The following is a 72089-nucleotide window of genomic DNA, read 5'->3' on the forward strand; positions in this document are numbered from 1 at the left end:
AATAATACATCTCATTTTCATAAAATTTGTCTACTTCGGTTTCAAATTGACTCGAATATGTTTCCCAATTTTGGGAAGGAGGTGATTAGGGAGAATCTGGAAAGATCCTCCCAAAGTTTAAGGGGAAAAGGGGAGGAAGAATGAAGCCAATTTGGCGCGTGGAGGAGAGAGAGAGAGGAAGGGAGAGAGAGAGAGACTTGTGATGCGTCAGCAGGAGCGCGGAGAGCAAGAAAAAATCCAGATGAAACCAGCGAGTGAGCTCGCGCGTGGAGTAGAATGCGAGACAGGGTATTGTGGCAAGATTTTGCTTGTAGTAGTGTGAAGAGCAAGAGCAAGTTCGATGTCTCCATGCAAGGTTGGAACTCGTCCATCACGTTAAAGGGTGAGGGAGATGGCGTTATCGAGCGCGGGATAGTGTCTGTTGGGATGCCACATGATGGGTGAGGGAGATGATCTTATCGCCGGCGGTACACTGTGTGTTGGCAATGGTGATGGATGCGTCCGAGCAGTAGCCATATGTGGAGTGGGAGGACCACAAGCCCGCGCGAGAACCGGGGAGAGATTCCGGGGCTTGCTTTTTCGTTTGAATATGCGTGCAACATCTGGGAGGATTCCGGTTAATGCGCTTATGGACCCACTATGGATCAATATCTCTTATAAGTGATTGGAACTCTATAAACTCTAATAATTTGTTTCCTTTTTTGTAGATGACAACTCAAGTTTCTCACATTTTGTACAAACTCAAATTTTCTTTTAGAGACATAAAATATGTACGAGAATTGAAGATTTGATAAAATCTACTCTATCTACTCCAATTCCATTATGTGAATCTTCACAAGACGCTGAAAACATCCACCCACTCTCCATTTCAAAGGTCACAAAAAAACCACGTTTTAATATCACTTTTCCTTACTCACATTTGAATCCATAACGTTGAATATAGAAAGGTCAAGCTAAACCACTAGGCTACAAACCTATGATAGTGTGTAAAGTGGCTTTATCCATCAAAAACAAAAAAAAGATAATCTCTCCCTCTTTTTTCACGTATCATGCCAACCTTTTTTGGTCTACTCTTATTCGATTAGATGAATCTCATAAGATCCGCCCCCTCCTCTCATTAGCCAAAGATGCAAAGCATAAGTTCACAGATCTCAAGCTCACTAGTCATCGTAGCTAACCAACATGCCGCAATAGCATGACTGTCTCTCAAACGATGCATTAAAAAAGAATAAAATCAATTTCATGTGGCTACTCTGCAACACGTCTCTGATTTGCCCTTCCTTCAATCCCCCGTCTCCCCCCCCCCCCCCCCCCCCCCAAAAAAAAAAAAAACATATTCCCATTTCATTAATAGGAATCTATTCATATTCCCTCCTCGTGCCTTTCTGAAGTCCCAACGTGTTCACTTGGATAGTGTTCACGCCATCTCAATGCATCTTGAGCCCGCGTTCATATGCACGGTGCTCCCCCTCGTCATGCTCATAGAGAGAAGAGAACGGGTTCAAGGTTGTGTCTCCCTTACTTTGCGCACCTATCCTCCCTACAATGCCCAATTTCCTTTTCAGACGGAGACATGCCCTCCCTCCCTTTGCCTATGTGGCCTCCACAAGTTTGCATGTCGCACCTTCTCGCCCTACCCCCACGATTCAACCATTGCAGCCTTGCACCTTCGCTGCCCTGGCTCCATAGACTACAGGGGAAAATAGGCATCTCAACTCCACTGGAAGCTGTCAACCCCATATACCTGTGACAAAGAGGCATGCGGGCCTCGCATCCTCGATGCTCTGGCTTGTCAAGCTGCATAGGAGATATCCATCCACCTGCAATCGCACCTGCGACAAAACCACACACACACACACACACAGAGAGAGAGAGAGAGAGAGAGAGAGAGAGAGAGAGAGAGACTATGCACATACCAAGGCATTGCTTTTCTTTTTCCTTCTTTTTTTCTCTTTAACCCAAACTTGATTCTCTTTTCCCTTTAAATGCAAGTCTAAGCAAAACTCAACTTCCCTTTTCCCTTTAGAAGTCCCAAGGGATCTCCCAAGATACTACATAATACTAATGAAAAAAAGGTTTTGGCCACATACTAAGGCTTCCCATACTTCTTGTAGTCTCTCATATTTATTTGGTTATGTGTTGGCAAAGACGATGCGGTGACCTTGAATTGGAGCCTTTCCAAGATAGGTATTTACTCCGACCAACTAATAGAAAAGGCAAACATTTTTTCTTTTTATTTTTGCAAAAATCATAATTGTGAGTGATTGTATTAGAATGACACCAAGAAATATACAAAACAACCGCAAGCTCATGCCGAGCTTTGAGAGACAAGTAGTTACATCAAACCCTAGAAATCTCTAAACCAAAAGCCCAATCCTTTACACAACAAGGCTCGACCGGATGGCGAGTTTCCCTAAGCCAATCCTCCAAGTTTTTCCTTTTACCTACCACAAATATTAACTCCTTACTTTCTTGTACAATCTCTGAGAATCTAGCCACAGAGAGGTGACTATCAAAGACACAGTAGTTCTTGGCCTTGCAGATCTTATTTGAAGAAACAAATAAGAGTACATATTAGCAATGAGGGACGTTGAAACTGTTTCCCACCAAGGCACATATCCTTCTTGAAAAACCCTATCGTCCATGTTCTTTGTATCCATTTGCACACCTTCACTGCCAAGCCTATGATTGCCAGCAATTTATTTCTTTTCTAAACATCAAGTCATTTTGTGTATCAAATTATAAATCTTTCTGTTTTGATAAGCATGGTCATACATCTCTCCCTCTCTCTCTCTCTCTCTCTCTCTCTCTCTCTCTCTCTCTCACACACACACACACACACACATGTATGCATTGTGATAGCTCATCTTTTTCAATGTGCCATGTTTTTTTGGGAGAGTATATTGTGTGCAAATTGAGGACTTTGTGGCGTTCCTAAAGAAAAGTCAATACTTTCTAGTCGAGACCTCTTAGATCATATTCCGCCCAATTGTGGCAAAAAGATGCAATCAAGGTGTGCTCCACAACAAGTGGAGATATTACCCAAATCGAAAAAATTCAAGTCACCTAAAGTAGCCGAAAGATAAGATAGCGATAGTCAAAGTTGCATGGCACCTCACATACACATATTGACAACTCATAAGGGAACGAAAAAGAGGTTTAGTAAATAAAAAGAAGCTTATTAAATTAGGCTACCACTTAAATAATGCTGGCTTGGTTTTCATGTTCCCTTGCTTAGGTCACTCCAATTCCTCTCCTTTTTATTGGACCACCAATGTACACTTCCTGTCTCTTGTTCAATTTCTACTATAGGCACCACACCACCATGGACCACCATTCTACACTTTCTCTTGGTCAATTTCTACTATAGGGACCACACCTCCATGAATGAAAGGACATTCAACTTACTTGATTTCCTTATAATCTTAGCATTCTAAGATCAACTTTTTAAAAAAAATTGAGCTTCCTCATGAGTGCTAGGGTTAGGCATTCTATCTTATAAACAAGATTATAAAGATTCACGATAATATTGGCTAAAATTAGTTAAAAACCCACTATTGTTGATTGAAATTGATCAAAATTCCACTTGAAAACTTTTTTTTCCAAACTCACAATAGTGAGTGTATATATATTACAAAAACAAAAAAGTTACAATGAAAGCCATGCTCTAGTGAGCCATTCGACCACCCATCACATACAAACTTCTCTTGCATCGACTGACGAAGGGAGCCTTGGGGTTGCCAGCGAGGAAAGAGCCATGTCCTAGCGATCCCTCGACCACCACTCCTTGCTGATAGCAAGAACTTGCAAAGTCGTCTTCTCTTCTTTCTATTATTCAGGAAGCTAACAATGCTAGTGTTGGTCTTCTTACTCTTCACCTTAATAACATGGTTGATCAGGTCCATTTTTCATCACGAGCATCACTTGCACAGTTAACCCCCGACTCAGGTCTATCCACCAGAAAACTTAAGATTTCTTTACATTCTTGGTTTATTGAAATAGGCCTTAGAGGAGAGGTGGATAGCGAACAAATACTATGCTTTTGCGTTTTTCCAACTTACCAAAGGGTTCCTTTAATATTTAATGGTTTCATGTGGAATGTGAGCTCTTGTTTTAGAAGGCATTCCCTTCCCCAAATTTATAAAAACATATCAAAAGAGATTAATGTATTACTATCAAAATAGAGAGGTACATTTAATTACATAATGGCATTGAAGAGATACATGAAGAGCACGAAAATCCTTTTTTTTTTTTTTTGCAAAACTCACAATATGTGGGTGAATATGTCAAGCCTATGATAAGACCGTGGAGGCCAAGGGCCAAAATGGACATGTGATAATAAAGGGTTTCCTATAAATAGCAGGGCCAAGGGCCTATATAGGGCATGGTTGAGTGATTATTTGTGCATGTGCTAATCCCCTCTGTCTTATATTGGTATTAGAGCTCAAGGAGCGTAACAACAATGGAGGAGGGAAAAGAAGCATGGAGATCATCGGCATGGCAACTCTATCTCTCTCTCTCTCTCTCTCTCTCTCTCTCTCACACACACACACACACACACACACACACACACACACACACACACACATAAGCTGCCATGGCATTGGCAGGACCCGTTACAAGGGGATGAAGCGAGTTATGGATTCTCTTTCTCTCTCAAGCTCTTGTGCAAAGAAGCCAAAGATGCACAGAATCAAGTGTACATGGCCCCTTGGCTCAAGAAAGAAGGGTTGGCAGAGAAGGACCGCGAGAAAGCTCCCTTTCTCTTAAAAGGGCAGGTAGGACAAGTCCTCAGAACGGAGCCGTTTTGGGCTTGTTGGAGTCGCAATGCCACTGGGAGCACATGGAGCACACTATCACCTCCTCAACCCATCACTTCATCGGCAGATATCTACAGTGGCATGGCTAAAACAGGTTTCAAACATATTTTAAATTCAAGAACTTTGGGCGTCCTATTTTGCCTCCTCCCCCATTTTAGCAGGCAATCGGTCAAATTCTTTTCGCCTACATACAAGGTATTTGTTAGGGATTTCTCAATGTATATTGAGGCATATTGGTGCAACCAACGAGATTCCAAGTACTCATTTTCTAGTTTCAATTTCAATTTTGAGTTGGTTATGCAATTATGATCGTCCAAGGGGTATACTAAGCTTCTAAGGCATGGTTTGCTTCATGTTACAACAAGGTTGTGACTAAATTTAACAATTTCCAGTTATCTGTATGTATCTGCGAGTAGAAATGATCATTACTTTTATAATTGCACATGCATATGAATTATGCATCTACAATATGCTTGAGGTTTCCAACATTGGTTTTCTACATGTCATGATGCATAGTTATGCCCCAATTCAAACCCTTTAAGAGAAGCATGGCTTGCATTGACTTACAACAAGGCTGTAAGTCAATTGGGCCATAGATTTTGTTGGTCAATATCTCTTCTAATATATCCTCTTTGTGTTATCACAAGTAGAGGAGAAAAAGCAAGGCTTCCAAGAGCATGGCTCCATATCTATGTACATGCATTGGATGCATGGTCACTCCAAAGCATTTACAACTCATAAGAGTCCAAGAAAAATAAGTACAGAAAGCACACTTGCAGCACGATATTGATGCCAAGGGTGGTGATTCCAAAAAAATCATTAGTACATTCAATTTAAGTTTCAACTTTTGAAATTATTTATTCTTGTAGAATTCTCAACAATGTCAATTGGACAAGAAATGTTTGCTTTGGTCAAGTAGAGTTTGGCAATAGATGACATTTGATAGCTAAGATTTAGGAGCTCTCTTTCAATATTGGGCAATCTCATGATTCTCAATAAGATGTACACTCTAGCAAGGCCAATTTTCCATGAAAGCTTGACAAGGTCGATGCACTTTTGCTTTGACATTTGTGTGTCAAACAGAGCACCTGTTAGCTATGAGCACTCATGCTACGTTCTATCTCATCTTTCCGATAGACTTATGCGAAGCAAAGCTTCACTTCTAAGTATCTTGCAAAGAAGTTTTCTAAGTTTGGAATGCTATTAGCATACAAACTTGGGGAAACTTGGCACCATGTTTACCTAATTTTCTTGGAGATCAGTATGAATCAAGCCACAAGGTTTGCACGGTACATCCGGCAACTCTAGATTTTTTGGCATACATGGCTATGAGCCAGATTCAAGTGAAGGCAACTGCTCTCAAAGAGGCAACAAGGTTAGCCAAATTCAAATTCTACTTGTTTTTTTGTCTTTAACTTTTCATTTGAAAAAGATTTCTCTGCTATGCAAATCAAAGTGCTTTCATAGACTTACTACAAAGCAAGGCTTCTATTCCGTGCCAAAATACTATCCATTAACTCAGGATCATGGATAATGGCACATAGGTTTGGAAATAAGAGGATATAAGCTCACAGTTTACATTCGACAATGATGAATTTTGATGTAACCATGCCAATGCAATCGTGCAAGGCACGTATTGCATTGGCTCAAACTGTTGAGACCACCATTAAAGCCAATGGCTTATCACACTATTTTTCTAATATGCTTGCATGGCATGCCAGTATAGTGGGATTCATTCCACTAAATCCTTGTTTACGCTTTTGCTATAACATTAGCTACTCTGTTCAAGATGAATTGAGGATGGTAGATTGGCTTGTGATTGTTGTATAGGTATACAATGGCGGACACTTTACATCATTGGCTCTATGCAAAAGGTGCAGCCAATATCGATGACACTTTTTGTGGATAACAAGTAGGCATGGCCTAGCTATCAAGAACCTAATTCATATAATAAGAGAGCCTCAAAGCAAGGGATCTCTTGTTTTAACACCCAAGAAAATTTAGTATCACTACCTTCTTTGGGGTGTGAGATATCTTTTTCTTATGTTCATGGAAAGATAAGATTCTTTCACAATTCAATTGTGAATAAGATTCCAATTTGAGAAGATATGTTGTTTAGTTGTAGCATTGCCTTGTTTTTGTATGAGTGGTATTTTCAAGGGTATGACCCAGCTAATACACAATCACTCCATTGGTGTTGAGGATCATGGTTTGAGCTCATTGTAGTTGTACTTTCAAGGAAAGAATTTCATAATTTGCCAAGGGATAGTGGAAAACTTCAACTTCCCAAGTTGATTTCAATCACTATTATACATGATTTTAACCAAGGGGTTTGGAGTGAAAAGGCAGCACATAGGGTTACCAATGCAATACTACTTGATTTTCACTAATCTTTCAATTAGTGCTACTAGGCCTTTTCACGTAGGAGATTTGGTCATGTGCATTTGACTTTGGATAAGTGAATACTATGTTCAATCTCCAAGTACGTATATGATTTGGTTTTATTTTATTTTTGCATATGCTTTGCTTGAGTATTCCAAGTAGGATATATAAGCTTGAATGCTTTGAATCCTTTTTGCACTTTAGACACATGACAAGGTCATGTAGGAGCAAAGAATTTTGGGTTGTAGTGTTCTAGATACATTTCTGCACTATGCAATTATGGACCTAAATGTTAGGGTTTCATTTGGCACATGTTGTCACGAGAGAAGCAACATGGTCTAGGAACTCATGGAGTTTGGTTTAGCCAAGTGTGGAGCAAGATTTATGAGGGTCCCTCTCACTCATGTTCCAGAGTGTCTACAATTACCTCCACACACAAGTAAACCTCGTACTTGATGGATGTCATTTTTTTGGACATCCTTACATGAGACATATTCCACATGTGGAGAATATGAGTCTTTGGATTGACAGTAGCGTCCATTATTTCAATTTTGTGTCGCAACAGAGTCCCCAGGAGCTAGTCGGATCTGTTTGTTAGACCATTTTGAGCACATTGTATCATGAACAATTTCAGTGGCAAAAAATTATCGGATATATAGTAAGACTTGTTAAGGTTGCATTAGTAGCTTCTATCAATCGCTAATAGAGGTCATGGATTGGTTTGGGTGGTGATAGATAAGTTGACTACTTTGTACAGTTCTTTCAATCTACTTTTTCAAACTCTAAAGTTAACCGAGTTGGTTGCTCATAACATTGTTGATTTCTCAACAATGTTGCAAGGAATGTGATCCCAGCTTACCAATCATTTTGGAGGACTCACCTTAATAGTGTCAGTCATCCAGAGAGGATAGGCAGATTACAAATGTTACTTTTGTGCTAAAGGATATGCTAAGCGTGTATGTTAGCACAAAGCAATCTAATTAGAAACGTTATCTCTCTAGTTGGAGTTTTCTTATAACGAGGATAAGCATGTTGCGACTCAGTTTTAGTCCCTTCATGTTTAGGTCAGGTTCTCAATCTTGAACACCAGTTATGGTGGGGTTGTCTATTGATGAGAAAATGATAACAAGTCAAGGACTTAATCTTGGCTGATGAGTTATGTTAGCATGCTACTTTCATGAAAAGTGAGAAGGAGTATTCTTTTAGACACCCCTTAGTTATGGTAACTCGTCTAACATACTCTAGTAAGTTATAAATGGAGTTTACACATTATGTTGGATATAGGATGGTTAGACAAAATGGTTGCAAAGGGACAACAATGTGGAAAATCAAGATGTTATTCTTGATCTCATTGAACCTCTTAGTGAATTGTGTTCTGGTCATACATACAATTGGATCCATGGAGGATGCCGCTGTGGAATACATTAGTGTTCTTATGAAGATATCACCACTTGTTTTCGACGACGAAAATGCTTCTCCAAGGGGGGAGTAATGTCAAGCATAGGGTAAGACCGGGCAAACCAAGGGCCATGACAGACACACGGTAAAGGGGTTCCTATAAATAGCAAGGCCAAGGGCCTATATAGGGCATGGTTGGGTGGTATTTGCATGTCCTAGTCCCCTCTATCTTATAGAATACATTATATAAACCAAAAAATTACATGAGAATCTGTGCTCATCCCGAGCCACGAATGCCAAGTACAACCACCAGCCATAAATATCAACTAGTACAGAGCATTAAAGACATCTAGAGTTGCCACACCCATGCTAGGACTGCCACCCTAAGCACATATCATCCCCAAGATGCATCAACTCATAGCAAACTCGACAGAAGTCATATACATTGGTTGATGAGGGTGCCACCCTCAACAAAGACATAACATCATACCCTCAAGGAAGGGGTGGGGGCCATAGTCCCCATCACCCGCTTGAAACTTCCAAGTGCCACCACAAAGGAACTGTTGTCATCAACCACCGTTGTGCCTGCCTCACGAGACCAATAAAAAAAAAATTATAGGTGATCCATATAGCATGCAACCACAGATCACCAAGGAAAAGCCAACAACTTCCAAAAGAGTGAGAGTACACCAACCCCATTGAAACATGTAGATGAACGATGGAACCAGGCTTTTAAGGGTGAGCCATGCACCCTCAGTCACCAAATCAAAACAACCCTTGACGATCACCAGGAGAAGAGAAGCTGCCATCGACCCCCTCCCCTTCAAGGGCATCTCCAATCTGCAGGCAAATAGCATACCATTCCATATGATGTAGCCCAAGAGGGCCAAGGAGGGGTGGCCTCCAATTGGTCCAAAAAAATAGGGAAAGGGCATGGGTGGGGCTACAAACACCTAGCCGAAGCCATTGGATCCTATGTCCCAAGGAAAACCCAGCTTCATCTTGGGGAAAACCCACAATGCGTTGTAGCCACACCAACTTCATATACCACTTCTACGCCTTTGTAGGCACCCGAGGCCTCCCCGCCCATGTGCTCCTCACAGGCTACAAAAAAGTGGCAGTGGAGCTCCCTCGCTGGACCCTCAAGAGTACAAAAAATGTAACAGATTTGTCTGACATTATGTGGTTTTGTTATGGCATTGAGATGGATTCATTAATTTGAGTAACCACCAACAATTCTATTTGTGCCCAACAAATGAGGTTAAGTAGTAGGCTAAACACTCGTGAAGCATGGTAAGATGGGTGCAACTCTCTCTCTCTCTCTCTCTCTCTCTCTCTCTCTCTCTCTCTCTCTCGTGGAGCTCTGAGAACAATGCTTCAAGGAGAGATTATTCTCAAGATTTGCTTTGGTGGGCTAACTCAAGCACATAAAATGATTAAGAGGGTTCAAAAAGGGCGACAAAAGAGAAATCCTTTTTCTCCTTACCATTCACATCAAGCGGAGGAAAAACATGAAGTCAAGATTGATTTTGTGGCCATCACATGTCTATTTGAATTATTTTTAATTGGATGTTGAATGTTAAAATCCTACGTGTATCAACTTTTTGGATAGAAGTTCCTTTCTTTGTCGGGGGGGGGGGGTGGTCCAAAAGTTAGGAACCAAGCTCCAATGCTTGCTTGACATGTCATCCATACATCCCTTTGCATTTTTCTTCCCATTGACGTGAACCCAGCCTAAGAATGACTTCTCAGATTGCATGAACTTCCTCAAGACACCAAGTTTTGGGCCGTAGAGGAGCTCACCTCGCTACAACTCAAACACAAAGGCAAAGAGCTCAAAAAAGGTACACAAAATGTGAGCCAAAGGCAAGTGGGCAGTCTATTGTGAGGGGAAGGCAACCATACAAGAGTTTTTCACTTCTACAACACCACTAAACACCACTCGTTAATTTTTCAGTTTCTTTTCCTCTTTCTCACCCAGTTTCATAATTCTCGGGTTGTTTCCATCTAGCCACTAGGAACTTCCTAGTCATATTGACCTTTGGGTTTTTGCCCCAATGTACAACCATCTGCCTCTCCATGTCAAGAGGAGATACTCTTTTGTACGCATGTTTTGGTCCCATGGGTCATATGTGACCTCCTTAGAATGATAAATAAATCAAATCAATCTATTTCTCTATGTGCGTATGCCCGCACATGCCATTGAGATTGCTCAACTTGCATAGCATGTAGTATTTTTTAATGGTGACTATCATGGGGGAAATTTGAGGACTTGTGTGTCAAGCGTGGGGGAAAATTGCTATTTTGTTCCAAAGACTACTTACTCTACCCTCATAGACGACACTTTTAGTGCCCTTTGAAAACTCATTGACAACGAGTCTATTTGTGCACTATGACACCCACTAGGAGTTCATACCAAGCCTATTGGCCTCCCACTAAAGGTTAGATAGGCCCTTCTACTTTTTGGAGGGTGGTTGAAGTACCCTTTGAGAGGGCTCCTCTCATGCTCCATATCTCACTTCTCACAAGTGGGCCTCCTCATCAACATATGGATTAGGTGATTCTATAGATTTATGACCCTCTAGTAGCTTTTGACTGGCTACGTGATTGGTTGGCAATGAGGATGACTTGCACACTGAGGTTGGTGGGGTTGTGAAGTATCGCTTCCAACCGCACAAAGGCCCTCCAACTTGTGGGACCTATGTGGGGAGCCCATGAAAAGCTCCCTCCTTAAGTTTTCGTGTTGGCTTAGGCCCATGTCACGAGCGAGAAGAATTGAACTTGACGCAGCAGCCTGAGATCAAGGTGTGCCTTCCACTTGGGCTACAGCCACTGGATGCATCAATACTCGAAAATTGAAGTTTTACACTTTGTCCGCCCTATGTGACAAGCAGGGCGCCTAATTTCGGCTTTTACGGCCTTGTTCGTAGCCCGCGTGTGATAGGGTCCTTAGGTGCCTTTTTGTAGGTGCCCTATAATCGTTTTTTGCTTAGATGAACTTCTAAAATTGGAAAGCCCTCCCATTTATATGACTAGCCCCATACTTTGCAACGCAAAAGCTTGCAATTCACACCACTAAACTTCATGGGTAGCAGCTTCTCATGTCATCATTCAATGGTCAATTTTGGGGGCGAGAGGCATTTGTGTGGTTCAACAACCACCCTCCACCTTTTTCTCTAAGCAACGAATCCAGTTGACTTGTGGGATGGGAGCTTTTGCTTGGCAATGTATTTGGAGGCACTTTAGGAGGGGATATGGGAAGGCCCTCTTGTTAGGGGATTCCCCCATCACCCTTGTGGGGTAGGGCTATGTGTAGGGGGGGTCTACATGTACCCCCAAATTTAAGGAGGAGTGTGCTACTAGAGTCCAAGTGTGGCAAGAAAATACAACCACACTTGTGTTCCACGGTAGGCCTACTTGGACAGATTAGGAAAATGGGGAGGACTCTCAAGACTCAAGTCACGTCAAGCACCTTAAAAAGAAATTGAGATTCGTAGTTGCATGGCACTCACATTGACATAGTGACACCTCCAAAGGGGGGCGAAAATGATCTTCAACTAAATAAAGGGAAGTTGACAAAATGGAACTAGAGCCTAGGACTTTTAAAAAATATGCTCGCGGAAGTGGGGGTGCCACGTAAGATCCAGGTGACCGTGGGGGCAGAAAAAAATTAGATATTTTCGTGAAGAAAGGCTTGAAAAAAAGGGGCTTCATTTTCTCTTTGAAAAAAATTGGGAAATAGGAAATCGAGAAAGCATTTTTAATGAGGCTTTGAAAGGTGGAGTTGCGTTTGCCAACATGCAAGTGTAGACGCCAGACTGTCTGTGCGGGCTCGGAGCGCTCTCTCGAAAACGAACACTCATCATTCTCTCTCTCCACAAGACTCCACACTGCACTGTACTTCTTCCTCCGGCCGTCGCAGGTGCCTGCCAGCCCAGCCGATGATGAGCCAATCACGGACAGCAACAACCTTCACGAGTCCAGACTCCAGAGGTATCCAAGTGGACGGTACCCGTCATCTGCGCCATCAGAGGAATCCCCACTTTTTTTAGTTCAGACAGGTGACAGGTCACAGCAGAGAGCGAGCTCTCCTCACGCGCAGCCTCTTGTGCCGGGCCCCTGTCAGAGCGCGCACTCAGGTTTTCAACCAGCATTGCTCAAACTTTTATAAAGATCGTACATACGGACTGCCCCAGGGACAGAAGCAGACTCTCCACAGAGAGAGAGAGAGAGAGAGAGAGAGAGAGAGAGAGAGAGAAGGCTTTCCCCTGCATGCCCTCCACAGGACACATGCTTGAAGGCTCCTTCCTGCCCCTACCACCTACAGCCCACGCTGAGCCACCCTGCCACCACGCCACTCCCAACCCTCCCCCTTCCAACAACAGCAGCAGGCCCATGTATTTCAGCCATGGCACATCATGAGACCCCCCTCCCCAGCACGAAAGCTTCTTCACCAAGCGCCTCACCCCATGAGAGCCCCTCCCATGAGGAGCCCTTGCCTCCCCTCCTTCAGTTCATCACCGACGACGACTATGCTTGTATTGGTGGAAGTCCGTCCTCTCCTCTCGCCAATTTCCATTCCACTATCGACATCTCCGAGCTCGACCAACATGCATCTGCCCCTCGCAACAGACCACATCACAACATAGAGCTAAGCAAAGTTGCATCTTCACCTGAATCCTCATCAACAGACATTTCCCAGCCATCTGCTCACAGCCTGCCCTCGCGTACAGTTAGTGCAATCGACATACCTGAGCTGGCAAATGATGCCCTGCATCGTTCACCCATGTCGAGCACTCCAAAGTCTGAAAAGGTGAATGGAGGAGCGGCGGTTCCTTTTGCCCCTCGAGGTTTTTATGGTGATCTGGTCAAGAAAGTGTCATTCACATCAAAGACGCAGGGAAAAGGCAACCAAAGACTCCCAGCCAATGGAGACTCAACACATGGTGGTTCATCTCATGTACACAAGAGTCCTCCTATGCAAGATCCCCCTCAGAAAGTCTCAAAGAGGAAATTTTTCTCTCAGCCCATGCCCACTAGAGAGAAGATGGGAGGTGGAATGCGGACCAGAAAAGGTTCTGTTTATTCAGGACCCGTTCGAAGATGTAGCACACATGTAGGATCAAACCAGGACGATGCTACGGATAATGCAAAGAAAGCTAATTATGTCATGTTTAAGACCAGGTCTAACAAGTTTGATAAGCCATTGCCTCGTACGCAGTCTCAAGATTCACGGCGAGGTGGAGATGACCCATCAAATGGTAGTTCATCTTCCAAGAGCTCTTCTGAAGAGGCGAAGGCCGTTCCTGCAGGTCGATACTTTGATGCACTAAGGGGTCCTGAGCTGGAATTTGTAAAGGTGAGTGTTCCATACATTTTTTGCAATAGATACATACTATCAATAGCTTCGTTGCTAATCTGCAGTCATGTTTTTTCATGGTTTTTGCGTCTTTCTTATGGAGGAGTCTGTTGTGACATGTTCTCTTTCTCAGCTTTACATGAAAGGATACTTGGTGATAAATTCTAATAATGTTTGCTTGGCTGTTTACTTTTCAGGACTCTGAGGAGCTGCTACTTCCATTAAATCAGAAGTGGCCTTTTCTTCTTCGATTTCCAATTGGATGCTTCGGTATTTGCCTGGGTTTGGGTAGTCAAGCAGTGTTATACAAAGTTCTGGCTACTTTACCTTCGACGAGTTTTCTCAAGATACCCTTGGTGGTTAACTTTGTATTATGGTGTCTAGCCCTGATAGCGCTTGTTGTCATATCCATCATATATGGGCTCAAATGTCTGCTATACTTTGAGGCAGTCCGACGAGAATACTATCACCCTGTGAGAGTGAACTTTTTCTTTGCCCCATGGATAGCTTGCATGTTTTTGACCCTTGGTATTCCTCCACGGATAGGAAAGTCCATACATCCAGCTATTTGGTGCATATTTACAACTCCTCTCTTGTTGCTGAAGTTGAAAATATATGGTCAGTGGCTCTCAGGGGGTCAAAGGAGGCTTTCGAAAGTGGCAAATCCTTCAACCCATCTATCTTTGGTCGGGAATTTTGTGAGTGCCATGCTAGCTGCAGTAGTTGGCTGGGATGAGCCAGCCATCTTTTTTTGGGCAGTAGGTTGTGCTCATTATTTGGTCGTCTTTGTGACTCTCTACCAACGTTTGCCAACAGCAGAGGTCCTTCCAAAAGAACTCCATCCTGTCTTCTTCCTTTTTGTAGCCGCTCCAAGTGTGGCTAGTGTTGCTTGGAAAAATATTGTCGGTAGCTTTGACCGCGTCTCAAGGGTTGCTTACTTTCTGGCTTTATTCCTCTATTCATCTCTGGTAACTGGTCCATTTGTACATCTTTGCTTTCAACTTTCTGTTCCAAATTGGACCTCTGTGTGATGTGAAAGTTACCCCGAAATTAAAGTTTTGAGGTGCTTTTGCTTTGCAGTTTTAGACAATGACACAAAATGTTTTAATGACGTGCAGGTTGTTCGGATCAACTTCTTTCGTGGATTTCAGTAAGTTTTCACATATTATGGTCTTGTACTTTTGTGATATGCTATTGAAATTCTTATTATAGGCCTTTTGCGTACTCGTTTTGATCCTTTCGTGTTTGTCAAGGTGAATGGAAAATGTAATGCTCTTTTTCCTTAGTTTTCCTCCAGTTTTGCATGACTAAACCAGTCCACTTTGGTATGTGCACACTGCAATCAGGAACATATATCTCATGACAAACATCAGATGATTGTGTTTGAAGGTAGCATTCTTTCTATGGTATTCTTTGCTACTGTGAAGAATTCTGTTTCAAAATATTCTTCACAACCTATTCCTAGAGTCAAAGCGAAATTATTAGTTTGGAAAATTCAAGGGATGATGGGCGTAAAGCTCTGGGAATTGTGCTGCGAATTCTGCTATAGTTCATAGGTTGCCGCGGTCAGACTTAAGCGTCCGAAATCTGCTCCTGCTCAGCTCTAGTCAGCTCTTACTTATTCTGTCCGGCACCACCAGGTCACCATTTTGTGACAGGTCCCTCTGTGTCAATGAGGTAATGTCCAAGTGATAGGGATATCGGTCATGATGCGTCTAGTCGGAAGCAATTGGCTGCATTGTGGATCAACGATGCCCTTGTTGGTTATTGGCAAACAAGTACTCTGTTGCCGCAACTTGGATGTTGTGAGCCAACAACACAAACTAGATGGATGTTTGTGGAGTCTACAAGCAGATGGATGCCTAAGCCAATGCCGATTCCCATGAAGATTACCGTGAAATTGGAAGGGCACCACGTGCCAAGGAGATATACCAACTAGAACTAACTTTAGCACACTTCAACCACTTAAACAGAAAGAGAATTTCACACTTGAGATGAGACGTGGAATGGCAGAGTTCCATTCCAAGATGCACTGGTCCCTCAACTAGGTGTCCCTTGCGGTATTTTTATTATTATTGATCTTGTGAGATTCAATTGTCGGTGCGAGTTTGATTGCCACTAGATGTGCTAGAATTCGCACTAGGCCTCACTTTTATAGGCACTTGGCCTGTTGCTTTTACATGTGGTGCTCAAAAGCACAAAACGTCGACTTGTATCAAAAGCTGGCCCTATAATTAAGTTAACGCTTTAATCAGCTAATGCCCAAAAGCTCAGACCTACGACGCTATGAGTCATATGGCCCTCAAAAAATGCCGTGTGCAGGCTGCAAATCACAAGCGGTTGCTGCCAGCCTATAACAAACTTGGACACCCCAAGTCAAGATTCTACCGCGACATAGCAGAGATTCACTTCAAAACAGTTCACAATTCACAATTAGGTCGACACGGCCTGGCGTAGTTCCTTGCCAAAAGGTATTGGCCCCAAAGACTGTGGCCCCTTTCGGAATTTCTTTTTGTATTAATCTGTGTTCAAAGTACAAGAGAGTGGGTAGGTGCTCACTCTCAGACTTTGCGTCTAGATGCTCTGAGAAGCGAGGGCCTAACACTTATTTATTGGTTACAAGGGATGCCCAAAAGCAGTAATCTAGAAGCTTCTTAAAATAAAGCACAAGCCCCAAAAGCTGTCCAAAAATTCAGCCAGCACAAAATCAGGAATTCCGTACACCTTTGTCAACGTAAAAAGCGGAAATCCGTACGGCAGGCCACGTGAGCACTGTGAGCGCTTTTCATGCCGCAAAATTCGAAACCTGCTACGTTAGCCTGTCGGCGCTTGTCCGGGTCTGATGCCACTTAGTGAGTGTCCAGGAGCATGCCACATCACTGGTTTGTGACATACCCCCCTCTTGAAAGCATTGTAATCGCCCTCGATTACGCTTGCAAAACAGACAGAGGCCATAAATAGTCTTAGCAGACACTGACTTTTAGTTCGACGCACTAAGCACAACACATCTAGCACATGTACCAATCGATAGTTACATCACTAGACATCACAGGACATCACATGACAAATTACATTAAAAAATCATTCCAAATCTCAGACCATGATTAATCGGCAACGTATTTAGCAATCGCATCTAGATCCAGTCAAAACCTCAAAGATGTCCAATTAACTAAACCATATTGCAATCATGTCTATAGAGATTTATGAGTCTGAAATGCTGCAGTCATTTCGTCTATCAGTTCCTGCACTTAAACAAGTCAAGTACAAATGAATCAGTATCATTTTCATTATTGGGAATTCTTGTTTATAAAGTCATACTGCAGAATACTGTCAGCTCAGCAGTATCCCTGAAACCCAAAGGGACATTAGTGACTCTGTATCAAAGTATCGGGGCATTTTGTCGACAAAGGAGCGGAGTAACTCCCCTCTTGTGCAAACCCGCTGCACTAGATTCGCCCATGCTGAAATCGGGGTTCTATCGGAGTAGACTATGCTAAACCGAATGCTTCAAGGTAAAGGTTCACAATCTGAGGAGTATCTGCTAGGTTCTCCTCCTCCATCCACTTCGCATCCAATGCGGGATAGTTCTTGAATTTAATCTTTAATCTTTCTATCTTTATGTGCCAGTATCTGTTCTACAACGAGTATCTCCTCGCTTTCCTCCACTTCGGGTTGCTCATCTGCCTCCCCATCATCGGGCACATCGCCTTTAAAAGGCTTCAAGAGACTCACATGAAAAGCATTGTGAATTCTCCAAGTATTGGGCAGCTTCAGTCTAAAGGAGACATCATTTATCTTTTCTTTTTTCTGGAAAGGTCCATAGTATCTCATGCTAAGCTTTGGAAAAAGCCGCTCCTTTCCCTTTTTCTTTCTCAGGCGTGCCTTCTCAAAACGTAAGAGCACCCAATCGTCTTCCTTTAATTTCAAAACGTGACGGTGTGGATCTGTTGCCTTCTTGTGTCTTTCCTGAGACTTTTCTAAAGCCTCCTAGACCTTGGCAAAAGCAGTGTCCAAGTCTCTTGTGTACTGGTCGGCTTCAAAAATCTTATCTTTCGTGCTTAGGAAGGGTGGAACCTTTGGAGCACTTCAGTAATCTTAAATGGCGCCTTTCTTGTCGAAGAGTGAATCGTGTTATTGTAGGCAAATTCCACCAAAGGCAAAAACTTTTCCCATTGAGTCTTCTGATTGGAAATGTAACACTTCAATAAATCCAGTACGATTGAATTTGCAATCTCAGATTGCCCATCTGTCTGCGGGTGGAAAGATGACGAGAACTGCAACCGTGCGCCAATGTTCTCCCAAATAGCCTTCCAAAACAAACTTGTGAATCGGGGATCTCTGTCAAAGACAATTGTCTCAGGCATGCCATGTAATCTGAATATCTGGGCAATGAACAGTCTCGCTAAATGATCCGGCTTGACTGTTTTCTTCATTGGAATGAAATGAGCTTGCTTGCTAAAACTGTTAGTAACAGTCCAAATACTATCGTGCTCACTCTGTGTCTTCGGGAGATAAAAAATAAAATCTATTGCAATACTTTCCTAGGAGCGGATGGGAATGGGTAAAGGCTGTAACAATCCCTGTGCTTTATGTCTGTCAAACTTGACCTTCTGGCATACCAAGCAACTACGTACAAAATTGTCCACGTCCTTCTTGAGTCTCGGCTAAAAGAAGTAACGCTCCACATCTTTCAAGGTGGTATTAATGCCGCGGTGACCCGTAAATGGTGTACAGTGGCATTCGGTTAGAACCTTTTCCCTCAACGGCTATGTAACGCACAACATCGTTTTCTTCATCAAGTAGTCATCCCAAATGGAATATCCGGCTACTACCTCCCCATTTTGCATTCGACTGAATACGTGTGAAAAATCTGGATTTGTGGCGTACTGATCGACCATGTTCTCGAAGTTTCTATGATAAATCGCAGTAATAGCCAAGACTAACGGCTTCCGAGACAAAGCATCTGCCACCAAGTTCTTTTGTCCTTGTACATGGACAATCTGGAAGTGAAACTGTGACAAGATGTTAGCCCACCGCATCTGCTTTTCCGATAGTTGCTTCTGTGACAAGTGTCAAGAAGTAGCGTAAACCTTGATGATCAGTGAAGACCGTAAAATCGGCTCCGAGTAGGTAATGTTGCCACTGAGTAAGAGCATGGATAACCGCCAAAAGCTCTTTCTCATAAATATGTGCTGTCAATTCCGGCCTTGAAAACAATCGGCTCTCATAGGCAATGACACGGCCTTCTTGCATTAAGACCGCACCCAGGCTATGACCACACGCATCAAAATATACTTCGAATGACTTTTGCAAATCCAGCAAAGTCAAAACTGGTCCTGTAGTCAATTTCTCTTTCAAAGTCTAAAAGGGAAGCTTCTAACTTCATGGACATTCTTCAAATCGGGCCAATCACGTATAGTCTCATTGGCTGGGTCCATCTGCACTCCTGTTGCTGAGACGATGCGTCTCAAAAAGTGTACTCTGGTAAGAAAAATTCACTCTTCTTGGCATTGATCACCAACTTGCGATTTCGTAATGTCTGATAGACCTGTAGCAGATGTCGTCTATGTTTTGCCTCTTCCCTGGAGAAGACTATAATGTCATCAAAGAAGTGTCAACAAGAGATCTATACTCTCTGAAAATCTTGTCCATCATTTGGTTAAAAGTCGTTGGAGCATTGGTAAGGCCAAAAGGCATCACCAAAAATTCATATAAACCGAAGCTCGTCCGAAAAGCTATCTTGTAGACATCCCCCTGCGCGATTCGGATCTAATGATATCCGCTCTTCAAATCGATCCTGTTGAAACAAGAGGATCCGTGTAGTCGATCAAGAATATCATCGATCCTCGAAATCGGAAATCTGTTCTTGATGGTGATTTTGTTGAGAGCTCTATAATCGATGCACATTCTCCAAGATCCGTCTTTCTTTAAAACCAACAACACCGGAGAGCAGTAAGGTGAAGTACTCGACTGGATAAGACCCTTTTCCAAGAGGTCTTTCACTTGGTTTATAATCTCTTCATTCTAAGCTCGGCTCACACGGTAAGGTGGCTGGTTCAGTGGTGTGCTTCCAGGTATCAGATCAATAGTATGATCCTTAGGACGAGCTGGTTGCAACTCGCCTGGCAAGCTCTCAGAAAAGTAATCGGCATGAGTGTGGAGAAAATCTTGGCGTTCTTTATCGAATTCAGACATATTTGTCATATGTTCATCATTTAACTCTTTCAAAAAGATAAGTAAACAAACAGACTGGATTTCATTAATTTCAAAATGGCAGAAGCCGATACATTAGGGACAAACTCGCCCTTCAATTTCACATCAAGTACAATTTTTCGGCCCTTTTCATTTGTGTCACTTTCTTCGTCCGATAATTGACCACGGCGTTGTTCTTATGATATGAAGGGACTCCAAGGAGGACATCACAACCTTCCAAGGGCATTATGTAAAAGTCTTCGTGCCCCAAATATCCTTGACAATGCAACCGAAGTTTGCCAATGACAGGTGTAATGGCTACATCCCGTCCGGTGCCGCTAGAACTGTCTCTACTTGTGGTCCCATTCAATCGGGTGTAATCTCGAGCCGTGCCACCAATTGAGGTGAAATGAAGTTGGCCTTGGCTCCTCCATCAAAGAAAATCAGGGCCTCTTGATCTTTCACTTTGCCCCAAGCTCGGTAAAGTTCTGTACTTTCATCAATCGTGCTTGGGTTAGTACCCATGCAATCTGGAACCAGTCCTGCTTTCATCTTGCCTTTTTTGCCACGTTCCTCTGCTGCTCTCGAACTCTTTGGCTTGTCTTCATTTTGTTCTTGCTGTGCCTTTTTAAAGCACTTCGCGGAGACATGTCAATGTTCCCCGCATCCAAAACACTTCCCCTCTTTGATGTAGTTGGCCCTCTCTCGAAGAGTGAGCCGGGGCGTGAATCCTTGTCTTTCTTTTCTTGGGAACTCTTTCTCTTTCTACTTTCATTATTAGAAGTCTGTTGGGTTCTCAGAGTCAAGATCTCATCAGTGGGGTAAGTCAGATTGCCCGAGTGTATGGCAAAATCCCGTTTCGCATGACCCATCAATTCTTGAATAGAAGTTGACTTTTGTTCCAAGCAGCAGTCTCGGATCTGTGTAGGAAGTCAGCAGCAAAACCGCTCAATCTGTTCTTGAAACGAGACCTTCTTAAATGAAGAGGTTGGTAGAAAAGAGCTCCAAAATCTCTCGCAATAAGCGTCTTGAGAATCTCCCCTAGTCATTCGAAGATGATTCCAAACAGTTCGTACATATCGTTCGTGCTCTTAAGTCAGCCAAGAAGAAATAAAAAGCCTTTTGAATTTCAACCATTTAACTGGAGCTTCTTTTCTCAATAGAAGGGTGGACCACCATGTTCGACCATTTCCCTTGAGGAAAGATGTAGCCCTCCGAATCTTGGAGTGCTCTGAGTAATGCCCTCTAGAGAAAGCTATGTCAAACTGCTGTATGAAGGCCAAAGCCCTCGGAGCATCTCGAAATCCAGAAAAAGAGTCTAACTTAATTGAATGTCCACCTTTGAATTCTCTTACTTTCTTGCTTTTATCTTCAAGGATTTCATATTGGTTGGCTTTATAAAAACGCTTCTTTGTTGCATAAAACATGTGATCGTCAGAGTCCGAACTTCCTGAGGATGAGTCCTCTGTAGAACTGTCAGAAATTGGGCAAAATTTAGGCTTCTTTTCCTTTTTCTTGCCCTTTCCAAAGCTTTGCTTTTTGCCTTTTCTGTCTTCTTCGCTCAAATCAGAAGAGCTAGCAGAGCTGTCAGAAGAAGAACAAGAAGAAGAACTGGGTAGTCCTTCAAACCGTCTCCTCAAAGTACCAATCAGACTTCTCAGAACCGTAAGAATGGTAACTCTTCTAGTCAATCTTCCTCTAATCCTTCGGAAAAGAACTCTCAAAATGAATCTAAGGGTAAAGCTAAAGCACCTGCAAAACCTAAGCTAACCCCGAATGAAAAGGTTGCACAAGGAATTATGGGAGGCTACATAACGGCTGAAGAACAAGTGATTTATGCTAAGGAAGGTGGATGTTATCAATGTCACGTCAAGGGTCACATTAAGAAGACTTGTCCTAAGACAGCCCCACCTAAAGAACCCAAAGAACCCACAGCTACCACAAGCACTTTAATGAATCTATCTGCGTCAACACATGTTTCTGACACACACATTGATGAGTCTCTCATGAAGTGTTATGGTCATGTGAAGGGTCGGCGTTTTGTCATATTGTTTAATTCAGGTAGTATGCGTGATGTGATTAGTGCCTCTCTTGTAGAGAGAGTTCGCCTAGAGGTTAGTCAGACATCTCTCGAGGTGTCTGGCTTCGCTCTCGGTATGGACTCTCTCATCACACAAGAGTGCCGTGATGTGTTGTTTACAGTTCAATAAGCTTCCTTCCGTTGGAAATTTGTCATGTCTCCTCTTTCAAGATGTGATATGCTTTTGGGTATTAGATGGTTTCGTGAGCATAACCCTCTCATTGATTGGGAAGACAATACTCTTATATTAAATGCCAAAAGTGACTCTCCCATGATCATTCGTGCTGAGGAGGGTCTGCATTCTTTGCCTCTCATTTCTCATGTGCAGGCAAAGTGTGAATTATGACGAGGAGCACAAGTGGCATTCATCTATGCCGCTCCAGTTACCCAGAGCATTCAGGCTCCAGACAGGTATTCAACTTTGTTTACCAAGTTTAAGCATCTCTTTTTGCAGGATGATCTTCCACCCCGTCTCCCACCCGAGAGGCCGGAGGACCATCGCATCGAGCTCATAGAGGGGGAACAGCCTGTCAGTAAGGCTCCCTACCATTTGAACAAGACTTAGGAAGAGTTAAGAGCGGCAACTCACGGAGTTGGTGGCCAGGGGATTCATACGTCCAAGTGTAAGTCCTTTTGTTGCTCCTATTTTGTTTGTCCGCAAGAAAGATGGTTCGTCTCGTTTGTGTGTTGATTACAGGGCATTGAATAAGATGACCGTCGAGAATAATTTTCTGATGCCTCGCATTGAGTATATCCTTGATAGGCTCAATGGGGCAAAGGTTTTCAGTAAGATCGATCTCAAGAGTGGATACCATCAGGTAAGGGTATTCAAAGGCGACATCTTCAAGTCCGCTTTTCGCACAGAGCTAGGGCAATGGGAGTATGTAGTCATGCCTTTTGGATTGATAGGTGCCGTGGGTACATTTAACCGTCTCATGGTAGACAGTTTTGGCGATATGGTTTGTGTATGTGTTCATCTTTCTTGATGATATTCTCATTTTTTCTACATCGTGGGAACAACATGAAAATGATGTAGAAAGGGTATTAACCCGTTTGGATGAGTGTCAGCTGTACATTGCAGCTAAGAAATCTGAGTTCTTTCTCATTGAAGTTACTTATCTGGGTTTTCTTTGTCTTCCCAGTGCGAGGTGTCATCTTTGTCAGATTCTCCACAAGAACCCATGTGAAATCTGGGATTCTCTATGGCTTTATGCCCTGTAAGACAGAGCGATGAAGACGGGAGTGCGCTCGATGTGCGATGTATGAAGGGTGGGAGTGGCTAATAAGTCCGAGGTCGGGACATGAAGTTGTGTGCGTTGCAATGATTGGATCCTCCGTAGAAGAAGAATCTTTCTGTGCTCTGGTATCACTGTAACAAACTTGGACACCCCAAGTCAAGATTCTACCGCGACAAGCAGAGATTTACTTCAAAACAGTACACAGTTCACAATTAAGTCGACACGGCCCGACGGAGTTCCATGCCTAGAGATATTGGCCCCAAAGACTGGCGCCCCTTTCGGTATTCTTTTTGTATTAATCTGTGTTCAAAGTACAAGAGAGTGGGAGGGTGCTACTCTCAGACTCTGCGTCAAGATGCATTGAGAAGTGAGGCCCTGCCCACTTATTTATTGGTTACAAGGGATGCCCAAAAGCAAAGCCCCAAAGCATTCTTGTTTTAAAAGCTTCCAAAATAAAGCAACTTGCTCAAAAGCTGTCCCAAAATTCAGCCATCGGAAAATCAGGGATTCTGTACGCTATGCCATGTCATCAGCATCCACGCAAAAGCAAGAATTCTGTATAGATGCCACGTCAGCCTGTCAGCGCATTTTGTGGCGCAAATTTTGGAACTGCCGTACTGTGGCCTGCCACGTGTCCCTAGGGTCTGGTGCCATGTCACCATTTGTGACAGTCCCCATGTGACAGAAACCCCTTTCTGTGTCAAAGCATGCAGAGGAGAAGCAATTTTTGCAACTTTTGAATGAAGTAAGAGCACAAACCCAAAAAGCTAACCTCATGAACATTCTTGAAGTCTGGCCAATCTAGGATGGTCTGAACCTTGGCCGGATCCATTTTGATACCCTCTAGAGAGACGACGTGTCCCAAAAGTTGGATCTCTGGTAAGAAAAGCTTACTTTTTGTTAGGTGCAACGGAATGATTGTTTGCGCTTTGCTCAAGATGAGTGCTCCGAACTGTGCTCAAGGTTCCTTTTAGTTCTTATGGAAGGGAGAGCCTTCCGTTCTTAATGGAAAGTGCTATGATCACAACAAAGTGAATGGACACTGTGCGTGCAAGTGTATGAGACTGAGAGATAGAGAGAGAAGAGAGATACAACACCAGAGACGTTGTAAAACCCTCCTCCGAAGGCCCCACTCTCGTCGGCGAGAATGGTCTACTTATTGATTGCACAAAGTGGTACAATGCGTATGCAATGGACTGATGCAACTTGGGACTATGCCGATGACGATGACGGTGATGACGAAGTCGACCTAAGGGCTGAAATCTGCAATCTTTCTACTGCTGTCCAAAAACGCTATGGGCTGAAATCTGCTAATCTTCTATCTGCTGAATTCTGACTCTATGTCGATGACGACCGCGATGACGACGATGCAACGACGACGCGCTGAAAACACAGATGCTGAAATCTGCGCTTTCCGGGCTGAAACTGTAAACCTTGCGGAAACTGACCGTGCGACGAGGAATTGCTGCGGTTCGGGACTTGATTTGCGAGGTTCGGGACTTGATCTGCGAAGTCTAACTGCTGAAAACTGAAAACGCTGATCCTAGGGCTGATTCTGTCGCGATAGATCTACAAAACGCTGAGGTTGTTGGTGGCAGATGCAAAAATGCTAGGGCTGAAAATGGAGTTTCTGTCGCCGGGATTCTGCAGATGCAAAAACGCTAGGCTGATCTGCAGGGGTCTTGTCGCCAGGGATCTGCAAGGGCAAAACGCTAGCTGATCTGTTGTGTCGTATCCAAAAACGCTAGAAGTCCTTGGAGTCCTGCTGAGAAGGTGCCTGTTGAGTGGTGCTCCTGCTGCCTCTTCTGCCAAATAGTGCTAGCTCTAGTTTGCTTATATAGAAACTTAGCAAAATTGCCCTATCTACTTTTGTTGGAAAGTCACTTAAAAATAATAAGTGAAAAATGTCAAAAATAGGAAAAATAGGCTAAATGCACCGGCAAATTCCCCTGACTGATTCTGATGGATTTTGATAGGAATGCTTATGATCATGCTGTGTGCAACCAGAGGATATGCATCTACACTGAGTGACTGGGCATGCACGGTCTACAAATAGACTCACAAAAGTGCCAGATCACTTCTAAATCTAGACTGACTGGATTGACTGAACCCTAATCATGTTGTAGCTTGTCCACGGACACATAAGGCTGGATGTGTCACGTGACATCCCCTCCTTTTCAAAGTGAGGTACTGATACCGAACTGTATGGCGTCGAGGGAGATCGCCAAAAGCATCTGGAATCTTGGAAGGGACTCTTCGCCGGCCCACTCTGATGTGTGGGTCGTGCGGTACTTGAACTTCATAAAGGTTTGCAACGCTTGCTTCTTTGGGCCGCGCCGAAAGCGACACAAAGTCATCTTCAATGCTTCAACTTTGTCTAGAGTCCTGCTTCTGTCTTCTTCAAGAATCTCCACGGCTGAAAATTCTTGAAACCATTTCCAACACAAAAACATGAACATACCCATTCCGTGTAAAGTGAATGGAAAAAATCTTGGCTTTCTCAAAGACTGTGCATGCAATGTGGATGAACAAAGAAACGGAGTGCTAAACCGTTCACCACATACATACAAACAATGAGATCGAATCTTTCTCTTATGATCTAGAGTAATCAACTGTGGCAATTCACAACGGAAATGCCCACGCTTGGTGCTCATACTGTCATGTGCTCGTTCTATAACTGTGTCGTGCCGAGGAAGAGACAGGGAATGTGACTTCCTTGAATGCATACTTTTCAGCTTTTCATGAAAAATCCGCATACATTCGTGCTCATCCATGAGAGAAACGTGCTCAACATACAATATGCCATGCCTAGGAAAAGGGATCACATAAAGACGCTGACTAAAATACAGGAAACGATCATGAATGAAACACTCGAACAATGTGTGCGTATCAATCATGCGAACACATAATACTTCCTGTGAGGGTTCTTTGGACCTAGGCTCGAGAGCCAAGATCGATTGTTGTTCCTGAATGATTGAATCGTCCTGTGGGGGTTCTTTGGACCTCGACTCGAAAGCCAAGATTGGTTCTTCGTGATTGATCAAATCTACAACGAGGTTAGCTTCGCTAGAAAAAGTATCCACTAACACATCATCCTCGTGAACAATCACATCTTCTTCATGCAACTCATCATGCTTGTGAGAAATCACATCTTGATCACGCAAATCATCATGCTCGTGAGAAATCACATCTTGATCACGCAAATCATCATGCTTGTCATTGGCATCCAAATCATCAGGCTTAGCAATATCATTCAAATCATCATGCTTATCTTTGTCATCCAAATCATGATCATGCTTCACACAATCATGCAAATCCTGTGTGTCATGCTTTGGAGAAGAAGAGACTGAGAGAGTCTCCTTTTCCCGATCTTGTTGAATATGTACCTGCATTTGAGAAAAGAGTCGCAACATCGCTTGCATTCTTGCTTTGGTCTCGCGGTCATATTCTGCTTGTCTTGCTTTGTTCTCGCAATGTATGGTTGCCACTCTTTCTGTGTATTGACGCTCTATGGCTGCCATCTTTTCTTCGTGTTCACGATCTATTTCTGCTTTTCGGTCTAACTTCTTGTCCATAAACAACTGCGGCAACTTCTTCATATGAGTTAGTGCAATCCTTGTCGTAGATGGGGAAGGGGGAGGGTCGGAAAAACCTCCTGGTGGGGAAAATTCTTCTTCGCTTCTCTCATGCTCATCACCTCCAAGCGAAGTATCCATTCCGCTTCGAGTGATGATCATTCTGAAGTCGTGGGTTCTTGTGGTCTTGGGTTCTTAAGTTCATGAGGAACTTGGGTTCTTGAGGTTCTTGAGGTTCTTGAGATTTTCTTTCGCTTGCAAACTGTGTTTGAGAAGGATCTTCTCTTCACCCAAGTTCTACTCCTTTCTGTGGGCGCACCCCTTGGCGGCCTTGCGCTCACACCAACGTTGCTTTTTTCCACCTCACGTCGATTGGCCGGCCGCTAACTGCACGGTCCGCTCTCAATGAGTGAAAAGAGACACAAGGGGAGGCTGGACAAGCTCTTCTTTCCTGGGATTCCTGTTACTCTTCAAAAACACGATTAGGAATCGACACGCCCAAGCGAACTTGGGTTCGTGCGACCGCAACAAGCAAAAAAAAAATCTTGTGATTCTTGTGGTTCTTTCCTTGAGTGATACAAAACACTGCAAAATCTCTGATACGAATGTTAGGTGCAGCGGAATGATTGTTTGCGCTTTGCTCAAGATGAGTGCTCCAAACTGTGCTCAAGGTTCCTTTTAGTTCTTATGGAAGAGAGAGCCTTCCGTTCTTAATGGAAAGTGCTATGATCACAACAAAGTGAATGGACATTGTGCGTGCAAGTGTATGAGACTGAGAGATAGAGAGAGAAGAGAGATACGACACCAGAGACGTAAAACCCTCCTCCGAAGACCCCACTCTCGTCGGCGAGAGTGGTCTACTTATTGATTGCACAAAGTGGTACAATGCATATGCAATGGACTGATGCAACTTGGGACTATGCCGATGACGACGACGGTGATGACGAAGTCGACCTAAGGGCTGAAATCTGCAATCTTTCTACTGCTGTCCAAAAACGCTATGGGCTGAAATCTCTAATCTTCTATGTGCTGAATTCTAACTCTATGTCGATGACGACGATCTAACGACAACGCGCTGAAAACGCAGATGCTGAAATCTGCGTTTTCCGGGCTGAAACTGTAAACCTTGCGGAAACTGACCGTGCAGCGAGGAACTGCTGCGGGAAGGTGAGATCTGCGAGGTTCGGGACTTGATCTGCGAAGTCTAACTGCTGAAAACTGAAAACGCTGATCCTAGGGCTGATTCTGTCGCGATAGATCTGCAAAACGTTGAGGTTGCTAGCAGATGCAAAAACGCTAGGGCTGAAAATGGAGTTTCTGTCGCCGGGATTCTGCAGATGCAAAAACGCTAGGCTGATCTGCTGGGGTCTTGTCGCCAGGGATCTTCAAGGGCAAAACACTGGCTGATCTGCTGTGTCTTGTCCAAAAACGCTAGCCAAGCTGCTGTGGAGCAAAAACGCTAGAAGTCCTTGAGGTCCTGCTGAGAAGGTGCCTGTTGAGTGGTGCTCCTGCTGCCTCTTCTGCCAAATAGTGCTAGCTCTAGTTTGCTTATATACAAACTTAGCAAAATTGCACTACCTACTTTTGTTGGGAAGTCACTTAAAAATAATAAGTGAAAAATACCAAAAATAGGGAAAATAGGCTAAATGCACTGGAAAATTCCCCTAACTGATTCTAATGGATTCTGATGGGAATTCTGATGGGAAGTCTGATGATCATGCTATGTGCAACCAGAGGATATGCATCTATGCTAAGTGACTGGGCATGCACGGTCTACGAATAGACTCACAAAAGTGCCAGATCACCTCTAACTAATCTAGACTGACTGGATTGACTGAACCCTGATCATGCTGTAGCTTGTCCACGGACACATAGGGTTGGATGTGTCACGTAACACTTTTCTTCCCATTCACCACCAACCAATGTTGCCTCAGTGCCTGGAAAACTTGTAATAGGTGGTGTTGTTGCTCTGCCTCATTCTTGGAGAATACGATGATATCGTTGAAAAAGGTGCCCACATTGCTACACTCGACCTGTATTCCCATTCACCACCAACCGATGTTGCCTCAGTGCCTGGAAAACCTGTAACAGGTGGTGTTGTTGCTCTGCCTCATTCTTGGAGAATATGATGATATCGTTGAAAAAGGTGCCCACATTGCACAAATGACCTATACTCGACCTGTATTCTCGAAAAATCTTGTCCATCATCCCGTTGAATATTGTAGGAGCATTTGTGAGACCAATAGGCATCACCAAATACTCACACAATCCAAAGGACGTCCTGAACGTGGTCTTGTATACATCTCCAAGAGCGATCCTGATTTGATGATAGCCACTTTTCAGGTCGATTCTACTAAAACAAGTAGAATCTTGCAACCTGTCCAGTATATCATCGATCTTGGGTATTGAAAACCTGTTCTTGATGGTGATTTTATTGAGAGCCCTGTAGTCAATGCACATACTCCAAGATCTATCTTTCTTAAAAGATCGGCAACACTGGTAAACAATATGGTGATGTACTGGGTTGAATCAAACCTTTTTCTAGAAGTTCTTTCATAATTTCTTCGTTTTGGGATCTGCTTACTCTGTAAGGTGGCTAATTCCGTGGCGTATTGCTCGAAATCAAATCAATAGTGTGATCTTCAGGATGCCGAGGAGGTAACTCTCTTGGTAAGCCTTTAGAGAAACAGCCTAAGCTTGCAAAAATTCTTGTCATTCCTTCTCAAGGTCGGACAAATTCGACATTTTCTTGTCATCTATCTCATGTAAGAAGATCAAGTAAACAAATTGACTGGATTTCATTAATGTGGAAATGCCGGAAGTCGATACATGTGGGATTGACTCGCCCTTCAATTTTACATCAAATACTATCTCTCTATCCTTTTCATTCTTTAAAGCTGCTTTTCTCGCCCTATAGTCAACCACAACATTGTTCTTGTGGAACCAATGATTCCCAAAAGAACATCACATCCTTCCAAAGGCATGATGTAAAAGTCCTCGTGTCCTAGATACTCCTGGCAATGCAATCGAAGTATTACCTATGACAAGTGTAATGGAAACATCCCGTCTAGGTGTAGAACTGCCTCAGTTGATGGTCCCATTTCATACGGTGTAGTTCCAAGTCGAGCCGCCAATTCAATTGAAATCAAGTTGGCCTTGGCTCCTCCATCGAAGAAGATAAGGGCTTCTTGATCTCGTACTTTGCCCCACGCTCTGCAGAGCTCCGTACTTTCATCCATTTTCTCAAGGTTGGTCCCCACAAAATCTGCTACCAATCATGCTTTTGTCTTTCCTTTCTTTGCCTGCTCCTCCGCTTCTTTAGAACTCTCTAGCTTGTCCTCTGGCTGTTCTTCTGGTGCTTTGTTAGGGCACCTGGCTAACACATGCTCGTGTTCCTCGCAACCATAACATTTACCCTCCTTGAAGTATTCGGCTTGTTGCTCTGCCGACAGTGGAGGGCCTGAAGATCTCTTTTTCTGTTGCTTTCCCTTCCTTGTGTAAAAGTTGTTCGTATCTTGTCCGGTCCGAACTGTGACCAATCTATCTGTGGAATACGTAAGAGTGCCCCCGTGCATTGCAAACCCTTGCTTTGTGTGTCCCATCAGTTGTTGCATGGACTCGAACTTCTGCAACAGACAATAATCCTGAATCTCTTTAGGTAGACCACAACAAAATCGCTCTAGCTGCTACTTGAACGTGATTAAGAAGAGGCAGGTAAGAAAGTGTCCCAAAATCTCCGACAGTACGTGTCTTCCTTGGTCATCCTCAGATGATTCCAAGTTGTCATTACATCACGTTCGTATTCTTGAGTGAGCCATGAGGAAGTAAAGACTCGCTTGAACCGAAGCCACTTTGTTGGTGCCTCCCTCCGTAGAAGCAGGGTAGACCACCAGGGTTGTGCATTCCCCTTGAGGTAGGATGCCGCCCTCTGGACTTTGGAATGCTCTGAATAATGTCCTCCGAAGTACGCGCTGTCAATTTGTTGGATAAAAGCAAGGGCCTTGCGGGTATCCTTAAAACCAGAAAAAGTATCAAACTTTACTACTTGCCTGCCCTCCTTGAAATCCTTAGGTTTCTTCTTCCTATCCTCGACGCTCGACTCTGTTTTCTTGGCGACTTCTTGGTATTCATGAGTCTATTGACTCGCCGTTCCATTGCTTCCTCGAATTCATCCTGTGAGTACACCTTCTGAGCAGGAGTCTTGGGTGTAATCGACTTCTTCAATGCTGAATTCAAAGGTGATCTGGTGGCGGAGCGCCATCCGGAATGCATCTATTCAAGTGGGTGCTTGGTCATGAATTTTGCATACTGAGGATCCTTAAGAGTACTAAAGCATCTGCCGGGCACAAGCGTTAACCTATTGTTGCCGTTGCATCTCCATCCTTTCGTATTCAGTAGGTGGAGACTGCCCGCATTGTTCCGAATCTTTTGAAGATGGACGATGTCCATTAGAATCTTCGTTATTTTCTCCCGAGCCGGAGTGGTCGGGTGCCACAGTTTCATCTTGGCAGGATTCTTCAATTGAATCCATGTGTGTTGTGAGTAAAGGGATCGGATCCTTCGTAGGAGAAGAATCGACTGAGCTCTGATACCACTGTAACAGACTTGAACAATACTGAGAGAGAGAAACGACTTGGAACGTCGTAGCTCCGCACCCTGAGAGATTGGCTTCAAAGACTGGCGTCCCTTTCGGTATTTCTTTATTATTAATACTTCACAAAGTACAATGTCGGAGGGTCCTCGTCTCAATAGTGCTCCCAAGCGTATCCGCCTAAAATTGAGGCCTTTGCACTTTATTTATAGGCCCTAGGCCTTCCAAAAGTTAGCGCTAGGGCAGCCAGCACAAAACACAGAAATCCATACGCCTGCCATGTCAGCAATCAGTGCAAATCGTGGAACGTTCATACAGCAGTGCCACATCATCATCTCCACGCGATTTGGGGGCCTAGATTTATTTTTATTCCCTTGTGTCCCCTTAGGCCCTATCGAACAGGGTCCCATAAGTTGGGGAACAACTCATAAAATTTTTGGGTCTTTAATTTTAAGCCTCTCAGCTAGGCTCTGCAAGTTGGCAAAACTTCTTCAGCATCTTTCAGTATGGCTATGACCCCTCTTTGTCCGGAGTCTATCCTTTAGGTCAAGCCACGTCATCATCTTCATCTATATTATTGAGAAAAATCGAATAAACAAAAGTACTTGCTCATTAATTTCGAAATGGCTAAAGCCGATACAATGGAAACTAACTCACTTTTGAGTTTTATGGAAACTCGGCATATTTCAGATCCTCCTTAAGAGTACTTCATCAGGTGCTTTGCACAAGTGCTGACTTGGAGTTGCCGTCGGGATATCTGCAAGTTGTGGATCCTCGATGAGAGTTTCTTGGAGTTGGTCATTCAACTCCTTTCAGTTTATTGTTACTTGAACATCCATTGCCGTTAGATTCGTCTTCCTGTAAAAGTGTAGATAGGACTCCTTTCCATCCATGATCGGATGCTCTATCAAAATCCATGGTGTGTGCTGCAAAAAGTCGGACCGGATCCTTTGACTTTGACACACGAACTTCAAAACTCAAAGTAGTCGTGACACGAAGAGGCGGAGCTCCACTTCAGGATGCATTGGCCCCAAAGTCTGGCGCGCCTTTCAGTACTTTTTTCTTGTATTAGTCACTCATAGAGTACGACTGCTCGGAAGTCACTTTTTTGCAATCGGTGCTTCCAAGCTGATCTGCAGGGAATGACCCCCAGGCTTTCTTATAAAGGCCTCAGGCCTAAAAGCAAGGGTTACAAAAAGTTGGTATTCTGAAAAACAACTGCTAAAAACTAGCACCCAAAAGCACTCAGTTGCATATCAGTTGCCACATCATCAAGTTGTATGGACAGTGAGTTTTTCCGCTACAGAAAGCGAGTGCCATGTCAACAGGGCCGTACGGATGGCCATGGCATATTTGCGATTGTTTATACTCTCTCAGCGGGTCAGGTTGCCACGTCATCACTTCTGACAGTAGTACTCTTCATGTTCCTACTTGGAGATGGTTGTCTGGCCTTCAATTCTCTCTTTCTCTATCTGAAGGTCTTACCCTTCTCAATTTACTAATTTATACTGGTCCTGTCTGGCTTGTGGTGTCAATCACAGAGATTCATAGTATCAACTTGTGCCATAGTTCAGTGTTATTTCAAAGGACCAAATAAAACTTGTCTTCTGGTTTTTGGGCATTTTTTGGTTGGAATATCAGTGTGATATAAGAATGTACTTTGAGGTGGCAAGTTTGTTTATCACTCTCTAGTTCTATGTTGGAGAGATGTAATTGATTAATTTTGGCTGACAAGCTGTGAAAGATAACTTCTCAATTCCAGCATTTGGGTTTATGCAGGTTTTCTGTTACTTGGTGGGCTTATACATTCCCAATGACTGCATCAGCAATTGCAACAATCAACTATGCGGTTGAAGTTCGGCATCCAATCACACAGGGTATGGCAGTCGTTCTCTCATGCATTTCAAGTGTGGTGGTTATGAGTGTATTTGTGGCCACACTGTACCATGCAGTGAAGGGCAATCTACTTCCAAATGATGTGGCAATTGCCATCACGAGAAAGCGACACAAACGAAAGCAAAAGGGCTCAAAAGTAGATCCTCTGTTTGAGAAGATGTCGAAGGAGGATGAAGATGATTCAACAAAGCTGTTTTTGGCAAGTGAGGGAGGGACCATTGTCGCGTCTCTTGAAAACGGTTTGATCAGTTTCACATCAGATCCTTTTCCTGTGTGTGCAAATGCAACTGAATCAAATGCATCTCAAATACCTTAGTTCATGTAATGCGTGTGTTGTATTCTATGTACCCTACACCCCCAGCAATTTTGTTTACCTGATATCAGGTATATTCACCATATTCAGAAACTTCTTTGAGCTGTGTTGCCCATGTATGGTCCTAACCATAACTCTTCAGCTTGATTTATTGATTAAATGATTGATAATCATGAGAACTTCACAAGTTTGATATTTTGAGAGAGAGAGAGAGAGAGAGAGAGAGAGAGAGAGAGAAATGAGAACTGAGAAATGTTATATTAACGTCTTCAAAAGGCCAAAGTGACCTATGAGACCAGAAAGTTACAATGTGGTGGATTTGATCCAAAGTCAGAGTAACAAGATGAACAAATGACAGAATGACAAAATGACAAAATAAAATACTATGGAATCCTAAATTGCTAGGAGTGAACTAAGCAGCTACATAGCTAGCTGGGATAGCTAGATCACATGAGATCCAGCATCGGTCGTTGGCGGATCTCATCAATCTCCTCCATGGTCAGTAGTCTGACCGGGCGTCGTGCACGTCGAGCCAAAGTGATCCGAATCCTCTGATGTAGCCTCCGTTGATGTTGTGTAGTCCTTCGCAGTTGTGGGCGTATGGATCTCCCTAGATCAGTCGCTCGGTCGATCAAAATGCCTCTGGTGTAAAGCGACGAGCTCTGCTGTGGTAGTAACTCCTCCGGGTGTCCAGTGGCAGCTCTAAAGAAGTCTGTGATTTGTCTTTGAGATTGGCTAGCCTCTCCTCTCATCAGGCTCTCTCTGTGTCTGCGTAGCTCCAGCAAAAAGAAACCTAGGCATCTCTGATCCTCGTACTGCATGACTCTAGAGAAAGGTCCAAAGCCCTCTCTGAACAAGCAATGAAAGCGGCCTCGCATCTCGTAGTAGACGGGGCAGTGGCATGTGTAGTGCAACACTGTCTCAGGCTCGATGTCACACAGGGGGCATGTCCTGGCCTTTGTTGGTATTCCGCTGTGTCTCCCAGTCTCGATCCGCAGCTGGTGTGAAGATGTGCGTATCTGGCCAATAGCACATTGTATCCCATGAGACAAGTGGATGTCCACGTATTTGGGCCTCGTCACAAAACCATCCTCCGTAAGCTGGAGGAGATGCTCTCTATAGAAAGCCATCTTCGTGCCCAGCTCTTGTGCTGGCTGTATCCATGTCCTCTTGGTGTCTAGCTGAGTCAAGTCCTGGCGAATGAGCCTGGTGATCTCGGACTGTGTAAGAGAGAGAGAGAGAGAGAGAGAGAGAGAGAGAGAGAGAGAGAGAGAGAGAGAGAGAGAGAGAGAGAGAGAGATATGATATATTATATTAACGTCTTCAAAAGGCCAAAATGACCTATGAGACCATCAGATACAAAGTGGTGAATCTAATACAATGTCTGAAGTACAAGTACAAAAAGTACTGAAAGTAAAAATGAAAACTGAAATGAAGTGTGAAATGTGAAATGTGAAAATGTAGAATAGGCCCTCAATGACAATCTGGGTGTCGTGCTAGAATGCCTCTGATCCTCTGCTGGAGTCTCCGTCGATGTAGTGTGCTCCTGTGTCTCGGTCGTGGTCGTCTCGATCTCCCGAGCTCAATCGCCCTGTCAATGAGGGTGCCTTTGGTATGAATGTGGGTACAACCCTGCGCTGGTGGTTGGTCTCTTGGCTCCCTCGATCCAAAGAAATCTGTGATCTGTCTTTGCGACTGTTGTACTCCATGTCTCCCCAACAGACTGTCTCTATGTCAGTGTAGCTCAAGTAGATTAGATATAAGCCAAGGCATCTTTGGTCCTGATACCTCATGACTCTATCTAGGGGTCCAAAACCCTCCCTGAATAAGCAATGGAAGCGCCCTCGTATCTCATAATACACAGTGCAGTGGCATATGTAGTGTAGCTCTGTCTCTGGCTCTCTGCCGCATAGTTGACATATCCTAGACTCTGGTGGTATCCCTCTGAATCTACCCGTCTCAATCTCCAGCTGGTGTGAGGATGTGCAAATCTGACCAATAGCACATCACAGACCATGAGATAAATGAGTGTCCATGTAGTTCGGACGAGTCACAAACCCATCCCCTGAAAGTTGGAGAAGGTGCTCTTTGTAGAAAGCCATCTTCGTGCCCAACTCCTGTATCGGCTCTACCCATGTCCTCCTGGTGTCCAACTGTATAAGATCCTGACGAATGAATCTAGTGATCTCTGTCCGTGTGACTGGCAGGGAGGGTGCTTCCAGGGAATACTGAAAGGGAGGCAATCTATCCATGCTGAGACCATGCCTCTGAAACCATGAGGTCATCTTTGCATACCAACATGATGCATCTCCCTGCATCGCTAACTGTCTAGAGGACTCAAGAGCCAGTCTAGTATATCTACCTCTATGTGTATCCCATAGACTGTGCATAAAGGACACTGATCTGATAAGAGCCTCAATCTCTATAGGAGGGGCGGCTACCTCCGCTCGAATAATCGCATGTGGTACAGAGGCCTTGGCTCTAATCATCCGGGATATCATAAATACCAAGGGTCTCTCCATGTTCCTCCAACTGTCATGATTCACAGATGGTCCCCAAACTTGGACCCCATAAAGCATAGCTGAAGCAACCAAAGTATCAAAGAGCCATAGTTTTGTTCGTGGTTCTTGAAACTGAACTTGCGAACACATCCTCTCTAGCCCTCCTAATGGCGCATAGGCTTTGGATAGTCTAGTCTCTATTGCTCTCCTCAGGGTAAACCTCGGTCCCGTGAATACCACCCCCAGATATGTATATTCATCTGTGTACTCCACAGTGTCCTGGTCATATACGAGTGTAGGTGCCGATCTCTTGACACACTGTGGTGTGGTGTTAAACACCATAACCTTGGTTTTACCAAGGTTCACAGACAGTCCACTATCCTCTGCAAAGTTGTGCAATGCATCCAAATGTCTTTGCATGCCCTCTGGCGACTCTGACATTAACACAATATCATCAACATATAATAATAAAGGGATCCATGTCCCTGTCAGTTGAGCGCCTCTGTCACCCTCTTTGTCAATGTAGTCAGAGACCTCATCTACATACATACCAAAAAGTGTAGGGGACAAAGGACACCCCTGTTTCACTCCAATAGTGGAATGAACAATGTCAGAAATCCCCTCAGGAGTGCGTACCTGGCCAGTCACTGAGCCGTATAAAGCCATGATCCCCCATATGATCTCTGTGGGTACTCCCAACTTCAGTAGCCTGTGCATCAATCTGGTCCTCGGCACTGTGTCAAATGCCTTGCGGAAGTCCAGAAAGCAACAATACATCCGTCTCCCATGTGCCCGACCCTCCTCAATAATGGCTCTGAGTGTAAGAATATGGTCCAAAGTGGAGAAACCCCTCTTGAATCCAGCCTGCCCTGCTGCTCGTATGCCCTCATTTTCTGCCCATTTACTCCGTTGCTGTTCAAGAATGGATGCATACAGCCGTGCCAATGTGTGCCCTATAATAATAGTACGGTAGTTCCCTGGTACCGTGGGGTCCCTTGCCTTGAAAAGAGGTACAATAGTAGATAATCTCCAGGACTCGGGTAGTCCCTCACACATGACACGGTTAAACAACTGCGCAAGAACCTCTGACAGTAAATCTCTAGCATGTATCAAGTGCTCTGCCACCAAACCATCATGATCATATGCTCTCCTAGTCCTCATCCTGTCAATGGCGTTCTTCACCATCTCAGTGGTAAAGAAGGTACTAGTGGCTGGACATGGCTCTAGAGGGTCTGGTAATGGTGGTTGCCCAGGTACTGTATATAATTTGCTGCATATTGACCCCAAATCTCGGGAGAGGTAATCACTGGAGGAGGTGAGTGCTCATGGAAGAGACGCCAGGCCTCACTTGAATCTCGGCTCAAAAAGAGCTGATACAAATCACGTTCCATCTGGGCTAAAAAGGCCCGCTTCTTCCGTTGCACTAAACGCCGAAGGGCAATCCGAGACTGTCTATATGTAATGACTCCAAGTATAAGCTCGCTCTGAATCTGAACTCTCATCTCTCTGCACTCCTCATCATACCAACTATTCTGAGGCATGCTCCCAGAACGTCTTCTCTGATCTGGTTGAGTGTGTGGGTATGCCTCTGCTGCTGCCCCGTGCAAGATCTCCGTCAATAAAGTGGTGATCTCCTCCACTGTATATACAGGCTCGGCTGCCCCCATCCGTCTGTAAATCTCTTCCACATAAACTGAATCCATCTCTGGTGTAAAAGTATACCGTGTGTGTGCAATCCTCCGTGGTGTCTGAGAGACACTATACTGGAAAGAGACTGAAAAAGTCAGGAGAGCATGGTCCACTGCTACTCCAACAGGCCTAGGGCCCACACTGAGATCTTGAATATGAGAGATGAAGCTCGATATGAGATTAAATGTTATATGAGATGAAATGTTATATTAACGTCTTCAGAAGGTCAAAATGACCTATGAGACCAAAAAGTTACGATGGGGTGAATTTGATACAATGTTTGAGTCCAAAAAGTTACAATGCGGTGAATCTGATACAATGTCTGAGTGCCAAAATAAAAAGAAAAGGTACTAAAAAGGGAATTGCGTATGATACGAGCAGGGGAGGGGTGAGAGTAGTGAATGGGGGCTAATATGACCCAATGTGGGTATGTGTGGTACAAGATGAGCAGGGTGAACAGTCCTCAGAAGAGCTAAATCACAGGAGATCCATCATCGGTCATTGGCGGATCTCATCAATCTCCTCCATGGTTAGTAGTCTGACCAGGCGGTGTGCATGTTGGGCCAAAGTGATGTGGATCCTCTGTTGCAGTCTCCAGCTGTATTGTGTAGTCCTCTGCCATGGTGGGCCCAAGCTCGGTCACTTGATTGATCAGCGTGCCTCTAGTATAAGGAGAATGTGAGCTCTGTTGTGGTAGCTGCTCTTCTTGCCGTCCAGTGTCCGCTTTAAAGAATTATGTGATCCGTCTCTGAGACTGACTAGCCTCTCCTCTCATTCGGCTCTATCTGTGTCTGTGCAGCTCGAGCAAAAACAGTCCCAGACATATCTGATCCTCATATCCCATGACTCTAGAAAGTGGTTCAAAGCCCTCCCTGAACAGGCAGTGAAAGCGGCCTCGTATCTCATAGTGAACTGGGCAGTGGCATGCGTAGTGCAACTTTGTCGCCGGCTCCATGTGACATAGGGGACATGTCCTGGCGCTGGTACTCCGTTGTATCTACCAGTCTCGATCCCGATCCGAAGCTGGTGTGAAGATGTGCGTATTTGGCCAATAGCGCATCGCATCCCATGAGATAAGTGGGTGTCCATGTTTTTGGGTCTCGTCTCAAAACCATCCTTAGTGAGCTGGAGCAGATGCTCTCTATAGAAAGCTATCTTCGTGCCGAGTTCTTATGCCGGTTGTATCCAAGTCCTCCTGATGTCAAGCTGAGTTAGGTCTTGGTGGATGAGCCTCGTGATCTCGGACTGTGTAAGAGTCAGAGAGGGTGCATCCAATTAGTACTGAAAAGAGGGCGATCTGTCCATGCTGAACCCATGTCCCTGAAACCATGATGTCGTCTCCCCATACCAGCGTGAATCTCCTTGCATAGCTAACTGTCAAGAGGACTCAAGTGCTAGGCGGGCATATCTATCTCTGGGGATGTCCCATAAGCGGTGTATAAAGGAGATTGATAGCACCTCAACCACTAGTGGGGGGGCAGCTAGCACTGCTCGAATAATGTCATGTGGTACTGAAGCCTTGGCTCTAATGAGTTGCAAGATCATAGAGACCAGCGGCTTCTCCATGTCTCTCCATCCATCAGTACCCCGCACCACTATTGAAATACCACACATGTGAATCTGCAGCAACTGACAAGCATGCATCATGGACAACAGGATTGTAAGTGCACTCTGCGCTAAAAGCCCATTCTGCATCGACATCAGCATCACAGTCTCCTTTCACAGAAGACTCAACAATGGCTGCATTTGTAGTGGAATCAGCATTTGCAGTGGAACCACCCTCTTTCTTCTTAGCCTCTTTGGGCCTTCAACTTAGGACACTACTTCATCAGGTGATCATTACCTTTACAATAATGGCAACACATCTTCTTTTTGCCCTTATCACCAGAATTGCCAGATGAAGTGCTGCCAGCAGAAGCATTAGGAACAGAAGTTTTGCCACTCGCAGCAGAACCATAAGAAGTGGCTGCATTGCTGTTACCACCCTTTCTTTGAGAAGCAATAAAAGCCTGTTCAACTACACGCTGTCTAGTCCTGTTTTTTTTGGAAAGTGACTCTTGCAACAACAATGTGTATAATGCATTAAACTTGACAACTTTTGGATTTCCTTGGATCATAAGTCTCCAAGTACTAGATAGCAAAAGTCTGGTAAGAATCTGGTAAGGCATCAAGAATAGTCTGCACAAGGGAACTGTCTGAAATGACTTCGAACAGAAGTTTTGCCACTCGCAGCAGAACCATAAGAAGTGGCTGCATTGCTGTTACCACCCTTTCTTTGAGAAGCAATAAAAACCTGCTCAACTGCACACTATCTAGTCGTGTTTTGTCTGGAAAGTGACTCTTGCAACAACAATGTGCATAATTGTAAGGTGCAGCGGAATGAATGTTGTATTTTCTCAAGATTAGTGATCTTTATTTGCTCAAGGTTCCTTTTAGTTCTTAGGGAAGAAGAGAGCCTTCCGTCCCTATGGAGAGTGCTATGATCACGAACAAAGTGAGTGGATATTGTGCGTGCAAGTGAATGAGACTGAGAGAAGGAGATAGAAGAGATACGACACCGAGAGGTTGTAAAACCCTCCTCCGAAGGCCCCACTCTCGTCGGCGAGAGTGGTCTACTTTGATTGCACAAAGGTGTACAATGCGTATGCAATGGACTGATGCAATTTGGACTATGCCGACGACGACGACTTAGGGCTGAAATCTGGGATCTTCTATTGGCTGAGTTTCGTGGCTGTTTCGGGGCTGAAAATGACTGTTGTACTGCTGTCCTTATGGTTGAAAATGATGGCTTTGTCGGGGATCATGCTGAAGATGAAAACGCTGATGATAAGTCCCTTTCTTGCTGCCTTTTGCTGCTCTTGCTGAAGGCTGAAAAAACGTTGGCTATGGCAGAGATTTCCATGCTAAAAAACGCTGAAATGACAGGTTCTTGGTAGCGTTAGTAATTCCTTGCATTGGCTGAAGTTTGCTGAGTCAAAAACGCTAAATGGGCTGAAGTGTCTGAGTCCAAAAACACTGGATCTACTGCTCTCCTAGCGACCAAAAACGTTGATGGCTTGGGTTGCTTGCAGATGGGTAAAAACGCCATGGGATGGATCTTGTAGGCGAGGTTGATGTGAAGAAAACGCCAAGGGAGGGTGGGAGATGCAAAAACGCTAGATGGTCTGAGGGGGTACTGCTGAGAGGTTGCCTGTTGAGCGGGAAGCTCCTGCTGCCTCTTCTGTCAGAAAGTGCTAACTTGGGTTTGCTTATATATTAACTTAGCAAAGTTGCCCTGCCTACTTTTGTTGGAAAGTCACTTAAAAATAATAAGTGAAAATAACCAAAAAAAGGAAAATAGGCTAAATGCACTGGAAAATTCCCTTGACTGAATTTGATGGATTCTGAAGGGAATACTGATTATCATGCTGTGTGCAACCGGAGGATATGCATCCATGCTAAGTGACTGGGCATGCACGGTCTACGAATAGACTCACAAAAGTGCCAGATCACTGCTAATCTAAACTGACTTGACTGATGGGAACCCTGCTATGGTGTAGCTTGTCCATGGACACATAGGGTTGGGATGTGTCACGTGACATCCCCTCCTTTTCAAAGTGAGGTACTGATACCGAACTGTATGGCGTCGAGGGAGATCGCCAACAGCATCCGGAATCCTGGAAGGGACTCTTCGCCGGCCCACTCTGCTGTGTGGGTCGAGCGGTACTTGAACTTCATAAAGGTCTGCAACGCTTGCTTCTTTGGGCCGCGCCGAAAGCGACACAAAGTCTTCTGTGGCTCCTTCCTTGTTTCAACTTCGTCTAGAGTTCGTCTTCTTTCGTCTTCAAGAATCTCCAGGGCTGAAAATTCTTGAAACCATCTCCAACACAAAACCATGAACATACCCATTCCATGTAAAGTGAAGGAAAAAAATCTTGTCTTCTCTAAAGACTGTGTATGCAATGTAGATGAACATAGAGACGGAGTGACAACCCGTTCATCAAATACATGCAAACAATGAGATCGAATCTTTTCTGTTTGATCGAAATCAATCAACTGTGGCAAATCACAATGGAAGTGCCCATTCTTTGTGCTCATACTATCATGTGCTCGTTCGGAAACTGTGTCATGCCAAGGAAGAGACATGGAATGCGACTTCCTTACATACAAACTTTTCAGCTTTTCATGAACAATCCGCATACATTCGTGCTCATCCATGATAGAAACGTGCTCCACATACAATATGTCATGCCTAGGAAAAGGGATCACATAACGATGTTGACTAAAATACATGAAACGATCACGAATGAAACAATCGAACAATGCGTGTGTATCAATCATGCGAACACATAATACTTCCTGTGATGGTTCCTTGGACCAAGGCTCGAGAGCCAAGATCGCTTCTTCGGGATTTATCAAATCTTCTTGTGGGGGATCTGTGGACCTCGACTCGAAAGCCAAGATCGATTCTTGGTGATTGATCGAATCTACAACGAGGTTAGCTTCGCTAGAAAAAGCATCAACTAACACATCATCCTTGTGAACAATCACGTCTTGATTATGCAAATCATCGTGCTTGTCTTTATCATCCAAATCATCATGCAAATCATGGTCAATCAAATCAGCATGCAAATCAATATCATTCAATTTCTCATCATGCTTCATACACTCATGTAAATCATGTGTATCATGCTTTGGAGAAGAAGAGATTGAGATAATCTCCTTATCCCGAATCCTTTCAACCTTGTCCTGCATATTAGCAATGAGAGATGGAGAAGGATCAATGTCCACTCCATGAAAGACAGTAGGAGAATCACTTTTGGCATTGAGAGTTAAAGTGTTAGCCTCAAAATCAATGAGAGCGTTCGTTTCACGAAACCATCGAATGCCCCAAAATCATATCACATCCTGGGAGAGGAGAAACAACAAATCTTCTAGTGAAGGCGGTTTGTTGAATTGCAAGCAACACATCAAGGCATTCCTCGATGATGAAAGTGTCCATACCGCGACGAAAGCCAGAGACCTCGATAGGAGATCTCGGACTAACCTCGAGGCGGGCTCTCTCAACAAGAGAGGAACTGATCACATCATGCATACTACCTGGGTCAAACAATATGACAAAACGGTGCCCCGACGTACGACCATAACATTTAATGAGAGAATCATCAATGGGAGGGTCTTGAGAAACTTGGGGCACACTCGTGTTATCATTCATTGCATTGACAGAGGAAGTGGGTGTTGTGGGTGCTTTAGATTCATTCGATTCAAGCTTAGGACATGTTCTTTTTATGTGACCCTTAATGTGACAATGAAAACAACGACCTTCCTTAGAATAAGTGCTTTGTTCTTCCGACGTGATGTATTCTCCTACAATTCCTTGTGCTACCTTTTCATATGGAGTAAGCTTAGGTTTAGCAATTGTGTTAGTCTTACCCTTAGATTCATTGGAAGAATTCTTTGATGAGAGATTGCTGGAAGATTGGTTAGAAGAGTTATCATTCTTACCGTTCTTACCATTCTGAGGGTTTTGAGAAGTCTGTGAGGTACTTGTGGAAGTCTTGTTCTCCTTAGGCTTTCCCTTGTTGTGCTTCATCTCCTGTGCGAGAGCAATCGCTACCGCCTTGTTGAGATCGATTGGATCGAGCACCTCGACATCGTACTTGATATACTCGTCCAATCCAAAGAGAAAAACCTCTTTGCGCTCATCATCCGATTTTCGTAATTGAGTGCCTAGCTGCAAAACGCGATTAGAAAAAGACATGACTGGCATACCATTTTGCTTGAGAGAGCGTCAATTGTCCGTCAATCGTGCAAGGTACTGAGGTGGCATAAACGGCGCCTTGAGCTTGTCTTGGAAATCAGCCCAACTAAAAGAGAGGGGCGTGAAATCGTCGGCTGTCTCTAGGTGCGCGGTTAGCTGTGCCTCTTGCCATGCGTGGTACCAATTAATGGCATCATCGGCAAGGTACATAGTTGCCGTCAAAACTTTACAATTTCCTGTCTTCTTAGTTGTCGCAAAATAAGCATTAAATTGATGCAACCAAGAATGAATAACTGTAGCATCCATCTTACCGTCATACTTACCGAAAGTCAACTTTTTTGTGATTGGATGGTTGGAATCCGCGTCGTGGCTTGCGCCACTTGACGAACTCCCACGATCTTTGGGTGGTTCGGTCTTTGAAGCTAGTGCTTGTCGAAGCAATTCTTGAGTGCGTAGCTCTCGTTGAGCTTCATACTCGGTCTCCAAAGCTGCGTTTCTTGCCGCCTCTTCCGCCTTTCTTAGTTCTTTCCGTTCTTTGCGTTCGTTGCACTCGCGTTCTAAAGCAAGTCGATTGTCTTCTTGTTTTGCGGCAAGTTTTGCACTTCTTTCATCGCGCTCACGTTCCTGAGCAAGGAGATTTGCTTCTTGTCACTCCATCATGGCCATCATCTGCTTGACCATTGCCTCCGTAGGGTTTGGTGCACTTGGTGGCGTAGATGGCGAAGGGGGAGGGTTGAAGAAATCATCTCCGGGTGGGAAGGAGTCTTTGTCGCCTCTCTCATGCTCATCACTTGTATGCGAAGTATCCATTCCGCTTCGGGTGACAACCATGCACTATGATCTTGGGTGCTTAAGTTCACGAGGAACTTGGGTTCTTGAGGGTCTTGAGGGTCTTGAGGTTCTTGATTCTTGAGGGTCTTGGGTTCTTGAGGTTCTTGAGTCTTGAGGGTCTTGGGTTTTTGAGGTTCTTGAGGTTTTCTTTCGCTTGCAAATTGCGTTGGAGAAGGATCTTCTCTTCACCCGAGTTCTACTCTTTCCTACAGGCGCACCCCTTGGCGGCCTTGCGCTCACACCAAGGTTGCTTTTTCCTACCTCACATTGATTGGCCGGCCGCTAAGTGCACGGTCCGCTCTCAATGAGTGAAAAGAGACACAAGGGGAGGTTGGACAAGCCCGTCTTTTTTGGAATTCCTGTCACTCTTCAATAAAACACGATTAGAAATCGACACGCCCAAGCGAACTTGGGTTCGTGCGACCGCAACAAGCAAAAAAAATTATTGTGGTTCTTCCCTTGAGTAATGCAGAACACTTCCAAAACTCTAATACCAATGTAAGGTGCAGCGGAATGAATGTTGTATTTTCTCAAGATTAGTGATCTTTATTTGTTGAAGGTTCCTTTTAGTTCTTAGAGAAAGAGAGAGCCTTCCGTCCTTATGGAGAGTGCTATGATCACGAACAAAGTGAGTGGATATTGTGCGTGCAAGTGAATGAGATTGAGAGAAGGAGAGAGAAGAGATACGACACCGAGAGGTTGTAAAACCCTCCTCCGAAGGCCCCACTCTCGTCAGCGAGAGTTGTCTACTTTGATTGCACAAAGGTGTACAATGCGTATGCAATGGACTGATGCAACTTGGACTATGCCGATGACGACGGTGGTGATGACGACGACTTAGGGCTGAAATCTGGGATCTTCTATTGGTTGAGTTTCGTGGCTGAAAATGACTGTTGTATTGCTGTCCTTATGGCTGAAAATGATGGCTTTATCGGGGTTCATGCTGAAGATGAAAATGTTGATGATAAGTCTCTTTCTTGCTGCGTTTTGCTACTCTTGCTGAAGGCTGAAAAAATGCTGGCTATGGCAGAGATTTCATGCTAAAAAACGTTGAAATGACAGGTTCTTGCTAGCGTTAGTAATTCCCTGCATTGGCTGAAGTTTGCTGAGTCAAAAACGCTAAATGGGCTGAAGTGTCTGAGTCCAAAAACGTTGGATCTACTGGTCTCCTAGCGACCAAAAACACTGATGGCTTGGGTTGCAGATGGGTAAAAACGCCAGGGGATGGATCTTGTCGGCGAGGCTGATGTGAAGAAAACGCCAAGGGAGGGTGGGAGATGCAAAAACGCTAGATGGTCTGAGGGGGTACTGCTGAGAAGTTGCCTATTGAGCGGGAAGCTCCTGCTGCCTCTTCTGTCAGAAAGTGCTAACTTGGGTTTGCTTATATATTAACTTAGCAAAATTGCCCTACCTACTTTTGTTAGAAAGTCGCTTAAAAATAATAAGCGAAAATAACCAAAAATAGGAAAATAGGCTAAATGCACTGGAAAATTCCCCTGACTGAATCTGATGGATTCTGAAGGGAATACTGATTATCATGCTTTGTGCAACCGGAGGATATGCATCTATGCTAAGTGACTGGGCATGCACAGTCTACGAATAGACTCACAAAAGTGCCAGATCATTGCTAATCTAAACTTATTTGATTGATGGGAACCTTGCTATGGTGTAGCTTGTTCACGAACACATAGGGTTGGGATGTGGCACGTGACAATAATGCATCAAACTTGACAACTTCTGGATTTCCTTGAGTCATAAGTCTCCAAGTACTAGCAAAAGTCTGGTAAGAATCTAGTAAGACATCAAGAACAGTCTGCACAAGGGAACTGTTTGAAATGACTTCACCTGCAGAAATAAGTTGCTCATTGATATTCTTGACACTAGCAAGGAAAGTGTCCATATCATCTTCCTCATGCATATTCTTCGACTCCAGCTCTTTACGTAGCAAAGCAATTTCAGCCTAATTGCGGCTTGCATAAAGACCAGCCAAAATATCCCAAGTCTGTTTTGCAGCTTTTGCTGAACGGATGTGAGGAACAATGGTGCGCTTCACAGACAACGCAATCAATGCATGAGCCTGCGAATCCTTTACATCCCAACGAGCTTGTTCTGCCGTAGGCAAAACAACTCTAACACCAGCAATCCTTGCAGCAAGACCTGCAACGTCCTCAACATCGCGTACATCCTCAGAACCAGGACGTACATCAATGCCCTGTACAATATTCCATACTCCCGTTGACACAAGAACGTGTTGCATCATATAAGCCCACATAGGGTAATTGTCCCCATCCAACTTGTCCTCAACAACAAACATCTTGAAGACATCTGTGTTGTTGTCAGCCATGGTAATTGCTGCACCTGATGTGAAAACGCTCGAAAATAGAAGAAACTGAGCGGGAACAACACGTGGTATATAGCACAAACCGTTGTTATGCAAAAAATTGGCACTGACAGATGCTCTACACAAATTGACGGAAAAGCCTGTGTAGTATTGCCTGTAGTGGAAACGGAGGTCGAAATGAGTCTGAAACAGAAATCTGAGCAGACCAAGCTCTACGAGCTTACCCGAGATATTTGTCGACCTGCGAACGTTCGCCAAAGCTCACTGAAATCGGAGAAAATGAGCAAGCGTGTACTGGAGAAGCTGGCGACTAAGCCCGGGAGGACGCAACCTGCTCCGATACCAATTGTTAGAATTAGGGTTGTAGAGAAACGCACATAGCTTGGAGAAGACAAAGGAAGCTCAAGGCACACAATAGAGAGTGTGTTACTTAGTGTGCAATGGAAAGATGGATATCCCTAGAGTGAGAGACGTATATACAATGCTCGGGGGAAAAAACCCCCTAAAGAGAAAAAATGCCTCGGCGGTCCTAGTGTGTTCACGCACATCACTACCACATGTATACGGTAACACAAGTTTGGTTCTTTGCTCTTTGTAGGTTTGTAGTAGTATTCATTTTTCGATTTCGTATTTAGATTACCTGAGGACTTAAGAATGTGTTTCATTAGAAGTTGTTGTGTGAAGTTTGATTTCTAGGATTAAGTTTTTAAGATGTCTTATCATTTTTTGCTTAAAGTTGAGTACTTGTTTTTTACACCTTGCTTCTACCATAGATTGGTTATGAGGGAAAGAAAACACTGGATTTTTTTCCATATCAAAATACAATCTGTATGGAAAGAATTTTGGTAAGTTCTAAAACATAAATTTTAGTAAAATTTTAAGTTGTTTTGCTCAAAAAATCATAAAATTATTATATATTTTTATAGATATGGCATTTTTTATGTTTATAAAAGCCAAGTAGTAGCACTTAATGCTACAAAAGTAACAAAACAATGGAATGCACTTCAAAGATAAGTTTTCAAGTCACATACAAGCTATAGACATAATTTCATACTTGAGCACGTGTTGAATAAGAGCATAATTTTGGTCTTCTGAAGGTCCCCTCATGAAATTGGTTGCAATTTGACAACTACAAATGACTTTATATGTTTAAACCAAGAAACTACTTATTTTTTGGGCTCCCTAACTCAATTAAATCTCGTTGCTTGAACTTTATTTTGAATTTTTAATTGTGCTAAAACTCTTGAAAATCTTGAGTTCTCCATAATAACATTGAAACCAAGGTTTTCGGTACCCCAATTGTGTGTACCATGTAATTTGATACATTTAGTTGATCTACATGGAAAGTTTGATAGTATTTAAGGTTTTGAATGCTTATGTCTTAAGAATAAAAATGTGAAAGTTTTCTCTTATGCAATTTTGAATATTTAAAATGATCCAATAATTATTGCATACCAAAGCCTTTCTAGTTGCCACCTTGAGTGCACAATAGAAAGGGCAAGCAATGTATCACCTTTTAAAACTCACAAATACATCAGAAACATATTTTTCTTTGTATGCAAAGGATATGCTTGAAATGAACATATCAAACACATGTAGCTTTCTATTATTTTATATACTCCAAAGTCAATTTTTTTGCACATGAACTTTTAATTATCTATAACAAAATTGTGGAAGAGTCATCTAAAATTTTCTACAAGGTCGCTTTATTTTTTCTTGAGCTTATAAAGGCGATTTCTTCAAAGCGTCAATCGCAGTCTTACGAGGGTCAACTTGATGAGGGTAGTTCTTGATGATGATAGATTCTAAAATGTAAGGTTATATTTTTAAAAGACACACTAGCTAACATATTTAAGGATATCAAGAGGGTTTTCTTAAATAAATAGTTTAATGCAAGTAACATTTAATTTAAATTTGTTAAAAAAAGACACTTAAAGTGTCATGTTTTGGTACCAAACTAGTGTTAAGCAAAGTAAGTTGCGTCCACTTATTTTACACATGCCTTTTTTAAATATATTTTTAAGTTAATAATGTTTTGTTTTATTTAGTTTTGTTTCGTAGCAGACAAAGTGATTTAGTTAGTTAGTTTGTTTGTTTTTGTTTTTCTTTTCTTTTCTTGTGTCTCTTGCTTTTATAGTTTTATGAATGCTTTATTCCTTCTTATAATTCGTGAGTTCATACTATTCTGAATTTGATGAGTGTAGTTCTTGATCATGATAGATTCTAAAATGTAAGGTTATATTTTTAAAAGACACACTAGCTAACATATTTAAGGATATCAAGAGGGTTTTCTTAAATAAATAGTTTAATGCAAGTAACATTTAATTTAAATTTGTTAAAAAAAGACACTTAAAGTGTCATGTTTTGGTACCAAACTAGTGTTAAGCCAAGTAAGTTGCGTCCACTTATTTTACACATGTCTTTTTTAAATATATTTTTAAGTTAATAATGTTTTGTTTTATTTAGTTTTGTTTCGTAGCAGACAAAGTGATTTAGTTAGTTAGTTTGTTTGTTTTTGCTTTTCTTTTCTTTTCTTGTGTCTCTTGCTTTTATAGTTTTATGAATGCTTTATTCTCTCTTATAATTCGTGAGTTCATACTATTCTGAACTTGATGAGTGTAGTTCTTGATCACGATAGATTCTAAAATGCAAGGTTATATTTTTAAAAGACACACTAGCTAACATATTTAAGGATATCAAAAGGGTTTTCTTAAATAAATAGTTTAATGCAAGTAACATTTAATTTAAATTTGTTAAAAAAAGACACTTAAAGTGTCATGTTTTGGTACCAAACTAGTGTTAAGCCAAGTAAGTTGCGTCCACTTATTTTACACATGCCTTTTTTAAATATATTTTTAAGTTAATAATGTTTTGTTTTATTTAGTTTTGTTTCGTAGCAGACAAAGTGATTTAGTTAGTTAGTTAGTTTGTTTTTGTTTTTCTTTTCTTTTCTCGTGTCTCTTGCTTTTATAGTTTTATGAATGCTTTATTCCCTCTTATAATTCGTGAGTTTATACTATTCTGAACTTATGAAGGTATACAGTTTCAAGTAGCAACTTCGAGTGTGGTCCCATAGGTCTCGCATCGTCATGCGAAGCGTTGCTCCAATATCACCACCCTTCCATCTCGATAATAAGAAATCTTTCCCTTTTCTCTTTTCGCTCTAATATCCGGCATTACTACCTACATATGGGCAATTTGCGAGAGGGTGATGTCATCTCCGAGGAAGATGCGCGTCTTCTTAAGAGTCGGTCTCTTCTTCAAAAAGTCCTCCTTCACTTCCATGGAGGGGAAATCAAGGATAAGTGCCCTTTCTTTCGAGGTTTCCCCATTGTTCCGACTTTTTTGTGCCCACTCTCCAAGCTGTTGTATGTGTCGACTCATTAACCCCCATCATAGTCATAAGTTCTTTTACTTCCTCCTCCACATTATCTTTGTCTTTAAGGCCACAGAATCTCACATGTAAGGCACGCACACGTCTTCTTTGCTCCTCTTCTGGGTCAAGTTAATAATGGTAGGTGTGGACATTGTTTCTTTGCCTTTCCCTTTCTTGGCCTCGCTCATTTCTTCTTTGCATTGTGAAAAATCTCCCCTCTGCCCTAGCGAAACAAAACAAACGAAGCGAGGGTTAGGGACGCGAGAGAGCGCTTGGTACCCTCAGGTGGACAACAAATGGGTCCCTTCTGCCTCTCTTACAATATGGTTGTGCCACAAATCTGCATCCTTTGTTGGGGTACCACATCCAGATAGGATGTGGATGATTTTTGAGGCACATCCTAGGGGTTTCATAGTCCCTTGGCTTCTATGAGCTGGTACGAGAGGTTTTTAACAGTGGATACTTTATCTCAGTCAGGTTAAATTGCCAGAGGCAGACAAAGCTTTTGGTAGATCTGTGTAGGCCTCTCACGGATACAGAGCTTCAACGCCACTTCCTAATTAGAGTATCTTATTCGATGATGTATCCTGTGGTTTGTATGGTGATTTTCATTGTATATCTTTTAGGGCTTTTCCCATATTTCTTGTAGTCTCTTTTATGAATGAGAGAGAGAGAGAGAGAGAGAGAGAGAGAGATTGTATGGAATGCAAAGGGTCACAAGTCCCAGCCCCACAATGTTTTTCCTCGCCAGCAGAGCGAAGCACGCAATGGAGACCAAATCCCAAAAATGCTTCTGAGGTGGGAAAGCTCAGTTTGGTGCCATAGTATTGGCACGCTCACCTTATGCCTTGACCCATCTCTCCCTCTCCCTCTCCCTCTCCATGAGTAATGGATCTACCTTTTGTTTGTACTCGTCGCCATCGTTAAGTTCTCAGGGAGGATGCGGCATGCGTTCAATGAAAACGCCTCTGTTCAAAATGGTGGGAAGGACCTCACGTGCTGCAGTCCCTCTGCGAGCAGCCTGCACACCTCAAAGAGGTAGGTGAACGGACTTGGCATTCGCTCGTGGACCGTAGTCGTTCAACACTCGCGTAAAAACGTTTTTTTACGTAGATTCCCCCAATAAAATAAAGCACCTCATCCCTTGCGTTGTTTTCTTGCATGCACCTTCTCCTCCACACCAGCCCCTGGAAGCCCCTCGAGCTTCCTCTCACTGGTGTGCAATAGCAGAGTCGCACGGGCATGAGAGAGAGAGAGAGAGAGAGAGAGAGAGAGAGAGAGAGAGCGCTCTTCATGGATTCTTTGGATCAGTGTTAGAAAAAAAAAACCTAGCTAATATCGTAAAATCCCGGTTGAAGAAATCCGGCAAATTCACACAAGTTTTAGTGTAAATACTGGCAAAAGCTTCAAATTTTGACCTAAAAACCGATAAAATTTCAAGTTTGCCCTTATTTTCTTCGGTTAGGAAAAATGTATTTTTCTAGCCCTGCTTTGGATCCCCTTCTCAGCAGTCAGGCAATCCTTGAAGGCTAGCAGTTCGCACCGCCACTTGCTTCATTGGCCGCTAATGAGAGAGAGAGAGAGAGAGAGAGAGAGAGAGAGAGAGAGAGAGAGAGAGTAGCTCTCAAAATAGAAAAAGTGGACTGCATGATGCATCGCCAATTAATGATCCTCGGAGTCTGTTGAGAAAGGAGAGAAAGAGTGGGGAGAGGAGCCTTAGCTATATCTAACCGGGCATGGGAGATGGGGTCAAAGGCTCCCATCAATTTTGAGCCCTGAAATTAAGCGCACGTTGTAGATCTTGTCGCAAAAGTAAACTCGGGTACCCAAGTTTGCAAAAGTACCGGAGTTTACTTTTACTCGCCTTGCAAATACTTTTGCACATCAAAACTCTATGGAAACGTCTACACTCCACTGGTGACGTGCGTGGGGGAGGTGGTTAGGGAACGTGGCTCTCATACCTCAGGTTGTGGGTTCAATCCTCGGGGGGGGGCGAAGTAAACTCGGGTACCCGAGTTTACATTATCCACGAAAGCCCGAGATCTACGCTGCTCAATCGTCCCATTGTAGATCCCATCTCCTCTTATGCCCGTGTGAGATATAAGCGAGGGGACAGGAGTATCTTTGCAGATACGCACCAATTAAGAAATTCCAAAATTGTGGGCACATACCCAAACATAGTACCCTTGAAGAAAGAGACCAGTCTCTATTACTTTGAATTCCTCCAAACACTTTAATGGTGCCGATTTTGAGGGTAAGTACATCATTGATTACAAAGAGGCAGTTGGAAGAACACAAAGCCATGTAAAAAAACCTCTTCTAAAGGGACTAAAACATGCCTAAAGTTGACGATTTCTAATCATCGGATTAGACACCTTCTTTTTCAACAGGCTTTCTAATAACGATGAAGTTCACGATTGGGCAGTGATCTTGAAGTTCTCGATTGACATTGACAATTGACTACGACTTGATGGTGTCGATTTAGTAAGGTTAATTGATTTCTCTTCCGATTGTTCATAGCCGGTTCCGGTTTGGTTTCGGCAAGCGACTTTCTCACTAAGATACATTTTTTCTTTGGCTAGCACAACTCGTTACGCCATAGATTCAGATATTGGCATGTAGCATACGTTTGATTTTAAAAATCTTGCACCAGTTCTGTCTCTTGTTGCCCCACCGTCGGCTACTCTCATGGAGGGTGCCCACGAGCTAACGGGGTTGAATGATAGCATCAACTTTCTTGATATCCAAGAGTTTAGAGCACTACATACATGCATGATTGTTTTGGAGTCTAATTTTGCACAATTAAATACGAATGTCACTAAGATGTTTGATATGCTTTTGCAATTCATGCAAGAGTTGGTCAAGGGCCAAGTCAATGAGCAGGCTAGAATTTTTGCGATACTTGAGCCTAGCAGGAGAACCCCTAGTTTGTAGGAGCAAGACTCCAATTTGGAGGTTACACCGTAACCGAATTTGGAATCTATAAACATAAGCGAATTTTGAAACCATAACCATAACCGAATTTTGAAACCATAACAATAACACAATTTTGAAACAATAACCACAATCTCAAACCAAAATCATAATTGAATTTTGAAACCATAAACATAACCATATTTAAAACTGACATAATCAAAACTTAACCATAACCGAATTTTGAATCTAGAACCATAACTTGAAAGAGAATCATAATAAAAACGAACATAACCATAAATATAATAGCTATCGTGTATATGCATTTATGAACCAAAACATAAGTACTTATACATCAACATAGATAAATGAAAATATATCATACGTCGAGCCCGATCAAGGTAAGGCCTCCCACTCGATGTCCTCTGAAGCTGTAGAAGAAGAGTTGATAGTCCATGCTTAAATCCATATTTCTCCTCTTTATCCGTCGAAGGAGGCCTCATTGCAAGCTCCTGTAATAAAACACTTAACCATAAGATAACAATTGAAAAACATATGTACATACGCTATTTAAATAGTGTATGACTCTTACAAACTCATGTCGGAGAGTCTCATGCCTCCAGTCTCAAGATGAGAAGATCCTCTAGACTCCAGGCATGCTCTGGTTGCATCTCGCTGCTGTTGGAACCTGTCTAGACGCTCCTGCTGCTCTTGCGCAATCCCTGTCCAGTCCTCTGCGTCCAATCATGCCGATTTTGGCTCGTCGGCTTTGTATTTGTCTCGTACTTTAGATGGACGATGTGACATCGTCGCAACAGCCACTGCCGTGATCCAATCACTATGATCTTATTCCTTTGGTGGCTTGTGCTCTTTGTAAATGGTCTCCATGATGTAATTCTTTCTCTCTGTATCCCAAGCATCTCAATGCTCCATCACTGAGTGCCCAAACTGCATTGTACAAAGCTGGCGCACCCTCTTGACGCATGGCCTTTCCGACCCTATCCATAACGGGTGTCCGTCTCTGGTATTGTACATCTTGGTAGGGTCAAACTCACGTGATCCCCAAGGTGTACGTGGTGTGCCCGTTGGTGTACTATCTATCTACTGAAGAGAGACGTGGACGCTCTCTTGGATATGTGGACGCGTCGGTAGCGCCATTGGCACAACCACCACACCTGAACGGCGAGCTCTGCGTCTTCTCGAAGAGGAACAAGAAAGTGCAGTCTTCGGTGTAGAGCGACCAGTCGGTGTAGCTCGTACGTTGGTCTGAGGTGTGACGCTACCAATCGGTGTGTCTAGAATGTTTGTATGAGGGATCGGAGCAGTTGTAGAAGGACTTGTTGTCCAACATTGCTGTGACATCGCACACTGCTCTGGTGAAAATTATGAGAGGAAACTCCGCATCTACTCGAGTGACATGTCGGCTAGAGTAACTGGGAAACTAAAACTTGGAGAGTATGGCTCCTTGTCATCCGCCATAGCTACAAAAACTAATCCAACAACATATATACAATACGTTAGTTCACTTATCTACAAATAAACATTTCAATCAACATAAATAAACCACAAATCACTATGAATTCACTGTTGGACAATAATTAAAATCCATATATCAAATGTAGACATTATAAGAGAGTTCTTAACAAAAATCACTAGTCAATCTCTCATCTTCTATGAGAGTTGATGCACCAAAAACATCTATCTCTATGTGAACTTTTGTATCTTTGTCATCAAATGCCTCGGCTCCATGCATCTCCGCATCTATCTCAGTATCTAATCGCCCATCTTCAGGTGCAAAAATCAGCTCGAGAATATCACCGACTTGAAGCTTAGGCTCATCATCTCAATCATCAGCAAGCCGTGCACGGATCTTGAGTGTTTGCTTGTTCTCAACCTCCAATCCTTTGCAGACTTGTTTACTCCGTAAAGAAACTTGGGCAACAAAGAGTTAACATGGTTTACTCAAATATTCTTTTTTTTTTCCTTCTACAATGGATCTATAATAAACACAACATTCTCACAATGTTGCGGAAGAACAAATGTATCCCAATCATTAGTCCACACCCGCCTAGAGTTGACTTGAATATTGGGACCACTAGTAATAATCTTGAACTACTTCACATCAAAAATGAAAATATCAAACTTTTTGAAGCTAATTTTCACTGAGATTTCTTGGAGATAGCCAAAGTATTCAAGTTGGTCATTTTGTGTATTATTATAGTATTCACTTGAACAAAGCTTGCCCTAACACCATTGTCAAAGGTGACCCTTCGTTCGTCTATTCATTGCACCTTGAAGTGTCGCCCATGTGACCACAAAGCTCCTTACCTGTGATACTAGTGGCACATAAAACAATATCAGACTCACATTGCATATATTTTCATGTTGTTAGAAAAAAATAAGGTACAATACATACCTAAGTTGCATTGTACGTTATACGGTGTACGTATAATATGCCTTAAACGGAAGTATTATACGACATCCATTTTTATTCGGTCGTATTATACGGTGTCACATCAGCAAAAACACCGTATCGTATAATTTCTCAGCAATTCGATCGAAATATTATTTGATCGAAATAATACTTCGATCGAAATAAATTTGTTTATATACGCTGAAACGGATTGTTTTGCTCATTCCATTGATTTCTCTTTCCTCATCTCACCTATAGGTGAGCCTTCCAACACGAAGAAAAATATAAAAATGCTAGTTTAAATATGCATATTTTTTCTAGTAAAAATTTAGAGCTTGTATATATTTATTTTTATAGGCTTTGGAGTTTTGAGTTACCCGCTCTGTGTGAAGTATATCTTACACTGAGAGGTAAGTTAAGTAAGATAGTTAATGATTACTTGCCTTGTGTAGAGGAAACTCACACTTGGAGGTGATTCAAGGTAGTTAAAGTTAGTGGTTATTTGCTTTGTGTTGAACTATGTTCACACTTAGAAGTAACTTTAGTTAAATAGTTAAAATTAAGAGTTACTTGTTGTGTGTTGAACTATGTTCACACCTGGAAGTAACTTACGTTAGATTTATCTAATGATTGATTGTCATGTGTAAAGTAATACTCACACTATAGACAATTTAGGTAGATTAAATAATAATCTCTCTCTTTGTGTAGAGGTATTCTCACACCTAGAAGAGATTTACAGAGTAGTGAATTTTGATTGCTTGCCACGTGTAGAGTTACACTCACACTTGGAGGCAATTTAGATAGATCTTTTAAAGATATCTTGCTTTGTGTAGAGTTTACTCACACTTGGAAGTTATTGAGATAGATTAAGCGATTTATTTATCATGATTCATGTGTAAAGTGACAGCTCACACTTAAAAAATTATTTTTGGTATTTATAATTTAAAGAAGTTGAAAACGTTGATGAATAGAGTAATGTAAATGGTATTAGAGTTTGATTTTAGATGTGCGTTTAGTAACTAGTTCTGTTTGAGTTTGCAGATCTGAAGAAGATGGTGAAAGGATACGAGTGGAACTACGTAGATGAATTGGTCAGTGGGAAGAATACATCAAAGCTGAGGTGTAAGACCTGTGGTCATAATTTTAGTGAAAATGCTCACAGGATAAAAGAACATGTTTTCAAAATCCCTGGAAATGTGTTAGCTTACAAATACCCCCCAAGAGGTATTATTGAAATTTTTTTCGAGTGGGCGCTCAAGGCAAAGAGAATTCTTGAGGACAAAAAAAAGGGAGGTCCCAAAATGATGGCTCCATCTATGACTAGGGACATCGAGATGACGCTCGAGAATGATCAAAACCCTCACTCGACCCCTACTACAGGTCAAGGAACAAGTCAAGGAGGGTGCCATTCATCCTTTGCTGGGAATTGTAGCTCTAATCCTACTGGAAGCTCTACTGCTAACATAAGCCGAAGTGAAGCATGGACTGGAGGAGAATTTGCACCAAGTGATCCTACTTTGCAACTGGCATTTGGGAAACAATGGCTGCTTGAACTCCATCTTAAGTGGACTCAAGCATTTGTTGCATGTGGAATTCGTTTTAATGTCATTCGAAATCCTATCTTCAAAGATGCTTTAATGAGCACGGCGAAGAAGGGTTTTGTGGTTCCTGATTATAATAAGATGTGTACAGAATATTTAGATAAAGTAAAAACAACATCAGAGAATATTTTACAGCGCACAACTCTTGATTATGTGCCGACGTATGGATGCACAATTGCTCTAGATGGTTCGACAAATTGCCAGAAGAAACCATTGATTAATGTGATGTTGATTTGTCCAAGAGGTGCCATCTTTCTTGAAGCGATCGATACGTCCCTGAAAGAAAAAACTAGTGGATATCTTGCTGGTGTTTATGAGCGTTCGATTAGAAAAGCAAGGGGACCTAAATATGTGACAACCATTGTCACAGATAATACATCTAACTACAAACCAACTGGAAAAGCAATTGAAGCAAAGTATCTAGAGATTACATGGGTTCCATGTGCTGCTCACACTTTGAATTTGCTCTTAAAGGACTTTGGAAAAGTTCCTTCTATTAAGCAAACTCTTCTAGATGCAAACCACTTGGTGAAGTTTATAAGAGAGCATTCATTTTCTTACGCTTTGTTTAGAACAAAGTCGCCAACAAAACAATTACAGATTTTTTGTGTGACCCGCTTTGCCAATATATTACGTTCTCTCCACACTGCAGCAGGTAAAAACAGCCCTTGTTGAAACAGTGGCAGATAGAAGATGGGACATTTGGCTTGATAAGTATCCCAAGTATGAACCTGGTGCTTCCAAATTCTATCAGCTTGTAAACTCTCTTGTTTTTTGAAAAAATATAGACAAAAATAGTTACTGTCACAGAACCTTTCACTCATCTGATACGATTAGTGGACAAAGAAGCCTCTATCTTTGGACGGGTTTACTGGTACATGCATGAAGCCACTCATAAGTTAAAAGATAGTACATCTTATGCAGGAAAAGAGAAAGCCATAATGATGACATTTGTCAAAAGATGATGGGAGCAGTTGCATACTTCTTTACATGGAGCAGGTTTTGTCTTGGATCCCAAGTTCTAGATGCATGAGCAATCTTCAAACAATGAAGTGATTAGTGATTTCAAGAAAGTGTGTCCTCAACTATTAGGCAATGTGGATGGATATGTGGAATACAAACATAAGAAGACATACACTAGTAGAGAGGGAACATTTGGGGATCCTTGGCATATAGATGCTATCAAGACGATGAGCGCACCAGTTTGGTGGAAAGAGTACGGTGGAGAAAAAGTGGAACTTCAACATGTGGCTGTGAGAGTATTGTCTGTTGCCACCTCAAGTGGTATCTGTGAAAGAAACTGGTCTTCATTCGCTTTCGTGCATACTAAAAAACGAAATCGATTAAGTCCTAAACGAGCTGCGGATTTGGTGTATGTCTTTTGTAACATGCGACTTATGCATAAGCCTGTGAAGTTAGCCACACGTGTCACAGAAGAAAGCTTTGGGCGCTTCCAAACGCACGAAGCAGTTGCAAATGAGCTCAACTCTGATGATGAAATGGAATGGAACCCGGAAGATATTGATCCGGAATGTTCAGATGTCGAAGAAATTGATGACATGGTGCCTGTGATTGAGGGGACGGATGAACTGTAAAGTTTGTACTATATTCTCAATTAATTTTGCAATGCGAAAATTATGTGGAGTTTAGATTTAAAATCCATACCTTCTCTCTCTCTCTCTCTCTCTCTCTCTCTCTCATTGTTAAAAAGAGGGTAGTAGAGAGAACATAACTTACACAATTGCAACAACATGTGTCACATCTATTTGTTCCAACAAACAGAGATTTGCATATCAAAAAGAGGTTTTAATTACTAATCTTGAGATTTAAGATACAAAAAGAGCTATGTATTGTTTGGCAGATTTAATTTAAATCATGGGCTTGTTCTCCAAAGAGATCAGATACACGAAATTCTGAAGTGCCAACTGCACTTGGACTGGCATTGCCCATCTCTTCTTCGTTTAACAGGCCCATACCTTGCCTCGTACCATGCCAACTTTATTTCTAGCTCAGCTATACGAGCGCGCAACATGGCTGGGGTCTCTCCTTGACTTGCCAAATCCACGCCTTGGGTTGCAAGCTGCTCAATAACTGCAGTTTCTTCGGGCAAATATGTGTAACCTCTCTTGCAAGGAGGGTCTTCTTGATTAGCTTCCCGTGCATGAATCTTCTCGGCTAGGCGCCCTTTCCCAACACCTCCTGTAGTGGGATGATCGTTCCAATCAACTTTGAGCCGCAATACATAGTAGCAATAACATTGTTGCACAAAGTAAACTGCCACTTGATTATTATTTGGTGGCAATCTGTACACTTGGATAAATCTTGCAAGGATATTTCGTGCGAGAACAGTGTTTGCAGATCTGAAACCTTCAAGGGAGCAGAAGCCTTAGCATTTCCACTGACTCGAAATAATGTGTTGCGTACGAAGTGATTCGGGCATAACTGTCTGCATTGTCTGTAATTCAATGGCTCCCCTTGAAGTTCTGATTCGTCTTGTTGGGTTGCAGCCAAAGCACTGAAAACTCCTTGAGCCACCCGAATCTCTTCCTCTTTGTAAATTTGTTGAGCCAATGCATGATTAAGCAAAGGATCATTAGGCTGCTGTGAGTTCTGGTCGGGAGCAATATCTTCCATAACTAAAATGCAAAATAATAAACTTTAGCGAGACAAGTTTTAGCACTTGAAAAAGAGAGATGGTTTAAAGAATTGAGCGATCTAACTTGAAATACTTTAAAACTTCAACTTGAAGAACTTTAAAAACATTGCGCACGTGACACCACACATTGCACACGTGACACCATTAATGCCAAAAAATTTGATTACTGGTTTAATCATCAATAGGTCTCAAGCCAGATTCGGTTACATTATGATAGCCAACATTATGGCTTCCATTCAAACAAAGGCTTAAATCCCATATCTTAGGTCTATCTAATGGTTTGGGAGATTTTCCACTAGCACGATGTTTGTTTACATTCCGCAAAAATTCGCGCTTGAGAACTTCAGCGGGCTTTGGAATACATGCAAGCAAGCGCCTAAGAATATAGGAGAGACTGTATATATCATATGCCTTGGTGAATGGAGGAGGATTGGTGCTGATATTTTCAGGGGTAGTCCATGGATAATCTCGCTCAAATGGAGCTCTACATTGAGGGGTGAGATTTGGCAGCTTGGGAAATGTTGCCAAAGTGTTTGATGGTGTACTTTGTCCCCAGTCCGCAATGCCAGCATACACTCCTCGCTCGCCAAAATAGAGTAGAATATTTCTAGTATGTAGATCATTGTGAATAAATTCGTGACTATGCACGAATTTAATCATCTGTAGAAGAGCATTGCATATTAGCAAAATGTTGTCTATGAACTGTTGTACAGTTCCAGATGTGTGTTGGAACTCTCTGATTGCAGGCTTGCTTCCATCATGATGACATGCCTGAATCCACTACTCAAGATGACCTCCATTCCAAAGCTTGAAGATCAACATAGGTCTTTTGCTATACCGAACAAGAGCACGGGGCAATATCATGCCACAATGTTGAACATTTGTAGCAGTTGCCTCCTCTAGCACGATCTGCAATGTCGACTTGCTTCATATTTGGTCTTTGTATATCTTCACCACATAGACGGGATGTTTGAAGAGAGGATGAGCCACTGATACTTGTTTCACATTTGCAAAACGTCCTTCATCTAATTGGGATGCTTGCAAGTGAAAGACGGAATGCTCCCCAAGTAAGTGTAGGTCAGGAGGACACATCATATCATCCAGGTTTACAGCGGATGACTGAGCACCTGATGAAGGAGGTACATCCTCTTCTGTCCTAGGACGTTTTGAAGAGCCTTCGATCTTATCTTTGCTCTTCAATTCTGAATGTAGCTGTGCTACAAGCTGCATTCGCTCTTTGATTCTAGGTTTGGTTTTGATTTCTGGATGAACCATACTTTCAAAACTTCTAGTGATCTGGCCTAATAATTGCTTTACTGTGCTATACATCACTCCATTAGTGCGCAAAGCTGGGTCAAACGAAACTGGGAATGCACTACACAGCTTCAGTCAACAATGTTCCACAAGTTCAATCACAAAATCATCGAACTTTGCCTGCAGTGGATCAAATGCTCGTCGCAAATGATCGTCTGAAGCTTCACAGAGAGACAAAATAAGAGCATCACTAATAATTTTGCGATGCTGACGCGTTAACTTTGTCTCTACCATGACTGAAGCCTAAAAATACATGAAGGAAATATAAGTAAGGTAAATCCAAAATAGATAAAAATTTGACATATATGATTGTTAATAAATCTAAACAAAAACATTTCATGGCCAATAATAACCTCCAGTAATGAAAGATCTAAACATTTCATGCATCATAATAACAACAGTAATGAAAGACGCGATGGTTAAAGCATTCAGGATTGAAGAATGTATAATATATATCTTCTCCTTGCAGTGTGACACATGGTCAGCAATAACCAAAGACGAAGAATTCATTAAATCCAATCTCCTTGCAGTGCGATGCGATGGCCAGCAACAACCAAGAACGATGGATTTAAAAACTCGAAACCTCTCTCTGCAATGCGATACGAGAGTCAGCAACAACCAGAGACGAGGAAGTTATTGAATCCAATCTCCTTGTAGTGCGATGCGATGGTCAGCAACAACCAATAACGATGGATTTAAAAATCCTAAACCTCTCCTTGCAGTGCGACACGATGGTCAACATCAACCAGAGACTAGGAATCTATTGAATCCAATCTCCTTCGTGTGCGACACGATGCTCAACAGCAACCAAGGACGATGGATTTAAAAACTTGAAACCTCTCTCTGCAGTGCGACACGGTGGTCAGCAACAACCAAAGACGAGAAAGTTATTGAATCCAATTCCTTGTAGTGCGACGCGATGGTCAGCAACAACCAAGAACGATGGATATAAAAATCCTAAACCTCTCCCTGCAGTGCGACACGATGGTCAGCAGCAACCAAAGACAAGGAATCTATTGAATCCAATTTCCTTGGAGTGCGACATGATGGTCAGCACCAACCAAGGACGATGGCTTTGACAACCCGAAACCTCTCTCTGCAGTGTGACACGGTGGTCAGCAATGTTAAGTATGGAGCCTGATTTACCCTTGTAATTTTCTGTGGTAAAAGCGCACATTTGTAAGGCCCCCATTATGAGGAGAAGCCATCCTGCGTGAAGGAAAATCACTCACCAGAAACCAAAATTTTCACGGACAAGAATCAGGGGCAACTTTAGAGGCCTCGGGGGCGGAGGCCCCCTCATACTTTTTTTTCGCCAGAATATTATGGCCGGACGGCGGCCGGAAAGTGGTCGGAAAACAACCGGTCAGTTGGCCGGTGGCCGGTAGTCAATGGCCGATGGCCGGTGGTCGGAAGTCAATGGCCGGTGGCCGGTGGCCAAATTCAATGGCCGGTGGCCTAATTCAAAAGCGGACTTGTCTTCTCAAGGGCGGCCACACATGGATGGATTGGAGGGTCCGATTTGGACTTATTCGCATAAGGGCGGCTACACATGGCTGTCTCTCATAAGAGAGGGCCGCCCTTTTGGCCTATAAAAGGAGGCCATTTCTACACACATTTCATAGTGTGAAGTTGATGCAACAAGGTGAGTGTGAGGTGGTGAGAGTGAAGCAAGGCGGGAGCTCCATTAAGGGTATAATCCCTTTGTAAACCACTTCTTGTTTTGAAGTACTACAGCCATTGAGTGGCTGCTTTCCCGTGGACGTAGCCCACATTGGGTGAACCACGTATATCGTGTGTACTCTCTCTCTCTGTCTCTCTCTACTCTATAATCTCGTGTATGTAAATCTGTCTCTCTCCATTAAGTAATCTACTTAATTATCTATTTAGCTACGTCTTATTTTCTAACAACTGGTATCAGAGCAAGGTTTGCTCGTAGATAAATTATCTCAAGGAAAGGATTCCTTGAATTGAGTGGGAGTTATGGTGGAGGAAGGGAAGCTCAAGATTGAGAAGTTCAATGGCAAAAACTACCAACATTGGAAGATGCAGATTGAAGACTATCCCTACCAGAAGGACCTCTATTTGCCACTAGGCGGTCTTGCGAAGAAGCCCGCAACAATGGCAGATGAAGCATGGATTGTCCTTGATCGAAAGGCACTAGGAACAATCCGGTTAAGCTTGGCGTCAACGGTGCCCTTCAATGTTTCGGAAATGAAGACCACGAAGGACTTGATGAAGTCACTTGACGACTTCTACGAGAAACCATCGGCATCCAATAAGGTATTTCTTATGAAGCGCTTGTTCAATCTAAAGATGGCAGAGAATGGTTCAGTTGCAGAACACCTAAATGACTTTAACACAAACATAAGTCAACTTCGATCAGTGAAAATCAATTTCCATGACGAAGTGCGAGCTCTCCTTATACTATCATCTCTACCGGATAGTTGGGACAGCCTTGTGATGGTTGTAAGTAATTCTATCTCTGGCACAAATACTCTTAAATTTGATGATGTTGTGGGTGTTCTCCTAAGCGAGGAAATGCGAAGGAGAAGCACAGGAGAATCATCAAGTGCTGCACTATCAGTGGAAACAAGAGGAAGGCCTAAGGAGAGGTTCAAAAACCAAAAGGGTCGTGATCGCTCAAGGCGGAGCAAGTCACGAACAAAGTCAGTTCTTGAATGTTGGAACTGCGGCAAGAAGGGCCACGTCAAGAAGGATTGCTGGTCCAAGAAGAAGAAGGAGACAAAGTCTCAAGACAACAAGCCAGCATCGGAGGCCAATGTGGCAGGTAAAGTAGAGCAAGATGCTCTAATTCTCTCATTAGACAATGTGTCTAATTCTTGGATAGTAGATTCCGGGGCTTCATTCCATGCGACACCACACAAGCAACATTTCCAAGACTACACCAAAGGTAATTTTGGGTATGTATACTTGGGAGATGATGAAGCTTGTGAGATTGTCGGCAAAGGTACAGTTTCTATCAAAACTGCTAATGGAAATGAATGGAAGCTTAAAGATGTTAGGCATGTTCCTTCTCTTCGCAAAAATTTGATCTCTACAGGACAATTGGACGATGAAGGTCACAACATTGCATTCGAAAACAAACGGTGGAAGATCTCAAAGGGATCTTTGGTGGTTGCCAAGGGTGAAAAAGTCGGTACACTTTACTTGTGTACTGTTAGCACGCAACCTTCAGCTTGTGCAGCAACTACAGAAGTTGACAGTGTGGTGTGGCACTACCGACTTGGGCATATGAGTGCCAAAGGAATGCAAATCCTTCAAACAAAGAAGCTTCTACCAGGTTTGAAAGAAGTGGACTTAGAGTTCTGTGAAGATTGTGTTTATGGTAAACAAAACAGGGTAAAATTTCAAAAATCAGGAAATGAAAGAAAAAATAAAAAACTTGAGTTGGTTCATTCTGATGTTTGGGGTCCTGCAAGTACACCATCACTTGGTGGCTCATTGTACTATGTAACATTCATAGATAATGCGACTAGAAAAACATGGGTTTATGTCATGAAGAATAAATCCGATGTATTTTCCATATTTCAAAGGTGGAAAGCCTTTGTGGAGAATGAAACAGGTACTAAGGTTAAATGCCTCATATCCGACAATGGAGGCGAATATTGCAGCCAAGCTTTTGAAAGCTTTTGTGCTAGCAATGGCATTCGGAGGCAAAGGACAACCCCAAGGACACCTCAACAAAATGGGATTTTGGAAAGGATGAATAGGACAATCATGGAACAAGCACGAAGCATGCGGCTACATGCAGGCCTACCACTTGAGCTTTGGGCGGAAGCTGTAAGTATGTCTGTGTACTTTATCAATCGGTCACCCTCAACAGCATTAGATGGGGGAGTTCCAGAAGAGGCATGGACAAGTAAACCGGTGAATTATGCATTTCTCAAAGTGTTTGGGTGTGAGGCTTTCATGCACATAGATAGAAGCCTAAGATCAAAGCTAGATGCAAAGTCCAAAAAGTGTTTCTTCATTGGCTATGGAGAAGGAGACTTTCGGTATCGCCTATGGAATCCTGAAGATGGTAAAATCTTAAGGAGTAGGGATATAATTTTTAACGAACAAAATATGTACAAAGATTACTTGGAAAGAAAACAAACAAAAGAAACAGGTGATCAGTACATGGAGCTTGAGGACAGTGAAGACTCAAGGACTGCAAACGGTGACAATGTGCAACAACGTCAACCAAATGAGGAGCCTCAACCTATTCCCCGAAGATCTACAAGAGCAAGTAGACCTCCAGAAAGGTTTGTTCCTTCCTTCAACCATCTCTTGATCTCAGATTCTGGAGAGCCGGAATCATACGAAGAAGCTATACAACATGAATCCAAAGAAGAATGGATGAAGAGAATGCAAGTGGAGATGGACTCAATACATCGCAACCAAACATGGGAGTTGGTTGAGTTGCCTAAAGGTAAGCGGGTATTTCAAAACAAATGGGTGTACAAGCTAAAGAAAGAAGAAGGTGGGAAGAAAAGGTACAAGTCTAGGCTTGTGGTAAAAGGTTTTTCTCAAAAGAAAGGTATTGACTTCAATGAAATATTTTCTCTTGTTGTAAAAATGAACTCAATTAGGCTTGTCTTAAGCCTTGTGGTTGTTCATGATTTAAATCTTGAGCAAATGGATGTAAATACGGCATTCCCTCACGGTGACTTAGAGGAGGAAATCTACATGCTTCAACCAAAGGGGTATGAAGTAAAAGGTAAGGAGAAAATGGTTTGCAGATTAAAGAAGAGCTTGTATGGTTTAAAGCAAGCATCAAGACAATGGTACTTGAAGTTTGATCGATGGATGTTGGATCATGGATTCACAAGATGCAACTCGGATCACTGCGTCTACACGAAGAATTTGGGAGATGGGAAATTCATCATCCTAATGTTGTATGTTGATGACATGTTGATTGCAAGTGCTAACATGCAGGACATCAAAGACCTAAAAGAGGAGTTGTCCAAATCTTTTTCAATGAAAGATTTAGGTGCTGCAAAGAGGATACTTGGTATGAAAATATCAAGGGACGGGACGAAGAAGACAATAAAGCTATCTCAAGAAGATTACATCAAGAAGGTACTAGAAAGGTTTGCAATGCAAAATGCAAAACCAGTTTCTACACCTTTGGCTGGTCATTTTAAACTAACGAAGGATATGTGTCCAAAGACACAAGAGGAGATAGCCTATATGTCTAAAGTTCCATATGCTGCAGCGGTAGGTTCTCTAATGTATGCTATGGTCTGGACAAGGCCAGACATTGCACATGCAGTGGGAGTTGTGAGTAGGTTCATGGACAACCCAGGTAAAGAGCATTGGTAAGTTGTGAAGTGGATACTTAGGTATCTAAAAGGGACAACAACAAATGCTTTGTATTTTGGAGGAACTAATATTTTTCTAGAAGGGTATGTTGATGCAGATATGGCAAGTGACAAAGATACTCGAAGGAGCACTAACGGCTATGTGTTCACGGTTGGAGGCACAGCAGTAAGCTGGGCTTCAAAGCTGCAGAAAGTGGTTTCACTTTCTACCACGGAAGCAGAGTATGTAGCAATGACGGAGGCAAGCAAAGAAATTCTGTGGCTTCACAAATTCTTAGAAGAGCTTGAATTCAAACAAGACAATTGTGTGTTGTACAGTGATAGCCAAAGCGCTATCCATCTTGCGAAGAACTCGGCCTTTCATTCAAGGACAAAGCACATTGAGGTGGGATATCACTTCATATGCACTCTTTTGGAAGAGGGACAGCTAAAGCTAGGAAAGGTGCATACAAGTGAAAATCCTGCAGACATGTTTACAAAGGTGGTCAACAAGGAGAAGTTGAGGTTTTGCTCATCTTCAATCGGCATTCAAGGATAAGAAGCCATAATGGAAAGCAGTCAAAGGTTTGGTTTGGAGATCAGTCTCCAAGTGGGAGATTGTTAAGTATGGAGCCTGATTTACCCTTGTAATTTTCTGCGGTAAAAGCGCACATTTGTAAGGCCCCCATTATGAGGAGAAGCCATCGTGCATGAAGGAAAATCACTCACCGAAAACCAAAATTTTCACGGACAAGAATCAGGGGCAACTTTAGAGGCCTCGGGGGCGGAGGCCCCCGATACTTTTTTTTTCGCCGGAATATTATGGCCGGACGGCGGCCGAAAAGTGGTCGGAAAACAACCGGTCAGTTGGCCGGTGGCCGGTAGTCAATGGCCGATGGCCGGTGGTTGGAAGTCAATGGCCGGTGGTCTGTGGTCGGAAGTCAATGGCCGGTGGCCTAATTCAAAAGCGGACTTGTCTTCTCAAGGTCGGCCACACATGGACGGATTGGAGGGTCCGATTTGGACTTATTCGCACAAGGGTGGCTACACATGGCTGTCTCTCATAAGAGAGGGCCGCCCTTTTGGCCTATAAAAGGAGGCCATTTCTACACACATTTCATAGTGTGAAGTTGATGCAACAAGGTGAGTGTGAGGTGGTGAGAGTGAAGCACGGCGGGAGCTCCATTAAGGGTATAATCCCTTTGTAAACTACTTCTTGTTTTGAAGTACTACGGCCATTGAGTGGCTGCTTTCCCGTGGACGTAGCCCACATTGGGTGAACCACGTATATCGTGTGTACTCACTCTCTCTCTCTCTCTCTCTCTCTCTCTCTCTCTCTCTCTCTACTCTATAATCTCGTGTATGTAAATCTGTCTCTCTCCATTAAGTAATCTACTTAATTATCTATTTAGCTACGTCTTATTTCCTAACAAGCAACAACCAAAGACGAGGAATCTATTTTTTTTAAATCCGATCTTCCAATAGTGCGACGCAATGGTCAGCAATAACTAGGAAGAAAAGATGCATGATAGCTAACTCCTCCCTGTAGTGCAACTCGGTGGTCAGCAACAACCAGGGACGAAAAGTCTAATTGTACAACCTAAGCTACTCCCTGAAGTGAGACACAGAGGTCAGCAAACAGTCAAGGAAGAAGCGTCTAAAGTCTAACCCCCCTTGCAGTGTGTCACGAGGATCAACACAGCCAAGGACAGGTGCCTAAACCTACAAACTAACACTGAGGTGTGAGCAAAGCTCCACAGCAATAGCACTAGCAAAAAACAAAATACAAACTAACACTGAGGTGTGAGCAAAGCTCCACAATAACAGTGTTAGCAATTAACTGCAAAAAAAAAAGAAAAAACACTGAAAGAAAATTTACCTACTCTGTGGCTCGCTCTAGATGTGCTGTGCTCGTTGTCTACTGCTCTCTCTAAAGTTGTAACAACTCTGTCTCTATCTCTCTAGCAATCACAATCGCAGCAGTTCGTTCGAACTGCCCCGACACCTCTTTTTTATAAGTATAAATATATTTCGATCGAAGTATATTTCAATCGAAATATACTTCGATCGAACTCCTTTTTATTCGGATATGCGCGTATAATACGGATATACAGCGTATAAATCCGTAATATATATACAATTTATAATATACGAGCGTATAAATGTAACTTAGATACATACATGCCAATCACATCTCCTCTTCCTCTCAGTGATCAATACTTCATTTCACTTTACCTCCGAGATTTTTGCATCAAGCTAGTGTCCTAGCATTTTTTGCAGGTGATCTGGAAAGGAAGATTCTTAGTGATACGATTGCGCGTGAATTGAGTTCAATCAGTTAAATGTTGTGCTTCTTCATTTCGTATTTCTCCATCCACTTCTGCATGACTTCTGAGTTGAGAAGACAAAATCTCATAACCTTTTCACGCATTTTGGCATCCATTTTCCTCATTATGCCCTGTCCATGTGGCTCCTCCCTAATTACCTTGGCGTTTGTTTCAGAGGTTCACAATGGAAGCATCCCTGGATCAATTGAACCAAGAACTCACTGATAAAAACCAAAGACTCCTGTACAAGCCATCCTTTGGCTATGCTACCCTCGGAACGAGCCCTTTGACGAACAAACCCTTTTGACATCTTTATGAATCTCTCCAAGAAGAACATCCACTTGTAATGGACCGTTCCAACTACTGCAACTTCATTAACCACATGCACAAGTAAATGTATTTGGATAGTCAGAATGTTGGTTGGAAAATACTTCTCCACCATACACATTATTTCTGTAGCATTTAAGCGAGTTGCATGTATGTTGTCTCTCATGATCTCTTTTGATGAGATCCAACGCACTAACTCAAAAATCTTGTAAATTGTGTTTCTAATGTCATCCGGCAGGCAATCTTTGATGGCAATCGGTAAGATAAATTGTAAAAACTTGTGCCAATCATGAGATTTTAGACCATTTAGTTTGTCATCTTTAGTAAAAGTATTTTTCAAGCACCACATGCTCCTCGTAGGAGTTTTGAATGTAGATATTACCCTCTTCACTTGTTTCTCCTCTGCCTTTCTTAAAAATCATGGAGCTTTTATATACACATAATTTTCATTACGATTAAGTCTAGGCCACATGTCTAGCATTCGTTCCATGGCTTACAGGTCGTTTCTTTGCGCCTTGCTATCCTTTTGTCCAGTGATGGTCTTCCACATGATCTTCCCCACATTTTTCAGCATATGCATTTGGGTTGAGCAAATGATTGATAAGCAGATTACTCCAATATGGAAGATCATGAAAAATAGCCTTTTCATCCCAAGTGGGTGGCATAAACTCTCCTGATTCTTGTCACATGTTCTTCTCGTCACTCCCCTTCATTGGGTGTATGTTGTGTTTGCATATATTTGGTCCACGCAACTCATGACCTTCTTGCAAAAATAGTCCATGCTCCTCTTACACTGTCTTGCCCAAATAATTTGAGCGATGAAAGCCAGGTTGAGGACCACATAGCGGACATGCACGATTGCCTGAGTAGCTCACACCTTGAAACCAAAAAGAAGAAACGAAAAGGGTTCAAGCATTCAACAGACACCACCTACATAACGCATAAAGACGGGGGTTTCAAAGCACTCACCTAAACACTCACCAAAGTGTGGCCAATCATGTATGGTCCACATGAGAATGCCTTGCACAAGGACAAGTCGACCGACCCGTTCAAATATGTCAACCACATCAATCCTTTTCCACAAGATCTGGAGCACTTCTATAAGTGGTGCCAGATAAACATCCATGTTCTTTATGTCACAAATTAATGACATGGTAGCCTCTGTTGACGCGGATAGGGCTGTATAAAATTTCGCACTTACGCTGATTGGTTGACTTGACAACAATACGGAACTCCACGATTTGCACTGACTTGCTGGTGTGGCAGAATGTACAGACTTCTGTGTTTTACGTTGGCTGCTAACGTGGCCAGGTTGTACGAATTTTTGCAATTGGTGCTGCTAATTTTACTGGTAGATTTTTGACTAGTTGCTTTTGGGACCCTAATTCTTTTGAGTTTAATGCTTTTGGGGCTCTGCTTTTAGCAACCCTTGTAATCTTTATAAGTGACCCAAGGGGGCTCACTTTTCAAGGCATCTGGACGTAGAGTCTAAGAGCGAGCACCCGCGTGAAGTTGTACTTTGCTCAAAGATGAATATAAAAGAAATACCAAAAGTGGCGCCAATCTTTGGGACCAATCTCTTTGTTCACGGAACTACGCTGGGCTGTGTCAACTCTCTTTTGAATTGTGAATTGTTTTTAAGTGAATCTCTTCTGTGTCGCAATAGAATCTATACTTGGGGTGTCCAAGTTTATTACAGTGGTATCAGAGCACGACCGGTTTCTCTTCTACTAAGAAATCCAATCCCTTTTCTCGTGACACCTATGGATTTTAAAAAGAATCAATTGACCTCTTCTGCAATCGCTAAGGCAGGAGGAGGGAACACAAAAAATTCAAAGGACTTAGCAGAAGATGAGTACGGGCCACCTCGGCCTACACAGTATGAACTCATGGAGATGCAACACCGACAGCAAGTTGACGAGTGTACAAAGAAGATGCTTCAGTTTGCCAAAGATCCCAAATTTGCAAAATTTTTGACCCAGTAGTTGATGGCTCAAGTGCATATACCCAGTGGCAAAAGCCACCGAACCAGCAATCGAGAAACCTCCTTCTCCTAGGATGTTCACTGAACAAGAACACCATGATGTGGTCCATACCGGATCAGTCAGCTTCTGGAAACGAAGAAGCAATTGAAGAAGCGCAAGAAGGGGATTGACTATCCCGATTACTTGGGCCGTCAATCTTCTTTTGCATTTGCAAGAAAGCAGAAGAAGCATGTGTGTTTTGAAAGACTACCAAGTTCTTCTTTCACTTCTTCTGATAGTTCTCCTAGCTCTTCCGACTAGAGTGAGGAGGACAGAAAGGGCAAGAAGCAAAGCAAAAAGTAAAGCTTTGGAAAGAACAAGAAAAAGACAAAGAAGATCAGATTATGACCAGTTTTTGATACTTCTATGGAGGAGTCACCTCTGACAGTTCGGACTCCGACGATCACATGTTTTATGCGAAGAAGAAGCACTTTTGCAGAGCCAACCAATACAATTTCCTTGAAGATAAGAGCAAGAAGACAAAGTAATTTAAAGAGGGTGGACAATTAATAAAAATTGAATCCTTTTCTAGATTTCGAGATGCTCCGAGGGCTTTGGTCTTCATTCAACAGTTTGACATAGCCTTCGCTCGAGGGCATTACTTAGAGCACTCCAAGATCAAGAGGGGTGCATGGAAATGCTCGAACATGATGCTCCACTCTTCTTCGGAGGAGAGAAGCCCTAGTCAAGTGGTTGAAGGTCAAACGGCTCTTTATTCTTCTTGGTTGACTCAGGAGTACAAACGACATGGAACAACCGCTTAGAACCATCTTTGGATGACCAAGGGTGATTCTTTGGACGCATATTGCAAGAGGTTTTGGGATTCTTTTCTACCGACCTCTTCGTTTAAGAAGGTCACCTTTAAAGAACAGATTGAGCGATTTTG

At 42.8% G+C, this 72089-nt stretch overlaps 1 protein-coding gene across 3 annotated transcripts; it reads left to right on the forward strand.

The window, feature by feature from the left end:
- Positions 1-12404: 12404 nt before the first annotated feature.
- LOC147443808 (guard cell S-type anion channel SLAC1-like) lies at positions 12405-34031 on the forward strand. 3 transcript variants are annotated; one of them, XM_086526604.1, is made up of 5 exons: positions 12405-13959; positions 14157-14927; positions 15078-15109; positions 15306-15348; positions 33415-33497. In XM_086526604.1, the coding sequence occupies exons 1-4, from the start codon at positions 13009-13011 to the stop codon at positions 15334-15336; spliced, it is 1785 nt and encodes a 594-aa protein (XP_086382730.1). In that variant the 5' UTR covers positions 12405-13008; the 3' UTR covers positions 15337-15348; positions 33415-33497. The 3 variants fall into 3 exon arrangements, with proteins under 3 accessions (XP_086382730.1, XP_086382729.1, XP_086382728.1); XM_086526603.1 differs by lacking the exon at positions 15306-15348 and adding an exon at positions 33588-34031 and having other exon boundaries at positions 12406-13959; positions 33415-33512; XM_086526602.1 differs by lacking the exon at positions 15306-15348 and having other exon boundaries at positions 12407-13959; positions 33415-34031.
- Positions 34032-72089: the final 38058 nt, after the last annotated feature.

Source organism: Adiantum capillus-veneris, chromosome 13 (assembly GCF_014529385.1).
Source record: "Adiantum capillus-veneris isolate H3 chromosome 13, ASM1452938v2, whole genome shotgun sequence".
In the NCBI taxonomy this organism is placed as follows: Eukaryota; Viridiplantae; Streptophyta; class Polypodiopsida; order Polypodiales; family Pteridaceae; genus Adiantum; species Adiantum capillus-veneris.

Bases quoted from the DNA above. Each gene is read 5' to 3' on its own strand.
- LOC147443808 (XM_086526602.1), top strand. From the start codon at position 13,009: ATGGCACATCATGAGACCCCCCTCCCCAGCACGAAAGCTTCTTCACCA. The intron at 13,960-14,156 runs GTGAGTGTTCCA...TTTACTTTTCAG, and splicing joins CTGAGCTGGAATTTGTAAAG to GACTCTGAGGAGCTGCTACT. The intron at 15,110-33,414 runs GTAAGTTTTCAC...GGGTTTATGCAG, and splicing joins AACTTCTTTCGTGGATTTCA to GTTTTCTGTTACTTGGTGGG.